Genomic DNA, 72089 nt, shown 5'->3' with positions numbered 1-72089 from the left:
TACAAGCAGCTTGGCACGAGCAGCTGAGGAGTTTGTTATTTGCATAGTCAATCCTTATTGCAAAGTCGCCTCACAGGAGCTAGGTAGGACCTTTGGGCTGTGTCTCCCAGAGAAAGGACTGCATGCTATTTGACCTCCGCCCAGGAGAGACATATATTCACTCAGGAACAAACTACATGTGGACTAGATCCAGATTCCATATCATTCTTTTTTTTTTCTTTTTTTTTTTTCCATGAGGAAAGCAACTGCAAGGCTCAAATACTTGCTACTCTTCATAAGTAACATTCGTGTCAATGTGTATACTCCCTGTCTGTTTACATGTGCAATAGTTTTACACTTTACACCCACTGACGTGCTATGTAAAGTTTAAGTTAATTTAAAAAGGTAGTTAGAGTCTGTTAGAATCATAATGAAATCTTCAAAGTGACGATACAAAATCTTTCTAAAGAAATCCCAAGAACTATGTTTAAATTAATTCAGATGATAATATTTATTGACAGAACAGTGGAAAAATCTCATTAATATTTGCAAATTTCAATTACAGGGAGGGCATGAGTATGTTAAGTAGGCACAATTTTTCCATTATGATTGGAACAAACACCAATTTATTAATCTGTCATCCAATTTTGAAAAGGGTGAAAGTGTGATGTTACTGAGAATGATATATGACAAAGGAGATTATTTTTGCATAGATGTAATGTTGTTATTTTCTTCCTGTGACATTGAAATCCTGTACCAAATGGTGGGAGAAAGGAAAGGATAAGAAAACATAGGTCATTCTTCATCTAAGTGAAGAAGTGAGATGGATCACTTAGCACGATGAAAGCAGGTAATACAGTATTTCATTATTCAAGACCTGAATCTGTTGGATAACAATCATATTTGCAGTCCACAAAAATAGGGTAACTGTATATGCATTTTCCAAAAGGAAGAAAAATGCAGTGAAATGCCATTTGGATCCTTTTTTGCAGCAAAGGTATATCCCCAAATGAGAAAAAAAGGACAACTTATTAAGCAGAATAATCTGACAGGAGGACTCTGTCCTCACAAGAACTCCAACTCATGAAGGATCAGAACTCTTGAAACAGAGGTCTGGATTTCAAAAGACATAGAGCTTTCCTGATATGCCTTTGCATCTTCTATACAACTACATGCTTATAGATATTAACAGAACTATTTTGTGGACTCAAGTAATGGACTACCTGTGAAGTTCTATAATCTTAATTTTCCTTCTGTTTTGCACTTAAAGGCCTCTACCAAGAATCAGGACCGTCATGCTACCCCATCTCACTAACAATCACTCAAAGTCACTACAAGTCACCCATTTCCTAAGGAGCCAATGGCTTTAGACCAGGACTAGGATAAAATAAACCCTCTGAAGCAAGCCCTGACAAAGAGCAGAACCGCTGTGTTATGCAACACACATCTAGCACAAAAGTAACCATTCAGTCCCAGAAAGAATAGTTTGCAGATGTCACTACCAGGCACAGCTTTGTGTCAATCTAAAAATAAGATACATTATCTTAGGAGGAGCAGAAGAAGTATTCTAGAAAACCTTTGCTAACTGTTAAAGGTTTGGATACCTATCCAAGTTAAGCTTTTTCCAACAGAGGATAGATGAGTAGTTGTAAAATCTTTTTTCTAGAGCTTGCTGGAGCACTCTGAAAAGACCTTGTGGCTTGTCTGCGAAAGCAAAGAACCTCTTTTTCTCACAGTCCAGGTACACAGTATATTGCAAGATTTCACTGTAGCAGCCATCCTCAGCTTTTTACTTTGTTGTGCTCCTGAAAGCAGAACAGGGAAACACATCTGTTTTGGCTTTCTTTGTTAGATGTGATAAAAACGAGCAGTTGGAACCTCAGCTTCACTACCTATCATGCTTCCATGTCACTCTGCCTCATCAGGGTGAGCAGTGTGAATGGATCTGGACTCACAGTTCCTTGGAGGGAAGATGAATACATGTGGTGGCAGCTGGCAGAACAGAGAATACATTGAGCTCATCTTTCCTTTCCCTCTGGTGCAAAAAGACCCCCTCCCAAAACAGAACAACTCCAATCAAGTTGAGTAAGAAGATGTGCTGTGAGCTGGGAACTGTTTTAAACTTCTCAAAATTTGGTTTCGATACAAAGAAGGTTGAATTTAGCATGCCTCTAAGGCTATTAACAAGAGAGGGTTCACAGAAAGCAAAATCAGAAAGGTACCATTGCTCAAGGCCTTGCTAAATACTGAGTAGCCTTTATTCCTAACAATCCAGCAGAACAGATGGCTAACGGGTTGCAATCCATGCCTGGAAGCAGTGGGGTTTATTTTGTGCCCAAAAGCTGGTTCCAGTCCATGGCTGGATGCCCACTGTAATCTGCAGTTTGCAAAGAATCAGAGAGCGAGGACAAGGTCAGAGAGGGGGCTGAGGGAGAGGACCCAGAGTAGGAGCCGAACGGGCCAGGCTGGGCTAGCAAGGATCACCAGGCTGAATTTTGGAATGCAGGCGGCAGCAGCAGAAGAGGGAGAAGCAATAAAACAGAGGGTGGAGTGTATGAGAATCTCTGCATAGTTAGAATCAGTAACAATACAAGGTAGAGCATAAGGAGTAGAAACAAATCCTGGTGAAGTGACATTTAAATACATAAATCATAAACTATTTTCTTGAGACAAGGAGGCTGGTAATCTTGTTTCCTCTTTTTATAAATGTAGGGGAATGGATTAAGGAATGTCATTGTTTGGAGAAACAGAAACCATAGCTTTCACTTTACTTAATTCCAGATTATAAAAGGATTATTTTCTGTATGGGTTTCAAAGTAACTCTACTCTTTGAATATGCGGTCAAATACAAAACCAACAGTGAAAAACAGTTAATTCAGACACAAATATTAACAATTGCAATAACTCAGAAGTCAAATAGTTAGTAATCTATAGGTCAGATACTTAGATAATGAAAACTAAAATAATTGCCGGTATATATAAATTCAAAGACTCTGACCCTCCATATTTGCAAATCTGAGTGTGCATATCAGTGTACTCTTAACTGAACAGAGCTCAAAATTCTGTGTGCAGACTTAAAGATAATTTTTGAAAAGCTTGGCCTTCTGAGGATGGTTATTTAAAATTCAGAAGACTGACCAGTAAGTGCAGCATTAGTGTAATTTTTCAACCTCACCCCCGAGGCCTACGAACTCAAATGCCAGCAGATGAAAATGGCTTTTAAGAAACATACTGCAGGAAGCATATGTATGACAAAGTGATACTTTGAGCTACAAGCGGGCAGCCTCGCTTTTGAGGGAGTAGCTGACACATGGTTTCAGAAGCAGGCTAATAGGCAGGTCACCACTGCCACAACTGAAGCTTCAAGTTTAGTTTGCAGAGGTGAGTGTCAGGCCTACCACACTCAGAAAGCAGGCAGGAGAGGAAGATACACCCATGGCCAGGGGAAGAGTTGCTTTTTCAGAAGAAAAGTATGCTGCCTCATAGTTTACAGGAAGCTACTTGCACCAGTACCACACTGTCACCAAATGTGTCACAATCTTTTTCCCTGGATGCCTCAACCTCACATCTGTTCAGAGTACCTTTAAAACATAGACTGAAATATTTAATAAATGCTTTATCATTGTGCCACTAATGACAATGTTTTAAGATCGAGGTAATGCGCAGAAAGATTGGCCGCTCTAGGGCAAAACTTTGGAGCTCTTTCCAAGAGTTAGGCTGGATAAAAAGCCCCATCTTCGAAAGACAGACAGTTAAGGAAATCTCAAGCTTGTAGTAAATTCTGTGGCTGTCCCCAGATTTGAGACTGGCTACTAGTTCCCTATCCATTAGCAACCCTTTGGTAAGTATTCCTTTTATCTGAGACTGCATGACTTGTGTTCGTGAACTGAAAGCTATCATCCTGGCAAACCAAATGGAAGGGAGGGAAAATACAAAGACAGAGACACCAGAGGTGTTACAGTAGGATGTAAAGAACTTTTTAGAATATGAATTACAGTTGTAGTTAGCAGACATGCTTCAGCCACACATCAAAACTCCAGGCCAGCTTTATAGCTATTTATTTAACTATTCCTTTTTAAGTAACCCTGATAAAGAAGTTAAACTTTTTAGAATACAATCATTTCTCCTTGATCATTACAGCCCATACAAACCAATAAAATGCATTTATATATTGTGAGAGTTTACACAATATATGTTTAAGAATAAATTAAGAATCAATATCTACAGGTATATCATAAATGATTATTCAATACCTTTCTCAGATTTTTCCCAAGGGTCTTTCAAAATCTATTACTAGGTTGCTACACTTTAATATTTCAATGGAATTGAATATTACACATCATTTTCCAAGCCTGAAGAATTTTAAGGAACTCAGTGATTACAATAGGAAGGCAAAATAAAAGACTTATAGATCATCCCAAGTTCTAAACCAAAGCTCAGCTCAAATCCCTGTACACTTCATTAAGTACTAAATTTCTGCAAAAATCTTCACTTCTTTGTGGGTCAAGATCCTACTGAATACTGAAACTGGTACTTGAATATTGACTATTGATCAGATTCAGATCCAGATTTTGCAGGCTGGGTCCATCAGTTTCTTTATATATGTGTTTAAGCAATGGCAAAGTCAGAGTCCTTGCTGCTCCCCTGAGAGATATAATCCTAAGAGCATCACTTAAGAGGAAGAAACAGCAAAAAGATTTAGATTTGTTCTCTCTTTCAACTCCAAACCACCAAGGGTATTAAACTGATGTAACTTGCAGGAGCCCAAAATGAAAGCATCATCTGGAAAATGCACTGGAGCCTCCTGACCTTCCCCCTGAGATTCTCATCACACACCTGGGGTCAGGACATTTGAGGGCAACTACTGTACCATCAGTAGTAAAGTATTATCTGTCTGCTAGGGAACTTTCCCCTAAGAGCACTGTAATTTGAATATGTAACCGCAGGAGGATTAGAGTGAGAAGGAGAATCTCTGTTAAGCTTCATATACAACATTTTAATTTACTCACACCCAGGTTTTAAAAACAACTCATTTTTCATTTTTTTTTTTGACTTGTGAAACAGTCATAAAACCCTTGCATTAGCTCTCCAGTAAAGTATGAAGAAAGAGTTGAGGAGGTGACTTGTAGATGCTGCAGAAGATGCAAACTGTTACACAATGGTTCTAAACCCCAAATTGAAAACCTGCTATAAGAACCATCATAAGTGAACGTATTTTCCCTGAATGACCAACTGAAATATTATTTCTATTACTTAATTCACTGCCATTCAATTATTTATTAAAAGCTTATCCAACTGTCCTGTGTAAGCACAATTTTCACTATTCCTTCTGAAAACAAGTGCACTATAAATAGCTAGTGGCTTTCCTATAACAGTCATTTCTGGATAAACTGACCTCGACATTCAATAACAGATGTAACTATAGATACTGAAAAGTGAGCAAAAAAAAGTAGCTACAATTTCCTAAAACATTTTGTCACATTTAAATCTTCCAGTACTTTCAGAACACTACTATATATACCACAGTTAGGGACAGTTTACAAACAGATATTAACCCCCTTTAACAATATTTGTAAAAACAATACAACATCATGCTGTGCCACAGTAACACTAATTAAATCAGTGGAGCTCTTGCTTAAAGAGAAAAAGTGAATAAACAATGTGTATATATACAGAGCCAATATACTGACCTAATTAACACTAAGACTACATCTATGCAAGTGAATTAAATAGTGGTGGGTCATGGATCTATGCCCCAGAACTATTTTTTCTAAAGTTTAAATTGTCAGGGCAGTCCCTGACGCTCTTTTGATCTCGGCCACCTGGCCAGCAGTCTCCCAAGGATTTCCTGGGCGCAGTTAGGGCATTCTCGCAGCCCAGAGACTACTCCTGAGGGGCAGGTTAGCTGCAGCCTTTGCTCTGAGGCTGAGTTTAATTGTATAGAAGTGACCAGGGTGTCCAGCTGGCCTCAAGGCTAGAGAGAGAGACCTGGAATTTTACTCACATAAATGTAGGCTAAGGGTAGAAAATGCAGCTGTAATAGAAAAAAAAAATTAAAAAAATCATGCTTCTAAAAAGCAACGTACTGGGTCCAGCAGGAAATATTCCCAATTAAGCTCTCATTATTACTGGAATAAAAGAGACAAACCCTGACAAATCTGTTCCCTTCAAGATTGTATCCCTGGGGGGTAAACAGCAGTGACTGGCCAGCCTCTGTCTACGACCATGCCGGGGATTTGTACTGTATCGCCATTCTTTGCCTTCCATATTGATTCAGTGCATTGGTATTGATATGCCTCAGAGTCCAGAGGCAGGCTGTCTTGTTCATAAGCAGTACTCACTGATACATGTCAAGTTGCATAAAGAACACAAGTTAAAGTTAAATTCCTGAAACAGTAGACTAGGTATATCAGGTTTCTTTCAGACCGGCCACTAAACGTCTTTTAATACCTAGATCCTGAGCCTAAATATGGTGTGGTAAGAGGACAGGCTCTTTTTAAAGTTGTTAAAAGAAATATCTGATTTCTCACTCATTACTTTCTTCAGTTATGGCGAACTGCCACTTCTTTGCTTCTTTTTTTCTGTTATCATCTTAACTCTTCCTCAGTGCATCAGCTGTATTCAGGAACAAAATAATAAGTAAACAGCCCACTAGTAAACATCTTTCCAAAAAAGCACCTAATTACCCTTTACAATTGCCCTATTTTATCCATGAGACAAAAATATGATCTACCTAACAATGCGCTCTAGAACCGGGCAAGAAATATTCTGCCCATCAGGAAAATGTTTTGGAGATTTTGAAATTCTTTTTGAAAGTTCCACAAGGAAGTTAAATTTCTTAAAAGCTGAGAAACAAAACATTTGGATTAGGCACAATATCATGGTACACAGAAAATGTACCAAAACCCAATTTTTCTGTGGACAGTTTTGTTTTCAAGGAATTTATATGTCTGAAAAAAAAAATTTCAAGGAAAACTCAACCAGCTCCCTGTTTTGGATGACAGCTGGCTGCAATATCTTCAAATATAACATTTTTTCAATAAAAGGGTTTGATTCATTTTGGAGTAAAATAAAAAATGTATTCTTTAACTATAATTAAATTTAAATTTAATATAGATTTTTGTAAGAGTAAAGACAATAAAGAGAGATTAATCACATTTTTTTACTATGTGCAACAGAAAAAAGTTCAAAAGCTGAAAACTTTTCTGCTTTTTCCTCAATTTTTTCTTTTTTTGTCCTGAAATTCTTCCTCCTTTCACCAACAAGAAGAGCAGAAAAGGAGAGGAAAAAAGGCCCATATACATCTATAAGATATGTATCTGCTCTTTGTATTTTGAAATAAACAACCCCCCCAAATTTTTATTTGGCTTTGTTATGTAAGAAAAATAGTTGACAAATTTGAATGACAGAAAAATCTTTTTCAATCTATTTTTGTTAAAGAAAATTTCTTTCCAGGGAGAACATTGGTAAGTAAAGCTCTTATCATGAAATTCATCTTTCCCTGTTTCTTGCTGTTGAGTTGTGCAAAGTGGAAGAATATGAAAATGTCTCTCCAAGCATCTGCACCATATATAGTTTCTTTACTAGCTTCCAAGAGACAAGTAAAGACAGTTACAGTACTGTGGGTCCAATTTATAAGGGAGGAAAGGGCTGCTGCTTCATGTTTGCCTTGATCAACCTCACTAACAACCAGGGAGCAGTCACAAAGGAACTGCTGGAAAAACAACCACTTCTTAAATGAAGCAACAGCTCCATGTTTTTAGGTAGATCCCAGTGGATAACTGGATTTCATTTTCTACAGTTATACAGCTCACCTTTCTGAAACCTCAGTAGTTTGGCTATATCTTGAGATCAGAAACCACTGAATATATTGAAATAGGGTCTAGCAATATCAATTTTAACCAGAATTGTTTGGTATATGCAAATTAAGAACTCCTAATCCTAGTAGGAATCTTAACTAATTCTCCTCAAATCTTTTCTACGTCTGAATGAAAACTCTGGGGTAGGTAAATAAGCTTATCAGTCATATTTTCTCTTTCAATTATTTATTGAAAAGATTATAACAGATTATTTTAGCCAGATTGTACATCATCATTTGAGAATGTTGTTTTCCACCTAGAAGACAAATAAAGGCACGTTGTTTGTCTGTACTGATAGACTCTAATACATCAGTATTAGACTTTTTCCCTACTGCAAATCTGTTTTACTTTATATTGGATATTAATCCGTTTACAAAAGGCAGGAATGTGAAATTATAAATAGTCAAGATTTGCTGCCACATCTGCCATTATTTATACTTCCATGGCAGTTTCAAGGGTGAGGACACACAGCAGCAAATCATCTAAAATAATGTTCACTAAATCCTACTTCTGACATCATGACAAAGTTAGCTCCACTCAATCCAGTCAACTGCCTTTCCATCATCAAAAAATGGTATTAAATATGGTATATCTATTTACTGTATTAAAAAGCTCACTCCTCTGCTCTACTGTCATTTTCCATTTTCGTAAAGCTCCACACTAAATTCAGTGATAAACTTTCCTGGTTCTTCAATGTAAGATTATAGTTGCTTTTTCAAGTCTTAATAGGAAGATCTTGACTGTGATTTTAGATGACACTAGCCTGTAGCTGGCAAAATATCTTTCAGATTCATGTTTTTCAGGACGTAATGTAACATTGGCTTCATACGCTGATGTGAAGATTCATTTTGTTTTCTCCTTTTTCAGAATTCAGTTCCTTAAGGTTTGTGGGGGGGGTTGTTTTTGTTTTTGTTTTTGCTTTTGCTTTGCAGCACCAGGTATTATTTATAGCCCTGAGTTTAAAACAGTCTTCAGGAGAACCATTGGACCCTGCTGTTTTACCTTCAAGAAACAGTTTAACTTCTCTCAGTTATTTGTTGTGCTGTCATATCTTCTTCTGTATCTTCATGGTCAGAAAAGAAGAACAACCAGCAAATCCCTGTGAGGGATTAGGAAATCAGACAGTAACAAAGTAGGCAATTATACAGCTTTTGATACTAAATGAAAAAATATATATATGTATGTATGTATTTATGTGTATACACACAGATATATGTGTATACAAATACATATAAAGTCTGTTAGGGCCATCTAGATTTCTAACATAGGAAATGGTTTCTTTCTGGCTCTTGCCTTCTTTTGAAGCTCCCATCCCAGTGGTACATCAGCTTTAGTTACTCTCCTGTGGTAGGAACATATTAGGTAACCTAACTTCCGTAAATTTTTTTGACCTCAGCTTCATTTATTTTTATGTTTTACTTCCGTCTCAAGGATTTTTCATAAAGAACACATTTTTCCTCTCTAAACAAAAACAAAAACAAAAACAAAAAAACACATCCTTACATGTTTTGACTTCATGTTGCCATGTCTCCATCATTTCCGACTTTTTTCCAGTTTCATTTAGGCTTTTGCCAAGCTTACTTGTGTCTGTATTTCTGTCAAAAGTCATGCCTTCTATGATAGTATCTGATGCGATAAAAAATAAAAACAAACCTGTCTGTTTGTACAGAATCCAGGATGCAGTGTAAATCCATTTCCATTGATGTAAACTGACTTGTCTCGCATGAGATGCCAGTTTTCTAATACTGTCATCATAGCAGCAATGCCAGGTTGCAAAGGGAGGTTTTGATGTAAGCTGAAAGTCCATCAGCTAGCACAGAAAGTTTGCATGTGGCTGAACAAGTGTAAGTACCTGTTGTAGAGGACAAATCCCTTATTTGTTGGCTCAGTTTCCACTTAGTTCTGCATAGGATTAACCCATTAATATACCCCTTATATGCTTTTAAAGAAAAACAGCATATATTGATTAAAAATTGGCTCATGAAGTCCATCTATGAAGCATTTTTGGTATTCACAGAGTTTTTTTAGAGATTTGTGCTTTAATGTAAAATCCTGTTATCCCTTGGTAGACACTGAATATGTCTGCTATAAAACAATCTAATAGTTTTATTTATGACAGTCCTTTGGAGACTTCAACAACTGTGTACAGTCAAGACCGTTCAAGCCATTATAATACAAGACTGTATTACAGTGATTTGAATGGATAAAAGTTCTTTCATCTCCTGAAGAGAAATGGATTGATAGACACTGTTCTATTACATATCAGGGCAAATGTGTTACTTTAATCCCCCAGACAGAGAGCTATGTTTTCTCAAGTAGAACTGCTGCAAGGAGTAAGATGCATCAGGACTAAAGGTGCCAGTGTATGAAAACCACAAGAATTACTGTTTTCTGCAGTGTGAAATATTCTATATCAGCCCAGGTACCTTAAAAATATTTGGAGATATTAAATAGTTTAAACATGAGAGCATTCCTTCAATTTGCCTATTTGAAAAATGTCTAGACCTTACAAAATTGGCTATTAAAGTCTATGTTACGTAATATTAGTTCCCAATATTATTTCTAGAGTTCACCTTGTTGCACTCCATTATATACTTCATCCTTCATCAGAGAATCTCAGTCCTGCTGTGTAATTTTTTTTAGAACAGTTAATGGCTTACACACTTATGAAGTATACAAAATGTAAAAAAAAAAAAAAAGAAAGAAAGAAAAAGAAGAATTTTGACCTTTTTTTTCCTCTAGAAGTTAAAAATGAAAGTTGCCAGATATTGACAATATTTTATAGCCACTGATTCAAACACTTGAATAAACTTGGGAAAGTTATTACTCTTCATGGCCATTAATCAGGAAAGCATCTTTGTCCAGCAAAACTCCCTCAACGTGTGATTAGGTCCCTTTGAGGTCAGCACATGCTTAAGGACTAATATTTATTTAAGGGTTTTGCTGATGTGAATCTTTCTGCAATAAACTTTCCATGTGATTATGTTAACAAAGCACAGTAATATTTATTTATTCAAGAACAAATTTTGCCCTTACAAACTTGTAATACTGGAGAGAGAGTGTGGTGCTAATGCAGTATTTATGCAGCAGGGCAGAAGTACTATTAAGGTTATCAACTACTAGGTTGGGTAAACCAAATGCATAAATAATATAGGAAAATACTATCCTGACAGCAAATAGCATTTGGCCAATTTCCTTAAAAGTTTAGAAGTTCTGTTCTTGCTTATTTTTTTAAATTTAATACATTTGCATTCTGAATTGAAACTAAACCAAACTCATTTTCCTTCTGTGTCCACCTTTATTTTGTTTAGCCAGGAGCATACCATTTCAATCTGCATGCTTTTGTAGGGAAGATCACATTTTGTAGAAAAGGTCTTGACTGAAATAAGAGAAAATGAAACATACACAAAAGAAAATGAAGCACCGTTGAGATTAGACATGGGCCAATAATTGATATTTTAAGTTATATGTGACACTCTTCCCTTGTTCTGTTGCACTGCATTTAGATATTGCATGGCTCTCCAGACATGTGATGCATAATTTTACATACCATCTGCTTTACATGCCAGGTTCCATATGTACAATGTATAACCTAAAACCAATATTTTGATTGATTGAAGCTACAGTGGAGGCTTTTGTTCTTAAATTGTTGGATAAAAGAATATATTCCTAAATAAATTATCTGGTAAATGTGTTTTAGGGACTAGCAAAAAATAAAATCTATCTTGAAAAAGTTTTAAAAAGTTTAATAATCGCAAAAATCAGATCACTTTCAATAATCATGCTAAGAATTTTTCCTAGTTTCAGATATTAAGAGACCAGTAACCACTCTCTACCGTTCACTTAACAACCATAGCAATACAATGGCACAAGATGTGTTTCAAAGTCAGGCAAGGGATAGCAAATTTACAATAGCCTAGAAAACAAGACGTCTGAATTAAGGTGAATAACACTTTTTCCTCAAAACAAGAAGATGTTTGTAAAGATACTAAAAGTTGGTGAAGGATATTCAAAATCATCTACTGGAGATTCATTCATTATCTGGCTCCCTTCAATCCTGACATAACCTAAATCTTGACTTATACACCCAAATCTCTTAGTTACAGGTAAACCTAAAACTGCTGTCTATTTTGTCTATCCACAAGAACATCTGGTTGTATTTCCACATACACATATGAGGAGAAATTATTGCACTATCAAACTGAAAAGTACACAGAATTTCACAACAATGGCTCTCAGGACAAAACTGAAAATTTATGTAAATATATGTCCTCATTTTTAGTACTGCTGATTCTCCTCATCCAAATAAACAAACAAGATTGAGCATTGCTTTGGACCTTAAAAAAGCAGCCTCAGACTCTTAGTATGGAAATAACCACCACGTTCTTCACATTTTACTTGAAATGAAAGTATTATCAGTAAAAATAGATTGTTGGTATTACAGTGAGTAAGGAAGAGCAGATAGAGTGGAGGAGAGAGGAAGCAACAAAACAGCTCAAAGAAAAATTTTCTCCGTGCAATGTCCCATAAAATAAGTATCCTTCGTCTTCATATATGGCACCTGATACACATTTGAATTCACAGGAAAATTAGAAAGGAACCTGCAATGTGGTGGTTTAAGGAGGTTTCTGTCCTCCATATGTAATTGCAAGGGAAAAAGACAAAGAGATAAACAGTGAAGCATTTGTCCATTCTAGAGGGTTCCCCCCCCCCCCCATTTTCTCCTTTGTAACATGAACAGCTTAACCTGTCCTCAAATAAATATTAGTGGCACATTCAGGTCAATTCAATGACAATTCTGCCAGATGCCTACACATAAAACTGACCGAGAGATGTAGTACCTCAAACTTTTTTTAAATACTTGCCTATTAACACACACTTTTCCTTAGAAAGGTACCATTATTATAAGAACATAGAAAGATTATTTTTACTATCAAACATCTTATTTATTGTAATTTGATACTGAGAGTCTTCACAGAGTATTGGCATAATTCTGATACTTGTCAAGTTGTTGAGTGCATGCAACATTTTGGGGTTCTTTCAACACTCCGATTTGGAAAAAAATAAAATTAAATTAAAAGCATATCTTCACACTTTCCTTTTTAAGGCATTCCAAGCAATTGAAAGTGATTAGTCAAGTTACAGAAATAAGACTATCTTTTCCCACTTGAATATTAATATTTTTTTTTATTGGGTATTTCATTATATATCTGACTGCTCCCAATCTAAATACTGCACTGTACAGAGGATGTTCTGTGAACTAGAACTTCCATTTGCTAATGGATTTTTTTTTTGTATAAAATCTTCTTTGCAATCCATATGAATATGGGCATTTTAATTATTAATCAGAAGCATTCTTTCTTATTTGTATCGGTGCTGTGAAGAAGTTCTTAAAAACTGAATAAGAAATTTATGTACATCTAGCTTTTTTTCCTGCATAGAGGGAGGCTGTTCATGAGTTAAATGCTTATGCAATACCTTTCCTTATGGACTGTACTACATTTCTCTTGTTACTCGCTGAGTGAACCTTTCTGGGCCTGATTCACAGGCCACTGAAGTCAATGGGAGCCCATTCGCTTCTCTCAGTGGGCTTTGGATCTGAGCTCTCTCCATTTCCAACTTTGTAGTAAGAAAAAAATATACCTACAGCACCAGAAAATGTAAGATACCAATCCACTTTTTTTTTAAATGATGCCTATGGGTAAAATAATGGGTTTCAGTTCATTTCAATATCAAACATTTCAAGAAATCATTCTGATTCTTCTTCACTGCAAAGTTGGAATGAAAATCTAGAAGATATCTCTGGCACAATGCAGCTAAATCTCTTTGGTTAAAAGGCTATCTTTTTTTAAATGAAGTTTCTTTCACTCATCTCTGCCACTTTGCCTTCTTTCAGCCTTCTTCCCAGTCACTTTCATTTGAAAAGTGTTCCACACTGGCCAGAGCCTTCTTTCTCTGAAGTTAATGTGAGCTTTGCCATTGACCTCAACGGGGGAATGATCAGACCCAGGATGCCAAATATACCGAGAAAAAGATATCATTATCAAAGTGCTGCCTCCAAAACTCCAGGAAATATTAAAATCATTTAGCAAAATCCATTAAAGGATCTCCAGAGATTATGAGCCTTTTTGTGTGTTTCCCACAAATCACGCCTCGCAGCCTGAGAGAACAAAAAGCCCCTTGCCCTCGCGCCTCTGACACTCGGCAGCCAGAGTTGAGCACAAATCCGAGAGGAGTTAGCCGAGCACAAGCCCCTAGCTAGGCAGAGCCGCGCACGGGTTTGATGACAAACATTTTGCGAACATTAAGCCTTCCCTGCGGGATGAGTGTTTTACCAGCGGAGCCCGCCGTAGCGCACACGGGGAGAGCAGCCGGGACGGGGACGGGGATGGGGACGGGGCAGGGCAGCGGCGGGCTCCGTCGCCCCCCGCCGGCCCCGGTGCCGGCCGTCCCGCAGGGAGGCGGCGGGGCCGCGGGCGCCCGGCCTCCCCCCGCGCCGCACCGCGCCGCGCCGCGCAGCACCTGGCGCTCCCCTCCGCAGGTGAGGCGCCCGCCGGGGCTGCCGCGCTGCCCCGCTGCGGTGCGGACCGCGGCAGCGCTGCTCCCGCCACGCCGCGCTGACAGCCCCCAGGGACACCGCCAAAACTGAGGCGGGGGGTGCGGGAAGGGGAGAAAGCGCGGGGCGCAGCACCCCCGTACTCACCGCGGTGCGGCCGGGCGAAGTGCGCTCGCCCCCGCCGCTGCCCGCGGCCGCGCAGGACGCCTCCCCTCGGCACCGCAGTCCGCCGCGGGCACCCGGCGCGCAGCTCAAGTCCTTGTGCGGAGCGCCGGGCGAGCCTCGCATCCTCAGTGCCTCCTTGCTCGGATTTCTGTCATCTCCCCTCCCCTCCGCACCCCCTCCCCCGGCGGCGGCATTATAAAACGATCTCTAACCCATCAGATCGCGGCGCAGGCAGCCGTCCTGGTCCTCGGCACTACTCACCGGGCATCCTCCGAAGCAGCTGGACGGGGGGCCTGTCGGCGGGCTGCGCTTTGCTGCTCGCAGCCTGGACAGAGGCTCAGCAGAGTGCCGGGAGGGAGTGCGTGACTGTGTGTGTGTGTGTGTTTGTGTGCGCGCTGCTGGGCACAGGCGGGAGGGAGACTCAGGCACAGCGGGACGGAGGGGGAGCAGCGACGGAGTTCAGGGGGCGCAGCCCGCGCAGCGCGGCGCGGCCAGGTGCGGCCCAGAGCACTCCAGCCTCCCCGGCCCCGGCGCCGGCTCCCGCAGCAGCCGCGGCCCCGCGGCCCCCCGCGGCCCGCCGCGGCGGGAGCTGCCGGGGAAGGGGCTGGGGGAAGCGCGCATCCTCCCCCGGCGGCACACGCACCGCGGGTGGGGGGTTGGGGAGAGGTGATTAGGAAAAAATAATCACCAAAAAAGCCCAACCACCACCATCAAAAAAAAAAAAAAAAGCGCACCCCCAAAAACTCTGTCTTTACTTCCCGGCTAAGGTTTCAACCCCCCTCCCCAGCCGTGATGGCCCCCCGCCGCGGCGGCGGTGACACCGGCGCTCTGCGCGCTGAGCCGGGAGCTGCCGCCGCCTGCGGTGCAGGCACGGCAGCAGCTGCCGCCGCCGGTAGCGGTGCCCAGCTGGGAGCGTGAGCCTCCCCCCCGTGCGCGGAGGAGCCTCCCTCTCTGCCTGCCTGCCTGCCTGCCTCCTTCCCTGCCTCCCGGCCCGCCGAGGCGGGCAGCGCGGGGCAGGTGGGAAAAGCAGGGCAGGGCCTTCCGCCGGCGCTGCGCGGGGCGGAGCGGCGGGTGGCCCGGCTGAGGCCGGCGCCGGGAGCCGGTCGCTGCTGGGACCGGGGCTGAGAGGGGCAGGGTGGTCGGAGGGAGCCGGGCAGAGCCGCTGCCGGCCCCTCCCGGGCGCTGCCCGCCGATCCCGGGAGCGACCGCGGCGGAGCGAGCAAGCCGCGGCTCCCGCTCGCGTTAGGCCGGCAGCGGTGCGGGGCCCGGCTTCATGCCTGCAAAACGGATCGTCCCCCTCTCAGCTCACCTTCTCCCTAAGCGGAACGACCTGCCTAAGAGGACAGTGCATCATTATTTCCTTTCCTTTTTTTTTTTTTTTTTTTTTTTTTTGAGAGAGGGAGGGGAGAGCAAGCGGAGAAGGGACACAAGACATAATTATAACAATCACACGGAAAGAAAAAAAAATAGCAACCCTTTCCCCCCACACACCAAAAAAAGCCCGTTCTCGTGAGAGAAATCAAAAATAGCCACAACAGCATTGAAAGTTGCTTGCTTTGTGATTTGCATTATAACGCCGCCGCTGCAGCCTGCCTTTTCCAACAGTGTAGCCAATAAACGTGCAATACGGGAGAGAGGGAGCGTTATACTTTCTCTGTGTGTGTGTGTGTGTGTGTGTGTGTGTGTTTTTCTCTCTCTCTTTCTCCGACTGTAGTTCTCCCACCCCGCCCCCCCCACCAAAAAAAAAAAAAAAAGACTTGCTGGAGAGGTGACTCCAGGCAGCGCCTCCCGAGCGGTGTCCCTCGGCGGGCTGCGGGGGGCCGCAGCTCCCTCCCAGGCGCTGCCCCTGGGTTTGGTGCCTCGGAGGCAGCGGAGCGCCAGGGGCGGCCGCAAAGTGCGGCCAGGTGAGAGCTGGCTCCTCCGCGCAGGAGAGCGCACGGCCAGCGGAGATACCGCGGAGGGAGGGCCGCGCTGCGCTGAGCACCTGCTCTGCCCCAGCCGGGCGGGCTTCGCCGTGCTCCGCGCAGGCAGCGCCGGGCGGGGCGGCGCCGTGCTCCGCGCAGCGCAGCGCGGCCGGAGCCGGAGCCGCGGCCGCGGAGCGCAGCGCCCTCCGCGCCCGCGTGCGGGGCGCAGGGCGCCACCGAGCGCCGAGGCCGCTGCCTGCCTTGCCTCGCTCCACCGGCTGCGGAAAACAAAACCCACCGTCAGTGACAAGCGGTGCAGTTTCTGGGAAAAGACTGTATAAAATCTAACTTTTATTTACCAACAGCTTATGCTGTGAGTTAAAAAAAAAAAAAAAAACGCAGTTAAATGTATTGAGCAGGAGGTAGTGTGGCTGTTTGCCAGATCCATGATCCATTAACCTCTTTAGCTCATTGCTGGCAGGCAACAATAGCACACAATCAAATTCTTATATTTTAAAGACAAGTCATTTTCTTTTCATACTAAACTTCACTTTCCCATATTGTAATTTAAAAGAGGTCCTTTATCAATAGAAGTAGTAAGAAATAAATATACTGTGTTTTTCTTTTACTTTGTGTTCATTTTTATGGATAAAAAGTTGTTCAAGACTTAATATGATGCTCAAAGGTGGACAGCAGCATGTGAAAAAATCATATTTTACAGTAAATACTTCAAATAATTTTACCTTCACCATTTAATTATGTATTATTTAGGCTATGTGCCATTTAAAGTTTTAGTTCCAGTACTTTTACAGAGAGAAACCAAGTAAAGACCAACACAATCAAAATTAGAGTATGAAAACAAGAAAATAGGGCACTTTTCTAGAATATTTTGAATATATATGGAATATATATACACATGTTTATATCCAAATATTCTTTTTGAAGTTGTGCATATGTATATAAATAATGTGCATGTGTGCAAACTGTACATATAAATATATACACCCATTATAAGAATAACAAACTTCAAAATCTTTTTTTTGAAGAGTATAGAAAATAAGTGAAGCTAAAACTACAGCTCTCAGCCCCCTGCTGAGAGCTGTAAAAAAGTACTATCACTTGGAAGAGAAGTTATAGAATCGCTGATACAGAAAGAAAATGCAAGTTATACTTTGCACCTTATTCTTGACACAAACAACTAAGTTAATACAAATACATTTGTAGAAAAATGGAAGTACGACTTTTTTTTTTTTTTTTTTTAATATATATATATATATATATATTAGACCCTTTCCTAATTGTCATGTGCTGAAATACTTGTTTTGGAAAGTCTACCTTCAGAGAAGTAAAATCCGTCCCTGTCCAATGGAGCTGTCTGGCCTGAGAATGGAAGGTAGTATGTGTGAGCACAAAGAAAACTGGTCCCATGAGGATCCAGGGATAAAAGATGGGAGAGGAGACAAATGCAGGAAGTAGGGCTGGTTGGGTGAAGGCATAAAAGAAGCGAAGCTGGTGTGTTACAGAGGAAACTGGGCCTGGAAACAAAGTAACATTCATGGTGAGGAGGCTGCGTCAAGCAAGACCTTGTTCACATGCTTATGGTTGGTTGTATGTTGTACATAACATTCAGATAACACCTGCATCCTCTCAAGACCTCTACACACTGCTTCTAAATCGTCATTGGTGGCTTAGAAAAAGTCCTCCAAAGAAAGCAAACATGACACTGGGAAAGTATGAAAAATCTAAATCCATGGGAGTTATCCACTTCCTCGAGGGTGTTTGCTTGCTTGTTTGTTTCTTTTCCACCTCAGAAAGGTTGTATGGATTTTTTTTTTCTTTTTTTGTCACCCTAACAGTTCCCTTACACATAGTAAGCTGCAGCTGTGCTGTTTCTACCTGAAGAGAGAAAGTCCAAAAACTCTTTGTTGGCTACTGTAGGGTTTTAAACTGAGAAAATGAAGACTTCATCTTGATTTCATTAAGATCAGTAACAAAACCCAGAAGTGACTGGTAGAATTAGCAGAATGCTTTGAGCGCATGAAAGTGCCTGGCTTCAAGGCCAGACATTTGGGATGGCAAGGAGATGGAAATCTACACTGTAAAAAAATAGCTATGAAATTAGGTTTTATTTTAACCTGGTGCTGCAAGAGTAGTCACTAATAATAGCTCTAAAATGAATGAGTGCTTATTACTACTGTAGGTAATAGGCATAAAATAATGAAGGTAAGTATATTTTAGCTGACAGTTTTTTCACTGTGTTTTCTTCACTAAGTCTGAAGTGTTTTCTCATTAGCTGAGAGCTGACTTGCTTCCTGTTCTCTGACATCTATATCATTACTGGAAATCACTGTTATTTGTAGCCTCACATGCTTCACAGTATGTTTATGGTAGTATGGGAGAGGTACTGAGTATCGCAAACTGGTCCTGTCTTCATAGCCTGGCCCTGACGTTTTGTAGGATAATCACATTGACATTAGCTAATGCAAAACTGTGATGTTGCTGGATATACAACCTTTCTGCCTGACACATGGTACAAAATTAGCTGATATATAGTAACCACGAGTTATTTATGGAAATACAAAGTTGAGCTCTTTGTTCTTTAATAAAATACTTTTAAATTGTACTACAAGACAATTCAGCAGCTTTACTCAGTTCACTCATTTTCATTACTGTAACTTGAAGTATGTAACATTTTTTACAAGTATGCTTTCATAATAAAACAAATAAACAAAACTTCTTCATTCTCTGAGAAAAAAACAAAATCCAGCAACAATAGATAAGAATGGAAAGATTTAAATGTCCAAACTTTATTATGTTTGCTATATGACTGTATTGGTTTATGATCTTATTGACCTTTTTAAGCCAAACAGGTTTTTCATACTCAAACCAGTGTTTTCTAAGAAAGTCAAAAAGATGGAGGAAATAATGCTGATGGATATAGGAAGGCTACTCTTTCTTAGCAATGAACCAAGACTGTTGCTCAAGAAATAGTCTCTCAGTCCTTAAAAATATGTAATATAGTTAATGGTAATAATAACTCTGCCTGAATTTTCAGTTTAAAATTCAAGTTTCAGTAATAGGTATGAAACAAAAATCGTGCCCTTCAAGGACTTCATAAAGAGTTGAGGTCTTTGAGGATCTTATACAATTATTTAAATTAATATGTTACAGGAATAGATATTATTTTAAAGAAACCTAACCATTATACTTCTGTTAGGTTGGAACTTGCCATCACAACCTGCTAACAGCATGCTTCACTGCATCAGTAAATACCATATTTTTTGAGCTGTCTGCATATTATTGACTTTTCTGGTTTCTGCAAAGCATTACATCAGAAGTCCCTTCCCCCCATTGTTTTTCTACTCAAAAAATCAATTCAGATCTTAGATATACAAAACAACAAAGGTAATCTAACCTTGATACCTTTCAGAATTTACAGGATGTCCTTTATTTTGTTGTAACTCTGCTTTGCAGGCTTATCTGCAACACCTGAGAGTTTTGACAACTTTTTCTAAACATACAAGAAAACATATTAAATCATAATAGATTGAGTGCCAGCTTATTTAAAGTCATAGTGAAATGTGACTAGCATGTTAAAGAGGTACTTTCATCTTAAGGAAAAAAAAAATCAGAAGATACTAGGCTTAGAATCAAATTTTGCCTTTAAATGTCCATGCATGACTCTTTAGGAAGAAGAAAAAATGTTGTGCAAAAACCTAACATTAATTTTAATAGGAGATCAAAGGATGTGTGGATCCACAGTTTTCTCGTCTTTGGGCACTCCTACTAGCCATCATTTTCACATTTTTATTTATTTATTTATTTACTTTTGCTGTTTACTAAGTTTCAAATTAGCATATGAGGCCTACTTACTTTTGTTTTCCATTCAGATAAGCATCGACAAAACAGATGAGATTTGTATATAAGACAAGAGGAATAACTCTTAATTATTGCACTGTCTCCTTTCATCTTTCTTCCTGATACTACGAATCTAGCACTGCTTGTAGCTTCTTATAAGTTTGCTAAACTTCAGCGATTCAAGTGGAAATTCTCTATATTGGAGGTCTGCCTCAAGGCTGCATATTTTTCGTATACTCAACAAAAATTGTTCAGCTATTTCTGAGGATAAGATTGGGGCACATAATTATTTATTTTTTTCTTGTTAAAATCCTTGCAACATTTACTTTTTAAAAACTCTAGGCCCTCTAGTTAATGTAGAAGATCCTTGACAGAGTGATAAGAATTAGTTTAGTTGAGGACTGTCTGGAATCTTCCTAAAAATTCAGTGAAATTTTTCCAGTTCATGAACATTTGAAAATTCAGTTCACACATGCTAAATAGCAATTTGCTAGAGTTAAGCAGCTAAATGCATATGTTTAGGGTTTCTCCAGCCAGGTACCTGCAGATGCTGGCTGGTTTTGTCTTTCCCGATGCTGCTGTTCTTAAGCAAGAGAGTCAAGTCTCTCCTGTGTTGTCCATCTGGTCAGGGCCAAAGCTGCAGGGAGAAGGAGCCTTATTCAGCAGAGTGCAGGAGCACAAGCAGCCTTCCCTGGACTTCTTGGGACTGGTGAGCTGCCAAAGAAGGAGAGACAAAGATTTCTAGGGCAAGAAATACAGGAGAATGTTCTGAGATCTAGGGGGAATTGGAGTGGTAGACACTGAACTCAGATGACTAGCTGCTGGTCTCAGGAAAGGATCACTGGAAGAGAAAAAGGATCTGGCTGAGTGGCAGTCAGATGGGAGAACTATATGAGGATTTTATAATTTTGGATATTCTGAGAAGGAAAAAGAAGAAACCTAAATACTGAAGACAGTAGCTGGCTAAGTGAAAAGAGTCATGTGGAAACAAGCCAGCAAAGATGTGAAGATGAGAATGAAGTCCCAGAAATAGGGGAGAGAGAGAAGTGGAATAAGACATGAAGGCAGAAAAGGAAACAGAAAAGTCTGTAATACTACAGCATATTGTCATCCAGATCTTGGAAACGAACCAATCATCCTGAACCTCAGCATTTCTCTGTTATCAATAAATATCTGTGAAACCCATTGGCAAAGTGTGTTCCTCGCTTGTCTCTGGTGCTGCTCTACACAAGGAATGACAATCTGTTACTATTGTCAAGTTTGGCATTAGCTTTACTGGCAGAAATATATCCTGTAGGTCTAATTCTCCAGCCTCGGTGATGAATCTTGCCCATATAAGGTCACCTTTGGAAATATCTATTTTCATTCCTCTTCAAAGAATACATGAGGAAGAAGGTATGAAAAAGAGAAGGGAATGGAAGGAGAGAGAGGAAGTGGAAAAAAAGGAAAAGAAAGGGACCCCCTTTTTCTACAATTAAGTTTGGCCCTCATGTATTAGGCAATGTCAGAACTGAAGTGATCTTTACTAACTCCCTTCATCTCCTTCTCTACTTGTGGCTATATATTATGATATAATTTTGCATTATAATAATGAGTATATTTTTTCCTCCATCAGTGTAGGGCCTCTGTCACTGCAGAAGAGTGGTGCTCGGTGGGTAAGCAACTGTGTAATATTTCATTTTATTTCCACTGGCCTTTGAGCAGCTCAGACACTTTTTACCAATCTGATCAAACACTATTGAGAACAATTATTAATTGCATCTTCAGAGGATTTTTGTAATACTAGCCAATATGGCATCTGCCTACCTCACAAATATTAATTTGTCTTTGCAGTGCTTCCATCATATCCATTGTAGAGAACTAAGGCAACAGATTAATGCCATCAGTATCCACTGGTTTTGAATGCAAATATGAAACTCCTAGGAATTAGTATTTCACTTGTTTAAAGGCTATTGTGTGCTCACTTCTGTTGAGAGGTGAGTACTTCTACCAATGAGACTCAGGCTTTTAAGTAGGGCATCCAAAATGGAAATACTCATAAGTGGTGAGAGGTATGTGAACAGTTTGGTTCTGGTGGCTTTTCCAGCATCCCGCTGGAACTCCTCAGTAAATCAAAGGGACAGTATCCAGGTCTTCACAGCAGCATTCAAATGTTTTAAGAATGAAACCATCACTGAAATGCATATTGAAATTCCCAGCTTCTTTCACTGTAAGACCTTCCACTGTTAAAAACAACAACAACAACAACAAAACACCCCAAAACAGAGATAAAGCAGATGGCAGCATTGTTTATGATACAACCCAGTTTATCCACAGAAATAAGTCATCCTAAGCACTGAGGAAGCAGAGGTCCTGTAGAAACAAAGAATATCTTCATGATCCATGTACAAATGGGGTCTACCTATGCTTTAGACTTAGTTTATAACTGAGTGTTGGTTTTTTCAAGTATAGTGAAAATCTAAACCCTAGAATTGTCCACCACTTAAAATTTTGTAGAATATTTATTTTGGAGCTAAGCTAGAGAAGTTCATCTACCATCTAGAAGCTCCTGGAAATTTTCCAGTTTTGAACTTGACAGCCCACTTTGCTTTTGGTGCTGTCATCATATTATTTTGAGCATCTAAAGTATTGCACTTGTAGAGGAAGAAAAGATCCAAGCAAAACTGGAAGGAATGGAAATGTCTTGGAACTTCTGCAGACTGGAAGCCTTTGCTTCTCTCTCTAAGTTTTGTAACAACAGCTACGCCAGAATGACCTTTCCTGTTTTCTGATCCTTGGAAAACAACTCCCTCCTTCATATGCAGTCAGTGCAGGAGAGGTCATGGAGTGGTCACACAGATTTGGAACAAACACCATGAAAAAAATGAAGTGTGACCATTCTTCCCTTACTTGTTCCATCAAGAAACTTTTTTTTGGTAGATTAAGTCTTCAGAGAATTTCAACAGGACACAAAATGTTACAGTTATTTTCAAATTTGTTTTCCACTGAGCCTGAAGAACAGGAACATTTAGATTAACAAGAACTGATTGATATACAATATGGAGGCTCCTTTTCCTCTGCTAAAACCCACAGGATGGAACTCATTCTTGTGGGAAGTTTTGTAAGAAACTCCAAGCGAATATTTCCTCTGAATTGTTTGTAGAAACATCTTATTTATAATTTATATATATTTTATATACACTATATGTATTCCAGATAGCACGCGTGCACGCGCGTGTGTGTGTGTATTTGTGTGTGTGTGTATAAAAATTTTATCCTAGTCCATAGACTAGGATATTGCTGGCTAGGAATTGCTGTTAGGCTAAGATAGATGGTCTACCTAATTTAGCTGTAATATTCCCATAACAGCCTAGTTAAGATCAGACTTGTAGGGAGCTAAAGCTAAGGACCCTAGGTTTTCATCTTTTCTGTAACCATCAGCACTACTTTTTATCAGTTCTGTAGGAATCACACTGCAAACTGCTTCTCTAAGCTCTGACTGACCCACAAGCCTATCTGAATCCAATCTTCATCACAAGTGAAGAGACACTACAGAGCTCTGCTCTCTGCTTTTTCTATATAATTCAGAAAATGAATCATGTGCATCCCATCACCTCCTCTTTGCTGATATGTCCTCCTCCTTGAACCATTGATCCATGACAAACTATGGACAATGGAAATAACTGAATTTCCCTAACACAGGCTCTAGGTTTGTGGGAAAAACAGTAAATATCTACAAATGTATGTTGAATAATGTATTTCAAGAGCTGCCTGTGAATGTGACTGTTTACAGTTGCTTACATATTTAACAGATTGGTCATAAAAGTCCAAACACTCAGCATCACTTGCTTAGTCAAATCTGCATTTCATGATGTATGTAGCCAGCACAAATAAAACTGAAGAGAGGTAAGCAACATCACATTGCAGGTAACATCCTCTAAAGTGTATATGTCATCCTTCTAGATGTTTTATATTTCACTATATTTAGAAGATGTTGTACAAACTAAGCATAATGTTTTAGATCCAAGTTTGGAAATGTAATTTTTGGATATTGTTCAAATTTTCTCTTAAAAACATATACCACTAAATACATGGATTCAATCTCTATACAGTTAGGATATCACAGAACCATCTATTACCCTTTTAAAGTAATTTACCTTTAGAGTCTTACTGGTGAAAATAGAAGGGAAACATGTCACATATCCTATTTTCCTGCTTGTTCAGGCACATGCCAAATAATCTCATTCATAAATCTATCAAGATCTCTTTGAAAAATTTCCTTCCTCTGTAATCTAACTGGAAAGCCACAACAAAATTTCCTTGGTGTAAAGGCTAGGAACCACCTTCTAATTTCCACCAAAATTTCTTTATGTCCATCTAGTGTTTCATTTTTCTCAGTACTGTTATTTAAATTGAAGAGCTCTTTCTCCTTTCTTTTATTTATCCAACAATGTACTTATAGACTCCAATCACCTCTCTCTCTGCTTCATTTTTCTACATGTCTTTCTACAGAGAAGACAGTTTTAGGCTGTAAAATGGGCCTCTGCTCCTTTTGTAGCCTTCTTTGCACTTGCTCTCATTTACAGTTACTTTTTTGGACTAGAAAACTCAATACTGTATTCCAGACAATGTTTAACCAAGGCCTGGTGTAAAGGTACCAATGCTTGTCTGTCTCTCATGGATTCACCTTTTGTAATCCATTTTAGGCTTGCATTTACCACTTCCATGCTGTATCATATTGGCTGCTCATTCATGTGGCGATTCACTATCATGTCCAGTTCCTACAAAACATTTCCAGCTGATGAGCTTCCAGCATACTGGAGGACATTTTATTATTAGTTCCAAGCGCCTGACCTTGCATTTTGTGTTATTTAGTATCATCCTATTTCTGTTAATCCAGTTCTTTTGGTAATCTATTCCAATTTCCTCTGTCCTGCCCTTCAAATTCATGACATTGGCAAATTTTATCATCATGCTTCTAAAACTGTGCCAAGTTGGAAACAGTAAACAAGATGAGTTCCAAGATCAAATTCTGAGGAACCTGACTAGGAACCACCTTCTAGCTTGACACTACCCCTTCAAACATTTGTGTGCTGCTGTCACTAAAAAAGTATCCTTGCCAATTTTACAAGTTTTGATATTAATTCCAATCTTTTTTTCCAGGTTTTCTGAGAGTTTCACAGGTACTACTATATCAAATGTGTATTTATCTGATGACCAGGTGGAAAAATCCATTACACTGTCTAGGAAAAAAGTTATGATGTCAAAAAAAATGTATCGAAAAGGAACAAATATATGGAAGAAGGAAAAATAATTCTCTAAGAGAAGGGATAGAGTTTTCACATATCTTTTATTGTAACGAGAATGCCTTTACAGCTATAATTAAAAACAAAACAAAACAAATTGTGGCTGCTTACATACTTAAGAGTGACAAAAGTTAGGGTTTTGATCTTAGAATAATTAAATATCACAGTTTGCGATATTTGGAAATTCAGGGTATGAATCTATGAAATCAAGGTCATTCTTTCTAATTCTCTGTCTGTGGATGATTGTAACTTTCTGAAAAAAATTACCTTCTGAGCTGAAAATTTCAAGGAGCTGAGTGAAATCATGGTCTTCCACTAAAATCCAGGTGTGATTCTCTCAATGATTTCACTTGAATGAGGATTAACTAGTAGTCTTTGTTGCCCAACAGAGAATTTTCCTTTTTAAAAGAAGTGATTGACTCAAGCCAGGTTTTTTTGTTTATAACAGGAGATAGCAGAGTCATGGGAAAAGATTAATTTCCCAATTATTTAACAAAAAAAGTCATTGACACTTTTTTTTTTTCTGGTTTTGAAGAGCTATGAAGCAGCTGTAGTAGAAAGGGTAAATATGATGTAAAAGTAGGTTATGACCCAGCTGAGAATCATCTCCCACATTTAATGATTTCATAAATATCCTCTGAAGTCTTGTAGGCAAAATTACTGTGGTGAGCAGTGAATGTACAACATTCCCATAAGATCTTTTATCAATTAATTATGTATCTCAGAACGCAATTTCATATAATATGAAGTATATGTTTTTTCCTACTTTTTTGGTTGCATTTTCTGTCAACATAATTTATATATCTGTATTACTTCTTTGACTGATCGTGTATATTGCATAAAACTTGAAATGGGTTATTAAAACATCCATGCATGTTGTATCATTTCTTTCGTACATTGCTACATGAACTGCCAGTTACCATGCCTTGAAGAGTCTTTTTTTTTTCTTAGCTCACGCTCTCTTTTGTAGCTTTATATGTATATTTTCCACACAGAACAAATGTCCTCATATTGAACCTAAATAAGAATTTTAACAGGTATAAGTTTTGCTTATTCTTGTCCCAGCAAAATTAGATATTAATCCAATGCCAAACGAAGTTGACAAGGATATAATTCAGGTACCAGATTGCAAAGTGCTTTTAAGTACTCTTGCACTATTTCCCTGAAGAGATTGGTCTCTCAACAAACTGAAGGGGAAGAGCTATAGAATGCACAGTGGAAGTATGGAGAATATTTCTTCCCTGTTAATTTATTATGGTGAATTGACATAATGAATGATGACAAATAGGTCTTTTTCATCCACACAACACTTCCCATTAAAATGTGAATGTTTTCTGTATGAGTGTCAAGAGTAACATGTTTAATTACATGGAAGCCAGTGGAGTCATGTGTTGGGAATGTAATGCAGAGCACAAGAGAAAATGTACTGCATATTGCTGAGTAAAATATTAAAGGAGTACCAGAAGCCTGCACTTTAAGAGTGAGCCTGTGTGGAGGTTGAACTCACTGAAAAGCAATTAAAATATATTTTTTTCTTTAAAAGGAGCAGTGGCAAAATTTAATAGAGATTTTATCTTAGAGTTTTTTGTTTGGTTGGTTCCCGTAGGATTAAACTTGTTGCTGCTGTTACAAGAGGACAGTACACTAGACGTAGCTGTACCTAATACATTATAATAATATATGCTATATAACATAGCAGTGTATGATGATACATACTCTGTTTATAATATATATACACAGGCACACACATATATATAATACATAATAATACATTCCTATCTACTTAAAATCTTCACTGATTTCGATGAAAGTAACATGGACGTAAATTTGACCTTGTTCATTTTGTTTCCCTCTCTGGAAACTTGCAGTGAAACTTTGTAATTTACAAAGTAAATTATCTAAAACAAAAGTGATAGTCATCAACATTGCCCATTTATTAGTAACATCTTTAGAAACAGTTTCATATTAATAAGTTAGAGCCAAAAAAGAGGCATAATTTTTTCCATGCTGTTACAGGTGTTTGACAGCTATCTTTCATCCAGAAGCCTAACAGAGACAGTTTCAAAATATAGGCAAGACATCCACAGGTAAAGTATGGTTAGTATACTTTTCCTTATTTGATTCCATTGAGCAAGATATAATTTTTATAGTGGTTAAGTCCAAGAGGAAGTGAAAATTGCTCTGCATAATGCAATAAAGCTATCTGTTGATGAACTTTAAAATAAATGCGCTATTGAGTAAAACCTAAATACAAACTAAATTGTGTGCTCAGTTGCAGTTTGTGTACTTCTGCCTGACATTTCCATATGTTTTAATTTTATGATTTCTTTTCTTTATATATCAAACAGTGACAAAACAAAATCTGTTGTTTTTCGATTGATTGGTAAGTTTTCTTTTTTTACTAAGCAAAGGCTTTTGTAAAGGGTACTGAGACTTCAAAAACACACCTGTCTGTTGGTTAGTGAGCTCACTGAAGATCCATTGAGTCTAAGACCAACTTTGGCCAGTTGTTTTGTAGAGAGAAATTTTGCCAGCATTCAGGGAACATTACTGACTTGTACTACTTGCACTCTACTAAAGATTTTTTTACCCCAGATTTAAGAATTGTTTACTCTTTCAGGTTATTATTCACTATCTCTTATGTTCTACTTCTCCTCCCACCCCAAAAGAAAAAGTATACAAACATTGGAAATGTTTTATTTCAAAGAATCGAGCTGTTAGAAAACTTTATGATCCACCAAAACCCATTGTCACTGAAGTTTATCAAAGTGGAATGTGTAGATAAAAAATAAGCAAACATAAAGGGCCTAAAGCCGCCATTTTTAAGCAGCTATTTCTGATATTTTTGCAGAAACCAAGTTCCCTTTCCATATTATACTGCTCAGAGTCTTTTTTTTTTTTTTTTAACTGCTTTATCTTGGCTGTCTTCTAAAAGACCGTCAGTTTTGAGTGCTCATCCTTCATAGTTCTAAAACCTATTGGATTTAAGTTATAATTTGAAGTCATTACACAAATGGATCTTTTTTGGTTCAATGCATTTTAATAATACAAAGCTTTTAGATCACTAATCCTTCCTCTTCTCTTTTGTATCTCCAGATCACCCTTCGGTGCCTATGCTCAGTGGTTTTGACTGGATCCATATATATTAATTGAATGCATCACTACATAATGGTAGGAGTCTATTTGAATGGATGTAGCAGTCTTCCACTCTAAAATGCAGGGAGCAGGTGTTCATGCCATGAAACCATAGACAGTGTTTTAAAACATGCCTCAGTTCAAAAAAGTTGTGTTTTCAAAACCAAAGAGAATGGGCTAACCCAGCCTCCTCACATGAAGCCATACAGCAGGCATCTCCCCAACAACAAGGAAGATTTCAAATCGCTAGCTAGATAGTCAGTTAAGGATGTCTGTGAATAAAGTTTGGTCATTAAAAGGTTTGCTGATGATATCTAATGGCCAGGCTGGCCTTCATTCGGTGAAATAACCCATTGTTATGAATGGATCATGCATGTTGCCCAACACTTGTTAGGCTGAGGAGGAAACTTTGCCAGCAGGGCAATGGCCTGGATGGATGAATTTGATGTGATGAATGTGCAATGAATTTGAGCAGCCAGACATGAGGGTGGTTTTACAGCCCACCAAGGTATTGTTCAACTGAGACATGCCTTTAGAGAACACTTGAGTGACAAATTCTACATTTACGATCCATGTAACAGAACTGCGGTTTTGTCCCCACCATTTCTTGATGAATTGACAACTAATCTTGAATGGTTTTATTCTGTGCAATTAACACAAAGAATGAAGTGTATTCATTCAGTGGCGTGTGCTTCTACAGTAAGATATATTGTTACTACTCAGACAGAAATTGCAGTGTGGAAAGCCATTGATACCCTTGAACACATAGCAGCTACCCAACCCCATGCGTCTTACCACTTAGCTGGTCCTGATAGATCAGACAAATCAGAGCTTTCTCTCATAGTCTGAATAGAGCAGCAAAGGTCTCTCTGAAATTAAAGGCTGCTTCCATTTCAGGAGCATTTATTTTGTTTTTTGGGGTTTTTTTTTTGGTTTTGCTTTTAACAAGAATATTTCTTTATGACTTTTAAGTGTTCAATCTATTATATTTATTTTGTGCAATATAGTGTCTTTTTATGTGTCTCTCATTTCGTATTTGTTCACTCCTTCAATGTTTAACAGCTTCATATAAAAGTATTACAGTAACACAACGCTCAAGGTAGAAAGCAAGTTTTCGAAACATAATGACAGGCATAATAATTACTTATTTTTTATATTAAGGCACAGATGTTTTCTTGAAATATTTACATACAGTTTTCACCCAAGGATGTGATGTTGAGCTACTGAATGAAGTCCACTGCAGCTTGCTGTAAATGGTATTTTTGTGGCTTTTTTTCCTTAGAGTTCTGTCATTCTGCACTTGATTTAGAAAGAGATTCATGGAAAGTCATAATTATTTAAAGAAGGCAACAGGGAAAGTGTTCTTCCACCGTGTCTATAAATCTTTGCTTATGCTCTGCAGAGAACTCTGCTCGCTATGTCTGCTTTAACAGTGTAAGAAAGAGGAGTGTATCATAATGCCTTGAGTAGTCAGAGCTTCAGGAATCTTTATAATATGAGAGCACAAGTGGAGACAATCTCATTGCAATAGTCCTGGCTACAATGAAAAAAAAATCCTTTCAGCTGGCACAAGGATGTCATATCAAGGATGTGTTATTTCAAAGAGTGAAAATATGTGCAGATTAGAACATATCTATCTATCTATCTATCTATCTATACACTAAAAAAGCTAGTAAGTCTGAAACTTAGAAGATGACTACTGAAAATATGGACTATTTTTTGGAATACTATTTCTAAAGTAAGTCAGAATGTAAAAATTGGTCCCTTGAAAATGGTAGATAACTGCCTTTCAGAAAAAGAAAACAATGTTTCTGCCGATGAAGTGCCACAGCAAATAGCAACTTGGGCTATTGCCTTTCACTCTCCTAATCATGCCTTTTCAAAAGATAATTTTCCTTTTCTTTTTCTCTTCTGCAGTACACTATCCCTTTGTAAGGCTTACAACCCATGAGAAAAAAAGTGTAGTTGTGGTAGTTAAACATGGACACCTATTTCTTGTGGAGGTTAGGGAATGTTTTACCCTGGAAATTTGGAGCGCAGAGTAGATAAAAAAAATTGTTAGGAATTGTTTGGGCACAGCTGATTCTGCTTTAGGATACCAGTTGAGCTAAATGACTTTTTATGGTCCTTCCAACCTAATTACTTTTATTCTCTGTGGGATCGTGCTAGTAAGCAAGAATACCTGGAAGTTAATCATTAGAAATACTTTCTTTTAAGAACATCACTGTATTTACTGTCTCTATTTATATGAGGTCACCTTATGGTCATTTGTGAAGAATTTGTTGTCCAAGAATGTACCCCTTTAAGGACCAGTCTATAGTATCTTTGGCTGCTCTGCAAGATAGGTGTGTTGCAGAGTAAATCCCATATTCTGTCTGCGTATTAATGGTACGAAGTGAGAATGAAATAAAAACAACATGAAATATTCAAGTTACTAGATTCTGACATTCAGAAATTTCATTTTTATACACATTTATTTTTAAAAATGTGAGAGCTAAATAAATAAATAAAAAAATCTACAGAAAGCTGAGAAAAATAAAAATTGGGTCAGTCAGGAACAACAATGAAAGTGTCAATAAATTTTGATGTCTTCCAGTCTACAGTATTCAGATATGTCAAAATTTGAATATACCTTAGTGTCTAACTAAAGAAACTTTTTTTTTTCCGTAGCTATATCAGATATTTAATAAATATCTGCCTCTCCTTGTGTTGCCTTGCCTTGTGTTGCCTTGCATCTCCCTCTGAATTAAGTGTGACTAAAGTTCTGTCACACTTTCTCTACACTATATATTTTATTCTCAAAGTGTGAAAAGCAAATAGAGGACAGGTGTGTATATTTCCTGAATGAAAAGTTTGTAATGAAAACTGATGTATTTACATTGAGGTAAATTCTAGGAACATCCTTTATTGTCAGTCTTTTATATACAGACATTCAACAGAAAAAGTAGTATTTACGTGTATGAGATTTATTCCTCAAATTAAACCACTTACTATTTTTATTACCTCAATAAAATATAATCAAGTAACAATTTTTCTAAAGTATAGTATATTTAACGTGACAGTTTATAAAAGTTTGTAATCTTCTGGTTATTACAATACTTTATATTTAGAGTATGCAGTATTACAACCTGAAAATGTAACCTTTTTTTACAAGAGGCCTGTATTATAAGATTTATTTTTCCAACAAAATTTATAAACACATTGAAGGATTTCTAATAATTTCCTGGTGCAAGATAAACATACACTGTATATAATTTATGTATACTTAAACTAAGAAAAGAATCATTAAAACCTTCTAAATGTGTAGCTGAAGTCATTGAACAAAAAGAGTTAAATTTATTATTTTTCCTCTTATAAATTTCAAAAGTTTTCAAAAACCTTGGTATAGAGACTGCTGTCATGACCCTCTTTCATGATTGTGCAACTTTGATATATCAAAATCCAAATGGGTTCTATTATATGAAATAATGTTGCCTGATTGACACTTAACCTATCTACTGCAAAGACAGGCAGTTTACCTTCAAATGTACTGACTGATGGAAAAAAATAGAGAAAGAAGGAAGTCCTTGACGTAACGGTAGAGCATAAACTCATTTTGGTGAGGACCCTTTTTTTGACAGCTTTGTTAAACAATCTTACTAACAGTTATTGCTTCCAACAAGGTGTAAGTAAGGGGTGTTGGTACTACTGACTAGCGACACTAGACTTTCTAAGATCTAGCCAAAGATACGATTGCCACAAACTTGGGAGGGAACCTGCTTTTGTAAGACTGTTGCTACTCCTTAGCAAGATACATTTTATTACAGATTTTTTCATCCTCTTTCTATTATTGTCAATGATTTAGTCAGGCTTGGCTGCTTTGCAAACATGAAAATATTCTCTTCAAGTTTTAATATAATAATGGCTGTTGGCTTAAGAAATATTCTAGGTCAATCTGTTTTTTAAATGTCTTCTACAGAAAGATCATCATGGGACTCATTGTGTCTAATTTAAAACATTTCTTATATCAAACTTCAGTAGGTTTAGGTATAACTGTTTCTCTTTTCCTCTAGATGTCAGCCCCCAAAAGAACAGAGGCTTATTCATGCAATTGGAAATCTCATAGACCTAAGTCTGTGTATTGGTCCCCAATCTTAGGATTAGAATAATAGTTTGTATCAGCTCTAGCGCTACTGAAGACGAGTGAAGTAAAATTAATCCATCTGAGGATTTGGTCTGCTGTAGTTCCCATTTAGATTAGAACATAGCCCTTCTCATATTCCAGATAGATGGATCAAAGAATCATTTATTCATTATGGTTCAAAAACTTTAGTGAAACAGATCTCTTGCTGAAGTTAACAGGAACTGCATTTGCCTAAGGACTATATATGTCACATGTGCAGGGCTAAGATGTTCCAACTGCTCTCAACTCAGTATTCATTTTCCAAGTATTCGTTTTCCAAATAGAACCAAACTTTGCAATATATTTTCCTTAATGTCTATCTGTGTGATGTTTCTCTTAATTAAAAAAGTACAACCTGATTATATTTTCTATGTGTGGGTAGTAGAACACATAAACAGAAGAGAAAGAGCTTGTATTCAATCATAACAGGCTTTCAAAGCAATTTCAAAGCAACAAACATCATATGTCATGGTGTGTGTGTGTGTGTGTGCGTGTGTGTGACTTGCCAAGCTGTTCAAGCTTGGTTTTTCTTTCCTGTTAGTAAGATAGCTGCTATCTTAGCTAGCTCGCTCATACAGGTAACTTACACAATTACAGTTTGGCATGTTCAGAATGGAACCAACTACCAAATCAGAAAGGAAAAGTGGGTTTCTAACATGAAAAATTGTCTGCTTCCTTGAATTTTACCAGTCACATCATGTTACATTAGTCAGAGTAATAGAACATTAGCCGTGTAATGAGACATGACTGCTAAAATGTAAAGGAGAACACACTTTCAGATTGGCTAGCCCTGTCGAAAGTGATAGCTTGCATCTAATCTGCAACGCTTGTAGATATTATGCAAACCAGCTGTTTGTGAATTCCAGATCATTTGGAAATTGGAAGAAGTGGCAAATGCATTATAAACTTCTCAAAATGTTACTATATCACATTTTTGGTTTCTAGATAGAAGGTGTTCTTTGAGAAACACATTCATAAGGTACTTTCAGTTAATGCTTGACAGTTAGAGTTAGACTCTTTGGGCCAGAACTCCAATTGATTTAAGAGGATTTTGCTTTGCTGAAGTAAACAGAAATTCAATCTTTTTAAAAAAATTAAGTCCAGTCAGTTTTACAGAAGTGCAACTGTTCTGTAAGCAAACAAAAGTATAAAACATCATGCTATAATTAACCATGTTTGTTCAAAATTATCTTCCTTGTTATGAGATAATATTTCATTGCAACTAAAATGTTTCACTTATCATAGACATTTTACCAGAAAGGAGAATGGAAGAGGTTTTAATTTCAGATTAATCCGAATGAGTCCAAGTAAAGATCTGACACTTGAACTCAAAGTTGTGACGTGTGTTCCCTAACTAGTGAGTTGCCAGATATTTTGATGCCTCCAAGGTGGTCTCCCCTGTGCCATGACAAATTCTGAAAGTTTTTTTCTTCTCTCTTCCTGCCTCAACTGCCAGCAAACAAGAAAAAAAAAATTCAAAACCTTGACTTTTATGTGATAGAACTGTGCATTTCAACCACGTCTCACAGGAAATCAAACCAGCTGTTTCGAAATCTGAACATTTCTAGTAATTTGACTTTGCAGTACCAGTAGTTGTCACAGAGATGCTCTACATCACTCAAGGAGCCTCTAGAACTTGATAACATTCATAAATTACATTTTGTGTCTGAAAGGGGAGAACAAAGTGGTTTGCATCTTATAACAGACCCTTAAAATTTAGACATTAGATTTATGTTTTGTCTGTGTTGAATAACGCTCATACAATGAATGATGAAAACAAGTCCAGAAGTGGGAATGTGAGATTAATTTGCTTGGCAAAAAGAGCATTAAAAAAAGGAAAGGTTACCTATATGGAAATGCAAATCTAGAGAATTTCAGGAGATGCAAGCTTCTAATGCTATCAAATCAATCTGCACATTATGTCCATTACATTTAATATTTAGAAAAGTGATTCTACTTTCAAGCACACCAGTTTATTCAGAGTGCTGCCATCTTATTAAGATATGTGTGCTAGGCAGACCTAGCCCCTCTGAAATCACTTGGAATAGTCAATCTCATAAACACAACTCATATTCAAAAGAAAAAAAAAACAGAAAAAAAAAGATTGATATTTGCAATGGTGATTGAAGATGAATATTTAGAAAGAAAATTGAACAGACTGAGTCTATGAACTGTTAGGTATGTAGTTTGTGAAAGTTTCTCATTCATTATTAGTGTACAATTACAGTCTTATATTTCTGTACTAACCATAATTTAGCATCAGTGTAGATGAATTGCCAATACCTGACTTCCTCTGAGCAGAGAATGCCAAACTTCTGAGCTGAATTATATTATCAAGCAATGTATAGGTTTTTAGTTGTTCTGTCTTTATTCACATCTTGGGAATCACATTGCTAAATCCTTGCATGGTATCTTGAAAGAACACTCCTTTATGACTATATTTTTCCTAGATATACTTTTTATTTAAATTGAAGATATCTCTGCCTAACTTATGTTATTAATAGCAGTGAAATTCTTGGGGTTCTTATTAGATGGAATCTAAGCACAAAATTCTCCCATTTGATCCACTGTACAGATCTTTCATTTGAAGGGTAAAAAATCCCTTTCATATTTGCGACTGTGGTTATAGACTGATATGCTGATGTCTTCAAATTGCCAAAATGCCCAAATTTTATACTTACTGTTGAAGTCACAGTCAAAGAGGCAAAAATGAGAGGAGAAATTCACGTGCAGTCTCTTTGGATCCAGGTATAAGGCTCTTCACTCAAAACCTGCTTGGAATTTGTATTTATAGAATAGATTTCTGCTCAAATTATGGTAGAATTTTGTTTGTGTGAAGGTTTCCCACTAGTCTTAGTAGAAGCTTTCCACAGGAAACAAATCCAGAAGAGGGACTAGCCATCAGAATGTGTTTAGGACACTGATACTGCAATTGTAAGGAGAATTTTATTCCCAAAAGATAATTCTGAAATACTACAAGTCTGGCCTTACTTGCAGCAAATCAATTTGTTTAAGCCTCCTCAATAAAAATTCCATTGCGAAAGGCACACATGTATACAAAAGCAGAATTTAGAACCATATTGTCTGGGCAGCTTATTAAAGCCAAAAAAGGAAACACGTTAGATATCCAGTCTGAAGGCTATCTTGCCTCGTCTATTGACTTGGGATATTGACCATAAATTGCCTAAATATGATGTCTAAACTAAATGGGAGTTAGAGACAGCTGTCACTGATAAATGACAAGTAATGGTTGAAAAAAGGGTAAAAATCAAGGTATTAGAATACATAATTTCAGAATCTCTTTTCCATCTAAAATGTCCTATTTAATATTTTTTTTTGCTCTTGAAAAATAAATGGATAGATGCACACACATTTTCATTGCTGGGGATTCCGTTGCAGGATTACTAACGAAATGTGCAATGATTTTTGAGGGAGTGCAATATCTTACAAATCACTATTTAATACACAGATACACAGTCTTTCTCACTGCAGGCAATAAAATAAAACAAATACAAATAAAAAAAAATCGAGGCTACGTAACTGAAGTTCCTCTTCATTATGCTGACATTAGCTAGCCTCAGGCTTTTGAATCTACTCAATTGTAATGAATCATTAAAATTTCAGTTGGACCAAGAAGAAGATAACACCTCATTGTACTTTGTTGTTCGGAAGATTTTAACAAAATTACATCTGCTGTCTTGGATTGTGGATGATTTAATTTTTAAACACTTGTTCCCAGCCTTTAATTTTCTGCAAAACAACCACATAAATTATTAATTCATCTATATTTCCTCAAGGCGAGTTAGACTTAAGGTCCTTCATAAATATTTAAGAATCTACTGCAAAATAAACCAAAACTTTCACTTAACTTTTAATTGCAAGTCCCCAAAACCAACAACAGCAAAATCAGGACAATAAAGGGAAAAATTTCAGCTAAATCTACAGTAAAGTGAGAAGAACGTTTCGATAAAAAGATCTGTCCCTTTTAGTTTGTGGAAATTCAATGAGCTTTGTAACAAGTTTGCAAAATATATATTATTATATATAATAATAAACACACGAAGGCTCATGTTTAAATATAATCCAGTCTTGACATGAAAGAGTATCTACGTCTTCCCAGGAGCATGAAGTGCAACACACAGGTACTCCTGTTTATACACTTTCTCCAGGAAGGCATCTGTCAGTATTAATACACTGTACTCTCAAGGCCCAGTTCTGAGTTGCTCTTCCATTCGGGTTTGAGACTTGAGTAGTGAATGCAGACCCAAGCTTCAGGGATACCCTAATGTAATCCCAGCTGCCGCCTTCTCCCTTTCCCCAGAAGCACTGTTCTAATGACTATGGATCACCACATTTGCTACAACCAACCTCCCTTACCAGAGGAATCCTCACCTGCTGGATAAAAGAGCTTTCCAGACTGTTTGAGTCTCTGGAGTGGTACAGAGATCACAACAAAATTAACATCTAAGTCCTGTGTATGAAAATAAAATTAATTAGAATTTAATTATACATTATTTTATTTTTGTAAAAAAGTGTGCTATTCATAAAATTCAACTGGAATCTTTTTCCTTACATTGCAAAGGAGAAAAACATTTAATCCTAAAAATCATAAAAATAATCTTAAAAATATATATATATTATGCACAAAAATCATATTTGAAAACATTTTGTTTCTAAGATAAAATCAATGACTTTTTTGAAAGTTCAAGTCATATCTCTCTTCATTTAGGAAATAATCTTATGGAGATAATGACTAAATAAAAGTTTCAATAATTATTTCAAAGGAAGGAGAAGTGTCTGCCATAAAATGCAAAAACTCAGTGTCAGCATTTTCAGTTTTCCTGTGGAAACATAATAAAATTATTTCCCTAAAAGGTAAACCTGTTAAAAATCCAAGCGAGTGTAAAAGCAGAGAAATCAGAATACTCTCTGCACAGTATGGAATAGCTTCAGCTGTAACTACTTCTACTACTTGCTTTCTCTTCCCATCCCGCACAGAGCATGTTGGCCATTGATCCACACAGATGTAGACTCGTTGGGTCTGACTGTGCTCTCATCTTTCTAGTATTGTTCAGAACTAATTCCAAAGAAGTACACAAAATGCAGCAATGTGAGAGTGGAGTAGAAGATTTAAAACAAGCCCATTAAAGTATTCCTCCTGATTTGCCATATGGATATTGATTTCTCTTCCCTCAGGCTGAATATAATTGCCTGCTCTAATTTAGCATTGATCTACCCACCCAAGTTTCTTAAAGCACTACATAGGCATCAATTAAACTGTTCCTAATACCACCTTTGTGAAGTAGGATAGCTATAATTATTCACACTTAGAAGATGGTGAGAGGGGAAAAGTGATTTGTCCTAAGCCATGCAGTGAAACAAGCCAGGATTAAAGCATGAGACAATTATACCAAGCCATGTGCCCATTATCAGGCCATTCAGAATTTTTTTCTAAATGTAAAATATTTGCTCATCTAATAATTCCGGACACACTTGGTTAGACCACAAGCATACTAGAACTGCTGCTAATCATATCAGCTATGACTATCGTCTTGCTTTCTCTCCTTTGGGGGATTTTTTCCACAATCTTATTTTTTGTCTTTTTCTTTTATCCATCCAGCTTAAAATGTAAGAGGCTTTTATTTTATACGCTTCAGCTCTTGGCTGTTTGTTGGCTTGTTCCCTGTTCAGAACTTTAATGCGTTGCTACATGCAAGAAACAGTACCTCATGCTGCTGAGGGCAACAAACGTGGTTTTAACCCTCCGCTTGTCAGTGTCATTAGATTTAATAGCTCAAGAGAAATCAGTTATGGTGCTAGTGAAGAGCAACATGTACAAAGTATTTCACATACAAATCTGATATCTCAGAAAAATTGCAAGTACTCGCATATTTACTGCGAAAGTCCAATACTTAAGCAACATGTGAGTTAGACAGATAATTGTTTAAATCAGATAATAGTAATAAACCAAAGTAGGACTGTATATCTGTTTGAACTTAGCCAGCTTCTCTATGCAATGTGTGACATATTCAAGGAGGGAAAAATACAAGCAGAAAGCCCACCTAACGCTTTATTGCAAGGCTGTCAGGCTTGTAACCTGAACATGTGCAAACATTTACACATAAGTTCAAACGTAAGGTGGACATGACCTTTAACATGCTGACTCTAGCTTTATCTGAGTGAAAAAGAAAATCATATCGATATTGGAAAGCTGTACAATATGTACAAACTTTAATTGTCAGCTATGCTACACTACCCAATGCTTACACAGAGAAACCACAGGGAGGTCAATAACACAGTTCTTATCATTATTTGACCTCATTTTGCTACATTGCTTGACTTGAACCATGTAAGTCTTTGCATTTTGGGGCAAGAATTTCCTATTTAAAGAGTTCCCTCTTGGCTGCAGTTAGGGCCCTGGATTAGCTTTAAACATGTTGATAATATGAACCAAGTCACTTTAGGCTTCACTGTTGACATTCTGGGAAATTAGGGATGTAGAGTTTAAATTCCTTAGGCTGTTTCAGTTGAAGCATACATTTTTCAGCACTGGAGATATAGGCGAGGTTAATGAATTCACCCTTCCCTCCAAATGAAGCAAGGTGATGGAAATTAAGCAGTGCTTCCCTTGGTCTGTCTTTACAAATATGCTATGCCTAAAGTAAGAAAGCTTTTTTTTAATAATAGGGTCTAGCTATATAATTTTCTTCAAAGAGACATTGTTTTGAGGAGAATTTGATGCCTGGCTAAGGCTTCCCCATGAAGGTAGTAGCATACAAAGGCTCCAAGATGTCCAGGGTAAAAACTCCAAAAGTTTTTACCCTCCTTTTCCCATATACACATGCATATATACCCCCGTATGCCTGCTATCTATATGGTGATGGGTTCTACTGTAAAGAGTTTGGAATCTCTAATCTTTCCAAATGATAGGCCTGGGGCAAACTGTCCTGCTTGCCTCCCATCAGGCCCACATGCACAGCCTGACAAAACTGCATTATGCCAGAAATATAATTATTTTTATAGTCTTGCACATATTCCAGCACAGGAAATCAGGTCTCACACTGAACAGAGAAAATGTAAGCCTATCACAGTTTGTGGTATTCTAAGTATTTGCTGCATTTTGAGCTCTCCTGGAAGTAGAACAAAATCCCACTCTGCAAAGTTACCATGAGGTTTCAGTAAGAAGCAGTTCCTAGTTAAGCCGTTCCCAAGAGCAACTGTTGGTTTCCCACTGCTCCAGCATCCCCCTAAAAGAGAAGAAAGCCTTTCGCCTACCTGCTCACCTTGGTTTCTGTGCTGCTGACACTGCCCATTGCTTTTTCCTTGTGCTTGGGGTAGTACTGTCCTTATACAGATGCTGCTGTCCCACCTGCCCTGAAACCTATGGTGCAGGTAGTCCCTAGTGTAACCAGAGAAGAGTCAAGCTCCTGCTCTGTACTATGGCAAATACTGCACATGAATTTGTCATATGGAAATATTTACTCTTGCTGTCATTTTTCCCCCTCAAGTAACAGTGAGTTTGGGGAATATATTTTATCTGTGCCCAAATGGCATATTTTGTTCATGTGCTATTTAGACAGGAAAAGGATCTGTGTCTGGAAGTGCAATTAAGCAAGAAATGGAGATAATTGCTATTGTTAATTCTCCATTTGCAGAATGAAATGGGGAACTTTCACATATATAGATCTATATATGCAATAGGAAGCATGACTAACTAAAATGTAGCAATTACTTTGTAGAAATAGCAGTGAGGAATCTTCAGCTTTACGATGTTGTCCAGGAGGTAAGGCAGATAATAGCTTTGTCTGATAAAAGTTTTCCAGTCAAAGAAAAGCATTTAATAGCAGCAATACCTGAAGTTCATACTGTGCAACTTTAAGGATCACCTGAACTGAGGAACGGCTGGACATATTCATAGCGGATTTTTAAAACCCCAGGACATAATGTGTGCTCTGATAATTTACAAGAAATAGGAATGTTTTTCATATGCATGATCCACTATGCATTTTAGCAGGCAAAAGGCTTACTTACAAGGTACTTATCAAGATAACACTGACAGGTGGCAGAGCAACTTAAATAGTATAGGATAAAAATTCTCAGCCAGTGTGTGGCAAGAGAAAATGGAATAACTCTGACTGGTGTATGCTGATATGTCTCCAATTACAGTTTCCTGATTGTATAAAATAGGACAGTAAGAGAGACTTGGATGGCTAATGCGACAAATACTTATTTTCCCCAATTGGAGTTCCTTGATTTTTCTTGCAATATCCTTTCACTGAATGCAATCATGTTTCGTGCAGCAACATTCAGTATTACTTTGAGAAGAAACACCTGAGAATAACAAGTCTTTCTCTTATCTGCTTACGAAAGAACAACCTAACAGTGAATCAAGTGATTCCAGCTAGCCTGTTTAAATGAAGACAGACACTTGTCAGTCATCCTGACTCATGGTTTCTTTTTATATAATTTTCCCTTCGTCACATTTTATTTTACTTTCTCCATGACCTGAATAAGCTAAAAATAGCTCAGGGATGATGTATAATCCTTAGTTTTGTTAGCTGTTAAGTTTAAAGTAAGTTCTCTTTTTTATACCCTTTCACCTTCAAACAGAAGTGGAATTCCAATTAAACATAGATCTGAGATTTTTCAGTTTCTTGGAGAGGAAGCAAGCATTTGATGAATTTAAAGGAATGGCCTTTTCTTTCTTGCAGCCTTCACTACTGTGTAAAGAAAACGTTTCACTAAGATCGCTTGACAGCTTCACCAGTCCATTCTAGCTGTTTGGACTATCTTTCTAAGTCAAAATAGTCAGAAACTCAACTGAACTTTGCCAATTATTTCAGATTTATGATTCTTTTGTGCTTGTGTGAGCTACAGCAGTTCATAGCCACCTGACCACAAAGGTAAATTTGTCCTTTTATATTTTCATTTATATCTCAAAATTAATCAACTGTACCTTAGTACTATGCCAGTATCAGTTGCAGTAAAATAGACAAAGTCAGATTGAAAACTGCCATTGACATCATACACACACATGCATGCATGCGCTATAAATACACAGACACCTCTCAACAGATATATATGATTGCTAGCTTTAATCCACTCCCAATAAATTAAAATTATTTAAAAAAACCCTCTAGATTATCTGATGATGTACTGAGTTTGCTGTAGTTTGTATTAAGTGTAAGTTAATCTGTCACAAAACAATGTTTTACCAAGTCTCAAGGTTGGCTGTAGGACATACCATTTTAGCTAATATTACACAGGAGATCAGTTATTTCTCATTGTGACTCCCAATTGGCATTTTGCAGTGAGCTTGTTTAATACTCCACAGTAGAATGGATTGTCTGTCGTTAAGTACAAAAAAGATGCATAAAAATAGTGTTAAGTCCCTGACTTAAGCTGACAAATTCTAGGGAATTCTAGATTAAAGATGAAATATCAGAACAGTGCTTGTTATGCGCAGCAATATTACCTTGGAATGCAAAAGGAAGTCAGACCATGTAATTGCTTTTGTCTAACCATTACCATGACAGTCTTTTACTTGGATTCGGAATAATAACAGCTCTTTTAAAAGTCTTTTTTTTTTTTCAGATATGAATAAAACAATGTAAGCTGATCAGTACTCAGAGGCCAACTTTTGGTCCGATTGCAATTTGAAATGGTTGAATTATAAGAACAGGCTTTATAATGGAGATGTTGACTGAGCAATCAGGCAAAGTAGTTGTAATATTGGCAATATGATAGATTCTTCAGGATAACAAACCTTCTTGATTAGGTTTATTGGATTAATTGATTTAAAAGGCTGGTCTGATATAAGAATGCAGGTAGCATTAAAAATCCAGTGTTATGAAACCTTTGCTTTCTATGTGCCAACTGAATTCTTAAAGACATCCAGTGAGATAAATAACATTTGGACATAAAACTGAAAAAAAGCCCCAAGCATACAAAAATAAAAACAGAGTATATTGTGTATTCAGGAGGATAAAGAAGGAAAAAAGGACATATTTTGGCTTACAAAACAAGATGGAAATATAAAAATAGGTGGTGGGTGACAGAAGAAAAGGTGCTCCTCCAGACAGGTGGCTACAGAACAGAGACTCCAAAAGAAGGATGACAAGGTAGTGAAACAAAATGAGGAAAAAAAGGCCTCAGAATTAGGACTAAATAATTAAGGGGAAGAATAAAGAAGGATAATATTTGTTAGATAAGCTCCACAGCTAGGAGAGGAGTTAAAAAATAAAATGCCTTTCAGAGCAATATTATGCTTTTTAGTATTCCCTTGCAGAGAGAATATCTGATGAGGGATCAATCTAAGACTGTCCAGATCCCTCCAGGTACTTGGATCCACAGCAGGACTAGGCTAAAACACCTCTTTCCACCAGCCATGTGTCCTCTCAGTGCCTTTTCCAGGCATACAGAAACCATCTCTGTGTTGGTCAGAAGGCAAACTCCTGAGCAGCCTCCATGAGGGCAGGGCCGCCCTCTTTCAGACCAGTACATTCATGAAGTGGATGTACTGCCATCCATTTGAGAAAAATGGACAATCTTATTCTAAACTCAAGCACATATGGGTGGAAAAGGAGAAAGAACAGCAGAAGTGACCTTTTTATCACTTACTATTATAGGCTTAGATGTAAATGACCTAGCATTGAGCACTTAAATGAGGAGAGTCACTTAGACTTAAAGTACAAGCATCAGATTAAAAAGAGCACCTCCAGGCCACTAGCGTTCTGGTGGAGATGACTTTCTTTCTTGGCAACTATGGTCCTAAAATAGATGTATCAGCAATATCAGGCGAGGGGATTTGAATCTGTGCTCTAAATTTAGATAATTATCCTTGGTCTGTGTCACCATGTTTATTCAGCACTTCAATGATAGTAAAATTTTCTCCATGCAGGGACTCTCCTTAGTAAAAATCTATCCCTGTGGAGCTGCAAAACTTTTGCACAGTCTCTGAGAGGAGTAGTTGCTAATTTTCAGTAAAGATGTGGGGTTTGGCTTCTATTTTCAAAGCCTGAGGCTCTGATCTGCAGTCAAAGCCAAGCTCTTGCTGCTTGAGTTGTGCAGTGTTTAAATAAAGTAATCTCAGTGTTAAATTCAAGCTCTCCACGCCATAGCAATGAAAATAACTGTGTCTGGGATTTGCTTGTAGGGTTGGAGCCGTGCTGCTGGAAGCAGGTGTGTGCATAGAAATGGCAAGCAGGGAGACAGGACCCATCAGAGTACATTGGACTTTTTGTGGTTCCTGGAGATTATGTAGCTCTGCAGTTCAGTCCGTCATTGTTGCAGCAATGAGTGCCTAAGCAAATCCACTTGCTCTGATACACAGATCCTAGGAGATTCCTAAGCAAACTTTTCTTCATATTTTCTAATGTGGCACAGAAAGTTTTGAGGCACAAATACACAACCATCACTGAAATAATTTGACCCAGTTTCATATTTATATATGAATAGGTATTACATATTGCTCTTATTTAAATGAATAAATACATGTTAATAAAAGTTTTAAGTATCTGAAGAGCACAGCTATAAATGTCCGTCAAAATATAAGAAACACAATTATATAGTAAGTACGTCTCAGAAACAATGTGCTTCACAGAAGAAGAAGAGGAAGAAGAGGAAGAAGAGGAAGAAGAGGAAGAAGAAGAAGAAGAAGAAGAAGAAGAGGAAGAAGAAGAAGAAATGAGAGGATCTATGTCAGGGCCCCGATGGCCGCAATAGACCTTATTGGCCCTGACCAGCCTCACCTGGAACCCCCTCACATATCCTCTGACCATAGGGCCAGGGGCTCCATTTCAGCTCTGTCAGGACCGTCAGTTATTGCTGAGCTGTGTTTTAGAGGTATTGGTGCTTTGTCCCCCAATGATGCTGACTGAATTTCCTGGACTGGTGTGACCTCAGGCCTGACTTATCCTTTCACATTTGTCTCATTACCAGTGGACTGCTGATGGGCTCTGTCACTGTCACCCCCTCTGCCCTGCTGGCCTGTTGGTGAGGGCACTGCCTGTCCTCAGGTCACCTTTGGCTCCCAGCTTGTCCTCCTTCGCAGAGCAGCCTCCCTGATAACCTAGCTCTTTTAAAAAACTTTGTTTATATGAATGATATACAGGGAGACATTGGATGGACTGCTCTCTTACTACAACAGCAATGAAGAAATAAGTGCCTTTTCTGAAAAGTATATAGCTGACTGTAATTGCTGAAGAAAGTGGTTGTTTATAGTGTTCATTATTCACCTGCACTTTCTCCTATTTTGAAAGATGCTCCTATGCAGCACCAAAAAGAGTTTACCATAAAATTAATCTAAGGAGTTTCATGAATAATATTTTAAAGTCTTTGCCATTTTTAAATTTTAGGTGTTCACTCCTTTTATTTTATATTTAGTAAGCAAGGAAAACAAATTATTATAAAAGATGTTATTTTAAGACAGCATAGATATTTGTTCTATGAAGGACGATTATCAAACTAAGATGTTCTCAGATGCATTTTTTTTTCCTTTCCATGAAAACAGAAAAAAAGATTATTTTGGCTTTCCAGCGCTCACATTTATTTTTCTCTTCACATCAACTGAATTGACAGTCCAAACAATGTTTTACAAGCAAATGGTATAGTCAATAGTCTTTCATCAGACACGAGAGGGTTTGTCAGCATCTGGTTGTGGCTGCCTGATTCTGAAGGCTAGTCTTAATGCTGGCCAGTCCCGACTTTTATCATGTATCAGCGAGTCCTTCTCAATGGTGGAAGGCTGCTGTAATGTAGCAGAGCATCCTGGCGCGACGGGAAGCTCAGAATAGCTATACTTGCAAGATGTGATGCCTAGAGATCAGCAGAAGCTCAGATGCATTGGCTCTAATGATCTGCTGTAAGAATCTCTCAGTTTTGCCAACTAGTTGAAGTAAAAGCCTGGCTTAGGTATGTAGTCTTCCTCCTCTAAATAATTCCCTAGCCACCATTCGTTAAAACTGTGCTTAGACTTCCAAACACTTGCAAAGTTATATGTATTGGCTTAGGCTTTAAACAACAGGGAGGACGACAAGGGCATCAGTACAACTGTCTTCATGGTTCAAACAATTCAGAGTCCACATTACCTCTTAGACTGAGTTTTGTATATGCTTTAGATGAGTTGACAATCGATTCTTTGTTCTTAGGTAAGATTCCTTATAAACTAGGAAATAAGCTTTTTGAAGCTGGCAGCACTGATAAAGTCAGAGAAACAGGAATAAAAAGCAAACAAAATAGAGATGTTGTTGTACCAAACTCCTGGACTATAACATCCGTGTGCTTTGAAATCAGATTTATTTAATGCAGTTTAATTAATCTTTCAGGATTACAATTATATTGTTAGTGACAGAGATTTCCTAAATAAAGTCCCTACAACAGGATCACCTTAATTTGGGGTCTTTAGGGCTAAATATTTCTTATGGCAGAAATAATCTGATAACATGCTTATCCCTCTGTATCATTTGGTAAACTTTGACTTGTACTATTGCAATTTCACAGTTTATCTTCATATTCAACATTCATTCCTGTGTAGAAATACCCCACCCCAATATTTCCTTCAGAATGATTCTAGCTCATTTATAATCTTTTTTAATATGCTCAGAGAACATGCTTCAAATCCATGGATTCTGCATCCCAAAATAAAGAAAAAGATTCTTATGCGTACATGTAGGTTACTAAAGACTTAATTTAGAAGTTCAAAGTTTTGATGCACAGAAATATATTTCATTGAAGCCCTAACAGGCAACATCTGCTTACATCCTATAATGTCACTCTATTGTAAGTGAACATTTAATCCTAACTCATTAGGTCTCTTCAAACAAGCTGCAACTCTGAAACCTAGGAAGGAGATTTGCTTCTGTTCACGGAGATTGATGCAATCTGTAATTAGAACCCATACTCTTCCCAGCTGCTATTGTTGGCACAGTTGCATTTCAGAATGACGTAATATATCTTCTATTGCAGCACTTTGTAGTTTTTTTTTTCCAGTCAAATGTACAAGCTTGCTAGCCTGAAACTCAGCAGTGCCAGTCACAATACATTATTTTCTATTTAGCTGTGCACAGAGTTAAAAGGAGCTTGCATTAGATATTAGTGCCATGCTAGAACCCAGTGTAGAACTTCATTATTAAACTAAGAGAGGGACAGCTGAAGATCACTAGAAAATGTCTGAAATACACAGTAGTACTGTAACTTGAAATCATATCTGCATAGATCTAGGTCATACATCTAAAACCAAGAACATGACTGTTATGACAAATGGGGGACCATGACTCTGTAAAGCAATGTCTCTGAGAAGATGTTACAGCAGACAAGAAACTGTCCAGTCTGATGCTATGGTAAAAGGGTAAAACAATTTTTAGAATTATAGATGGGGGAACAGTGACTCATATTTAGGAAACATTTAGATAATTCTACATTTGCATGTGGCTTCAATAAGACTTTTAGCTGCAAAGAGCTCCTGTGTTCTTGTTTCTAAATCTCCGTAAACAATTAGTAAAGAAGAAGAAAAAAAAAACTTGCTATGTTTGATACAGATTTTAAACTAAAAAAACTAGTTAACTGGTCCAAAGTAGCTTCTATTTAACTAGAATTAGAAAAACTCTTATGAGGATGGATAAATCTGTTTCGTTTGTCAAAAGGAGGGCTGAGAACTTACTTGGTTTCAATGAGTAATTTATCCACAAGGAAAGTAATTGATCCTAAAGGGCTAAAATTTATCAGTGATGGGATGAACAACAGCCAATTTCTATGACCTTAATTCAAGCAAATTCAAATGATAAAAAACCATAAGTTTATAAGTTTTATTTTCTCATCATTTTTAATAATTGGAAGAACATATATACGAGTGTTCAGTCCTTCGTGTTCCAAGGTCCTAAAATCAAGGTTGGTTGCCTTTTTGAAAGATATGCTTTAGCCAAAAACAAGTTAGTGAACTGACTGAAAACTTAATTGTATGAAATTTAATAGAAAGGAGATCAGACTAGAAGATTTAATGATCCCTTTTAGCCATAAAAGTCTATGAAGCTAACTAAAAGACTCCAATTGACCTCAGTAAGTTGTTTTTTTTTTTCTTTAAAGATAACTAAGAGTATTAGCCTTCTTAGGACACACACCAATTATTTAATCACTTTTCATTCGCAGTAAACTTTCCAGAAGAATCACATTCTATCAGCATTAAACACTCCTTTTTTTCAGTTAAGAGATAACAGACTTCAAGCAGAGGAATACAAGGGATATTCAACTCTATATACCCAAGTGAATTACAGCACCTGATATCAAATCAATGGACAATCTCTGGTATGTGTGTAAATGTGTCTTTTTTGACCTGATGGCCTTCAAGTGTATGCAGTAAATTAGAAATACATCTGTATTCTACCAGCAAAAAGAAGAGATTGCTGTTCAGAATGTGTTGGCTAAACAGAGTGATTGAACTTAATTAGCAGTCCACCACTTGTTTAAACTGTTTTGAAAGCAGCACTGCACGATGGCACATCTGTGAGGGAGGTATAATATCTTGCCCATCAAAAGTGCCGAGAAGGGAAAACCCTGAGTATTTCCCTTGTCAGCCAATATGAGGAATATGAGTTAATGAAATAAGTTTTGAGATTGTTTCAGTAAGTGGCTTGCTAAGATAGGTTCCCTTCCTTCTAAATTGTGGAAAATTGGAACAGGACTAAGACTCTGCAACTGTCTGAAAGGTTTTGCTACTGGAGCCCATACCTACATATCGTTTTTTTTCATTTTTGTTATTGTTGCTGCAGAATACAGACCTGGAAACAATACATGGATCATTAGTCATAACGACATTTAAGAAAACAAGGGGACAAAGTAGTTCCAGTTGGTCTCCCTTTTCTTTTTCCTGTCTCCAAAAATACTCCTGTACAGTGTTGAATTAAGGAGCATAAATCAGTTTCCTGTTACATTCATACAGCCTCCTTGTCATCTGTGAGATTGTCCACATGGGACATCACAGAATTTTTTCCATGTATCTTGCAATTAATTTCAAGTGATTCTTTAAACACATGATTCAAATTCTGTGGGGAACTTTATAACAAGATTTTAGTTTTCTGACAGTACCTGAAACTAAAATAGTTTCAAATATGCAGTAAAAGGGAAAATAGTTGCTGTGGGATAAACTTAAGGGTCATTTTTTAAAAGGACACATTCAGATACAAGAGTGATGTTCTCTTCTAAGCTAATAGACCTATTCTGCAGTCTGTGAGTCTGTATTTCCTGATAACATTAATCAGACTTATGTATGTGTACTGAGTGGAGGGGAGATCCTTAATTGTTCTAATTATGTTGCTTGGAGTGAGGTTTTTTTTTTTTTCTTTTGAGCTAAGTAGGTCTTCCGTTGTTATTGGGCTGAGACAAATATGTGAACAGGAAGGGCAAGGATGCACTGTGGGGCTTTCATATACTGAAAAGGTACCTACCACAAGCATCAAAAGAATGAGAATACAACCCTGAATCAGCTAGTTAATCAACAAAATTATAAATATAAAGGCAATTGTGCTGTCCTTGCAATAACATAGTAAACTGCTGTGGAAATCTGGAGAAAATTAAGAGAAATATTTTATTATATGAATACTGCTGTGATTTCATTTTTTAGATAAATGCTAAGCACAGCATCATTCCAGGAGTCCTCCTGTCACCTAAAAGGATCTAAATGAAAATAAATCCACGTTATAGCTAGCAACACACTCTGTTTATGGACCCATGAGCAACCTGAATTAAAATAATTTTTTTTTAGACAACTTTTTTCCTGTTACTGGTGCTTACTCACAGAATATATTTTCCTTATAGAAACACCCCCACATATACCAGTGACAATTCTTGTCCAGGTAGAAGTCCAGATGCTCCTGTCTTCACTGCAAATGGCAGGAGAGATGGGAGTCAGCTCAGGCATGGGTAAATGGAGCAATCACACCCTGCCCAGGCACCTGGGAGCAATCCTGCCCAGGCACCCTCCAGGCGAGGCAGCGAAGGGCTGTGAGCCGGGGTGGTGAGGTTTCTGACCGAGAGACACTCCCAGCAGCTGCCTCTGGCCACAGAAATGCAACGTGGGGAACCGAGCATCTGCTGTGAGTTGCAGGCATAACAACCCTGATTTACTCTGATGTTATTTCAATTTTATGGTGATATGGCACAACCAAATCAGACTCAGTTGTTCTTTGTTTTCTTTTGGTTGGCAGAAGACAGATTACATAATGCTATCTTTATCTACCCTAAAAGATGAATATAGAATACAGAACATTCTCTCCCTCCTGTACAGTTTACTTAAAAGCAATTAAAATTTGTGTGAAAACTGTTTGAACCATGGGCTCAATAGATTCATGTTAGTTAAAGGTCAAGGCAATAAAGAAACTGCTGTGTTTGAACCAACAGTCATGCTAACTCTTGCTAATTTTCTGAGTTAGATTGTACAATTCTTTAAGAAAATGCAATTTTGTGTGTGTGTTACTCAAGAACACCACTGGGCAGGATGCAGTGTGTATATGTGGAGGTGTGAGGGTTATTTTTGCAGTGTCCAATTTCCATGATAAGGTCTTGAGTCAGGGGAGGCAGATCATAACCAACAATTATTAGAACAGCTTTTGTTTATTCAGTTGTTATTATTGATAGAATCCAGCTTTTATTTTTAATATTATTATTAATACCTTATTTTATTTTTATTTTATTATTAATACAATAATTTTATTATTAATATTATTAATCCAACTTTTATTATTAATATTAATCCAATTTTTATTATTAATATTCACACACTGTATTTATTTATTCCTTCACCCAGTTCTCACACACACAAACATATACTCACTGTATAGTACGGTATAGTATGTATATATATATGTATATGTGTGTGTGTGTGTACATATACTCTTGGAGTAACGGTTAGCAGACCAAGCCAGCTGTTTACTCAGAAGCAGAAGGTCCACTGGTGAACCAGTGGCCTCTGGGTACGAATTCAGGAAGTCGCCCAAATGGTGCTGCTTGTGTAGACCCTGTAGTCTTTGCTCATAGCAGCCACCGCCTTCCTTGACGTGGGCTGAGTCATGCAACACCATCCACACCTCCATCCACATCCATAAGTACCTATAGGGCCCATTCACAAAAATGCACACAGAAGGGCTTTTCTGACATTACCCTGAGACATGACTGGAGGCCTGTCCTTCATCAATCAAAGAAAAGAGATGGGCTAAAACTTCCCTCATCCTCTTGGTACATGGATCCCTGCTGTTTTCTGCTTTTGCCCAAATAGTCTGCAGTACCTAACTGTGCCCAAGAGTTCTGAGATTTCACCTGGCAGCCTAGATTAGTGTGAGATAACGTTATGACAACACCTATAAAAAGCATACATATTTCTGTTCCTTTAATAAATTAGATGAGTGCCTGCTCCCATGTCTGAGTAATGCTTAAAAAAAACCCAAAAAACTGATTTAGCCTTTTTTCAAGAAAAAATTTAGTGTGAACTGATACTATGAGGCAAATTGGCACACTTCTTAAGTAATTGTAAGTGTTTATTTTGTGTTTTTAAGTGACAAATATGAATTTCCTGTCTTCCTAATCTTTTATGCCCCCAAGAAGATATCTTTTTATTTTCAGATTCTTGGGGAATTAAAAAAAAAAAAGGTCATACTATTCTAGGATTATTTCCTTGCTTGCAGAAAGTAATTTTTTCCCTTGTGTTCAGAGCTATTTGTCATACATCACTTCAGAACTTGTTACTTTACAGAAATTCCAGTATATAGTAGGAATATATGAAGTTAATATAATGTGGCCTAGTAATGTGCAAGTATCAGTTTGTTGCTATTAAAAAATGTTAAATAGTCCCCCAACATTTGCTACAACCAGGAATTGTGCTGAAGTTTTTCCAGCTAGGGAGCTATGAATGGCTCCTGCTTCACCATTCTGCAAATTACTGAACACCACTTTTCTGTTTATAAATGTGAGAGAAAAGGGAAACAGCCAAAAAAAATTACACAGCTAAAAAAGGCCCATTGTTCTGAATCGTAAAACTGCCAGAAAGGTAAATTGCAGGTCTGAAAATGAATTTATTAAAAGAAGATGGAAGACCTGTTTTTTTCAAACCCTCCAATAGAGGCACTAAATCAAATCCCAAATCTTCAATAGCAGGTATTAGACGTCAAGCTTACAGCTTCCACATTTATCTCCCATACTCTGGTATAGTTTGATTCAGAGCTGGAAAGAAGAGGGCAACTATATTTAAGGTGCAAAGGCATTGCCTCCATGTTCTTTCTCACACTATCTATATCGTTAGTCCTTGAAACCCATGCATATGAGACTTAGAAAACTTTATGATGGGAAAAATAATATTTACTAAGGCAAGAGCTGTTGATAATTTACATGTTATTCAGGAGATCAGGACATTATGTTTTCACCACTTCTCAAAAGATCTTTATAAGTTATTCTTATTAAAAAAATAAGTAAAGTGATTCATCATTTTTTCTCCTAGCTCCCATAGGCTCCGACTAAAAATGTTTCCTTTTAAGACTCATATAAACACAAATCTCATTGTTGTCTTGTCAGATACTGCTGTGTATAATGCCGAAGAGTGATTTATAGGCCATAGACTCTCTTGCAAGGAAAGGGATTCAAAATGAAAAAGGATCACAGTAAATTACAAAAACAACCTAAAAAGTGCAAGTTGAGGCCTAAAACTTTGATTTGGTAGGTTGCCCTTGTGCAGCCTACAAATTGCTAAAACACAGTCTGGTTTCTCTTCAAAACAAAAATCTTTTTTGAACCATCTGGAGACAGGATAGGGCTAATAGTTTTCTAGGAGGAGTCGGCAAAAATGAAACTTCAAAGTATGGTATTCTGGAAAAAAATAACAGCAACAACAAACCAACCATGAAGTGCCGCACAGATGACAGCTTTGTAAATTCATAATCAAGTGACGTGGACACTAATATCAAATGAATTATCCTTACATAAAGACAGTAGAGTCAAAGCCTTACTGAATGACCATTAGTAGTAACCTGAAGGTGCAATTTGGACAGAATAGCAGCAAATTTCAACTAACATAAACACTGCTGCAGTATAAATGAAAAATCTGTAAATAGATGGGGATGAATCTGAAGATGCAATAGGTTTGTGAAAATCTTCATTATTTATTCTGGGTATATACTACAAGCATTAAAGATGGATGAGCCTTTGCTAGCATCATTTGGTCTTACTATTCTGTCCTGATTTTATCCTTCAGCTGGTACATTTAGAGTTATCTAATTTTTAGACAGGAGATCTGTGGAGCTCCTTACCAAAGGATATTGTGGATGCATGGGTTCAAGGGAGACTGGATAAGTTCTTGGAAGACACATCCACTGGGGGTTACTGGGCAAATGGTACCTGATTCAGGAGATGCCCTGAGCTGAAAAAAGTTGAAGGCTAGGGGTTATTAGGGAGAAATAATGTTTTCTGGCTCTTATTGTTCCCCGGTGTCTGGTTAGGGCCCTTCCTGGAGACAGACCATGGGGCGAGATGGCCGCCTTGGCTTTCTGTTCTTCTTCTGGATGCTGCCAAATACAAGACACCAAAACGTACTTTTGCTTCGGCATGCCTGCATGTTTGGTTTTACTTCTCCTCAACTGTTGTCTCTAGTCATATCAACTGCTTGCAGCTGCTGATATATATATATTTATTCCCAGTCACTATTAATAAGTAGAAAAGTACCTTTTAGAGTAAGTTTGATAGAAATCACTGGATGCCATTTCTGAATGAGTAAACTTTCTCTAAAATATTTTTAGCACTCTTAGACTTTTGCTCTTTTTCCTTCCCATCTTCTTCTTAGTTAGTTTGAAGAACTTACTCCTTTAGCAGGCTAAGCTGCTGCACGCATTCTGTTTTAATGAACAGCTGTGTTCTTCCCTCTCAATTAGTGCCCACAGAACAGGTAGAACTCAAAACAGGAGAGTAGACAGTGAGCTGCTTTACTGGTATCAGGAAGCTCCTATATTTGATTCAAAGAAAAAGGTCAATTTATCATTTGAGAGAAAATCAGTCTCTGGGATGAGAGAGGAAGAGGCTTGAGTGAAGTATGTTAAAAAATAAAAGACTCAGAATGAAAGAGCTAACTAAAAGCAGCTTGAACATGGAGTTCAAAGAAGAACATGAGTTTAGTTAATGGCTATAGAGACATGGTGAGGCGTGAAAGCTCAGAGCATCCTTAGGTGATGATTTCTGCTCAGTGTACAAAATAGGAATGTGGCCTGCAACCATCATTGAAATTTTTTATAGTTTTTCACCATTACTACATAATTTCCTGTCATTTGATTTGGTTTTAGTTTAAATCTTTTTTAAACTTTATTTTTTTTGTGTACCTTTAGTCTTTTTATTAAATTCCTCTCTCTGTTTTGCCTTGTGACTTTAACTTGTCATTCTTCTTATTCTACCATACTGGAAATAGTATGTCTTATTTTAGGACCTCTGTCAGTCGGTATTGCTCCCATATGGACTTGTAGAGTCCTATAGGAGCACCTGACTCTAAAGGCTGAGGCAGCAATAGTACCCAAGTCATGTCGGTCATCACAGTTTGTTTTTCGTGTGTGGCTGCAAGGATATTGGGGTAAGATGAAAACATAAACACCTGTAGATATAATCACAACTGAGGCTGAGGTGGTAATTAGGGTGGGATCCTTGTCATCTGAAAGTCAGAAAGTACAGCAAGCACATATATATCTGAGCTAGTCATCTTGAACTCTGGGGGAAGAGAAGCACAGTGGAGAGACATAAGCATTTTTATGCTTGATTCATCTGACCAAATGTAGTTATGTAGTTTAGGATGAGAGAAATCTCAGCATAGAAATGCCTATTTCTCTGCAGGGACTCTAAAGGAAGCTTCTCTCAGATGTAGAAATTTACATTTGTTCAGATGAATCCCATGCAGAGCGCGTGACGTGGCAGAACACTGAAGGGTATTTTCACCCTGATTTGCTGCAGAACTTCCTCTGAGCAGTATCTGATGCCTTGGATTTCTTACAGAAGAAAGAACTAATCTCCAGGGCTCTCGCTTGCTGATTTTTTCCCAATATTCATTAGATTTTTTTTTAATATCCCTCCTGTGAATGTATATCATGTGTCTATCATACTGAATTAAAACATAGCTTAGCCGTGAAGAGATCTTAGCAAACAAAGTCATTAATTCATTTTTCCCCCCATCAAAAACTTCTTAAAGCAAGTATATTTTGTTAGAGTAACCAAGTCTTTTTTTCTTCCTCCCCTGCCCCCCTCCCTGTGTTCTGGAGCCAATAAGGAGCTGTAAAGCTATACATATCTGCTCAAACATGTCTGCTAATAGAAAGTTTCTTATACACATTTCTATATTGAAAGCAGAGCAGCCTCTGGAGAGTTTGACTTTCTCAAAATACAGGCAAAGTGTTAAACGTATAATCCTACTCCTGTGTGATTAATTATATCTTGAGTTGCATGAGACAGGCACTCTGAACTTGCAAAAACATGAAAACCAGCACTCAGCAGGAATACACTCAAAAATATGTATGAAAAATAAATTGACACCTCTTGAAATTTCATATGTTGAAGAGAGAAATGAAACAGTAAATTTACTTCCAAGAACTAAGATCATATTTGAAACAGCAAGATAGATGGAAACGTTTCCTTGTTCCCTCTTGCATTTTAGATGAGATACTGCCGTACTGTGTGACCTGAAGGGGTTGTTGCAACATAGAAATAGCACCAATACAGCAAACTACACCTCATTTGTTAAGTAGGCACAGAACACTCTTTAAATGTTAATATACATTCTAATTGCCATTGCTATATTCTACAATTTTTATGGATCTTTTTTTGCAGTCCCTAATTCCTTCCTGTCACTAAGCATGACAGCATGGGTTCTAGCAGAGAAATAGAAGACTATTTGACCTGCTCATCATACATGAAGTTTATAGAAAATATTGCTCCAAAGGGAGAACTGAAACATACATTTGCTTCAAATCATCCTATGTTGGTTGCCATTAAATAGTAAAGTATTTTAAAAAGTAGGTCACGCAGAGGCATTCATTATTTCATACTTTTAGTGTATGTGAAATCTGATATTTTGGATGCCCACACTGTGGTGTTGGCAGGGAAATCATTCTTTCAAATTACCTGGAGACATGTCTAGAGAGATGGTAGCTCTCAGCCATTTTTCCTATGCCTTTGCAATTCTTATCTAGACAAGAAAATCTGCACCATAATTTAAGAGTGTTTTTAGGATATTCTAAATTACAATGTTTCAAAGGCTTCTCAGTGGACAAGGATCTGACAGAGCACTCCCTTCTCCACTCTGCCTTCTCCCATACCCATTTCATCCCCATACTTCTTTCCTCAATAACGCTTATGAAGAAAGGGAGAGACTGGGAACTGAAGCAAGTGGGTCAGCTTTGCTTAGCTGGGACGCTTTCGTGCTGAGGGAATATCACTGCTTCTTCTAAGGAAGTTGTATTTCATGCTGCCTCAGCAACATAAAGGATCTGGAACGAAAGCCAAGAATTCTGCCCTGACTATCTAACAGTGACCGTGGCATTCTCTGTCAGGAAGATGGTCATAATTTCAGGTAATTAAATGACTGGAGAGCTCATTCTGTGCTTGGCAGCCAGAATTAAGCGTGTCAGATGAACAAAACCTCTTAAATGAGTGAAATACTGAGCCTGCTATTGATTACAATTGGTTAATTTGTTTTAGGGAATGTTTTGATCAATGCTTTTTGTTGCTGAAAATGACATTATAGATGCAAACCTAACATTCTCACATTTCTTTCTTGTTAGGCTTCCTGGAACCGGGGTTTGTATTTTTCTGCTGCAAGAAAAAAACTATTGGGTGGTAGTTGTGGTTATTCCATTTCTGCTTCTGAAAAAATAAAGGTAAAAAAAAGTCTATGAACAATTTTGAAAAAGTGTATAAAGAAAATAATTGTTATTTGGTAAACACTTTTCAGAAAATTTGTACATATTGTGATTAGCCTGCTATTTTTAAGTGCAAATATATTCTTTTTTTTAGGAAATTTTAGAACACATTTAGACAGGTATAACTGACTCTTTGAACTGTTGCATTATCCAATGAAAGAAAAGATTCTTCTATTCTGTAAGTACATGAATTAAAGCTCTTTTGAAAGTCAGTATGCACAGTTATCGGATCTGTTTTTAGAATGGTAAATGTTACATTCAAAAGAAGTGTTATAGATTGTTATGTCTAAATAACACTCTAGATTTTAATATTCACTTTGCTGTGTAGGGAAACAAATCTTTTTAGAGGGTTTTGAAGGTTAGTATGCACATAATGGTATGCATACATATGAAGATGTCTATATGTAATAATATATATTGCCTAGAAATAAATGATTTCTTATTTAACACAGTATTTATGATCTTTGTTGTTTTATGTCTCAGAAAATCTAAAGAGTTTGGATTCTAAACACTCGCTAAGTTTCTATTTTAATGAAAACTGCGCTGGAAGTAAACACACAAAATAAATTGCCAAAAGAGCTCATTTTCATTCTTTTTCCCATTTCAATTATTTGAACTCCTCTTATAAATAGAATTTAACAGTAGGGGAAATTGAGACAAGGAATATTGCCACAGCTACCACTATTAAAACTTCATGTTCACTGCAGCAAAAGCCAGACTACGTCTTTTAAGTATTTTTAAGACTGCCTGGCCCAGAAGCACCTAGTCTAATGGGAATTTTTGGAGACGTGTTCTAAAAGTACGATAGAACGATGAGCAAAGAAGGTGAAGGGAGTCTCCATGTCCTTGTGAGTGCTACATCTCTTTCCCCAAACCTTTCATGTGAGCTGGCCTCTTATTACCATCCAGCAAATCTAGTGGGAGCGGTCTACTTTTCCAACTTCATTTCTTTGCAATGGTAGGTAATAAGAAGGACTTTCTTCTGTTTTTCCTTGTGGATGGAAGGTAATTTCTCAAGCATAACAAAGTCAATTAGCCAGGGACTTTCTTACACAGACCATGTAAGAAAAGAGAAAGCTTCTTGGGGCCATCTATTCCCCACAATTGCAGAAGAGCCTAGGAGAAGCTTGACCCTTAATGTTTACATCTTCTGATTTGGTAAGCTTTTGAGTATATGGAAAAAATAACTCCCAAGAGTGTTTGCACTGAGCCTAATGGGCAACAAACCTGTGTAAGTTCTTGAGGGTTTTGGAACAAGAGGACTTATAAATGCACTTGCTAGCTAATGTCACACCTTTGCAAACATGCTTTGTGGGAAGCCTGATGAAGTTCAGATGAACTCCTTTTGCACAGTGATAGAGCCATGTTGAGCTTCACCCTGATATGAATGCGCATAGGCAAGAGATTTTTTAAATCAGCTCAGCTAAATGAAAATACAGTATGTCCCCTGCAGAGCTACCAAGGTCAGTGAGAGTGCTAGTAATCTGCTGTATAAATGCCAGATGCACAAGGTACAGTGCCTCTAGGCATTTTTAGTTCACATTGTCTGTAATGGAAGTCAAACGCCAAGCTTCATTACAGTAAAAAGTTTAGTGTTTCCTCCTGTCTTGCTTTGACATAAATCTGAACACAAATAAATAAATAAAGACCTAATGATTTAGGCAGTATCCTTTCCCAGGTCAGCACAACTCTCCAGTAACCTTTAAAGAGGACATGTGAGAAGTTCATAATCAGAAATTTCTTTTTTCTTTCTTTTTTTTTTTTAAAACAAGTTAGGCCCCAAGATTTAGCCTTCCTTGTTTTAAAGGGCAGTTTGATAAAGCCAAATAAACTCACAGTTAGGCTGCTTTTTCTTTTACAAAACATCTGTTTCTTAATTAATTTCTCCAGAACACAGTTTCAACTATTAACAGAGAGATTCAACTTTTAGTGTTTTGTGGCACACGGTGCAGCAGATTTTCTCTGTTTAGTAAGAGAGGAGAGGGTATTTAATCTAACTTGAAAACTTCTGAGTCTTTGATCCTGAATCTCAGCTGCCATACGCAGTCATCCTTCATAAACCCTTTCATAAACTTACTGAGTTTCATTTTAAAAACAGCCAGCAGCAGTGGAGGAGGCAAAAGGCCTACTGGAAGGATATCACAGAATCTTATTCTTCTAATTGCTGGAAACCTCCTTCTAATTTCCAGATTAAAATTATTTATGGCCAGTTTATATCCAGTGATTATATATGGCCAGTTCTTGTGCCAACGCTGTCCTTTAGTTTAAATAGATCCTCTCCCACTCTGGTGTTTCCCCTGTCTATGTATTTACAGATAATAATTCAATATCCTCCTAGCCTCTTGTTTCATTAGATTACCAAAACAAATCCAATTTTTCTCTTCCCCTAGGATTCCTAGTCTTCTGATCACTCCAAGAGCCTTTTACTTCACGTGTTCTTTGCTGAGTGGTCTTAATTCATACCCTGTTCTCCAAAATCAGTCAACAACACTTCATGTAAAGCCACTCAAATGCCATTTCTGGAAATACTTCATCTAAAATAAGCAAGAATTACTTTGTCTTTATACATATATACCAGTGTTTCACAAGCGTCACTAATACACACAGATCCTTCTCTTCTGGTGTTTCCAGCTCATGATCTACCAATTCATAGCATAAGTTCTTAATATTAGCCCCTAAGTGTATGACATTGCCCTTTACATGATTGGATTTTGTCTCATTACTATTACTCAAGTCCCCAAGGTCATCAGGTCTTTCAAACCTCTCTTGTATTGGGGAAGCTTCCCAACTTTGTGGCGTTTATAAATTCCATTAAAATGAGCTTTCTTTTTGCACCAAGGTCACTAAAGAAAATATTAAATTGAATAGTTCCCTTTACTTTCTGTATAACTGCTGTACTAATCCTCATTGTCTTCATGTTAGCTAATACTTTCTCCCAAAGCACAATATACAGTACTTGAAAGAATATCTCAGAGAAATCCTTTGTATTTTCAAAGAAAATTACCAGGTTAACTTAACACAATCTATGTTTTGTAAAATTCTGCTGTTTTATGGTATTTTATGCCTTTAAATTATTTTTCCCCTCTAGACTTGTTTTAAAGCCTTTCATTCATTCTAAAGGCTTGCATGTTATTGAAATCTGATGAGTATGTTGGTATATGCCCAAAGAAATTCTTCTCTCCCATATACTCTGTGAGCTTAGAGTTATTCTATGTCTTCAAATGACAAATAAAAAGAAACTGAGAAAGTCTGGGAGTATCTGTTTAGGCTAAGTTCTAAGTTTGTGTATTAGTGCAATATGCTAATAGTATACACATAAAATACCTCACAATAACTATCAGGAAAGTAGCAAACTGGACAACAACAAAGATTCTTGTTTAATTTGCAGTTTAAATGAAAACATGTATTATTCACTTCACCTTCTCAGCCATTTTGTAACTTCAAATTGCTAAAACGATTGTTTATGCTTTCTTTAATTGATTTCATAGCTATTAACAGTTTCAGATTTTAATATAAGTTTTTTTCTTAAACCGAGGAGTTTCACATTTAACATGTTCACACATACTGGAAAATTCAGTGTCACATCACCACACTTAGCACAGAGCAACACAAAATGACGTAATTATGTTATCTGTATTTACACCAAATGCTACCTGCTGACAGTCAAATGTTTTAGCCTGGTCTGTGCTCCTTCAGGGGCTCTTCAGTTTGAAGTTATCTGATTTGTGCTCCTCTGTAACAAATAGCAATATTTGTTTAAATATTAGTAAGACATCTTGTTCTAGACTCACCCTTCCTAAACTATTAATTTTGCACAAGTCTTTGTAAGAGAGAAGTACCGGACAGAAATCCTCCTTTAGTTTTCATTTCAAACTTACCGATTTTGGGACTGCCTGGAGACCAGTTTATTTCGTAAGACAGGTACGGAAAACAATAGACCTTAATTTTTACCTACCTGTTTATGACACATTCTAGCCAGTTATTTCTGACTTTCACTGGCAATGCCTCTGACAGTCTCAAGAATTGCAGTGTGAGGTAATGCAGAATGTAATTCAGAGATTCCCCTATTCTTGGGAGCTTTCCCATGTTTTGGCTTCAGAGTTCACCTAAAAAAGCCACATTGAAGTATTAAATGAGGCTCCAGATGAGATTTAATTGTGTTTCAGATAAAACATGCAAGAATATGATGGGGAGATAAGCTGAAAGAGTGAAATGCCTTTGTCAGTGTCACAATTTTCTGCAAAATGATGATATCCTAAAGAGAAGAAAGGCTAGGGGTTTTTTTTCTTTCTTTCTTTTTAAGGAGAAGATTTGATTTTATTGCAAGCTGGAAACTGGAGCATACTGTGTAAACACTGTGTAGACTTGGATCATGATTTTTTTTTTAAGATGGCACATTTAAAACAAATTTCCCTTACGCCATTTTAGTGAGATGATATGTATGCCCTGTCTCTATCTTGAGAAGAACAGGGACTCAGTACCAAATTTAATAATTTCAATAAGAGAATGAATTAATAAAATATTAGGGCATCTTGGAGGGAAAAATCGGAGATAGGTAGGCCAGAGAAAAAAAGAAGATACTAATGTTATTAGACGTAATGTTTCATTTTTGCAATAATTCAGTCAAGGAGTTTGACTGTCATCCTAAACAACTTGAACTCTACCATTGTAGTTTATGGATTCTTCAATTATTTAATCATCCAGTATATATAATTTTATATGATTTATAAATGAGCAGTACTTGATAGTCCTAGAGCTGAAGCATTTAGGATTTGGATCCCTTGCTTATCAAATGCTGTCATTCGTTCAAATCAAGAGCTTTCTTGTTCCTACTGTGAGATGGAAAAGAACACTTTGCTGCAGTATTTTCTCCATGTCTAAGTTGCAAGTTTGGTGTTTGTTTACTAAATGTTGAATGGTCTTGTGGCAAAACATAGGTTAGGAGTGAAGAAGGTTGTATTCTAATCCTGGCTGTGCCCCAGGCTTTGTATGTAACTACGGGCAAGTAGTTTAACCTCTTTGTTCCTCAATTTATTTTGCAGCAAATTGGGGGGAAAATGACACATTCTATCTTGTGAAGGTGTCATAAGGGTACCTTCTGGCACTTTTAGATGGAATTGAGTGCTCCAGAAAAGCAAATCTTATTGCCTTCTAACCCACTCCTGTCTATTAACTGTAAGTGGAGATGGGATCAGGGGCCCTGCTATTTGCTGAGGGAGGTGTGTGCAAAACTCAGCTGGAAGATTTACCTAAATGCACAACATTAACTCTTGAAATCTTCATTAACAGATTCCAAATAGGCAATGATTCCTTTAGTTCCATAATTCACTTGCCCTTTTAATCATGATAGCTGTGACCACTCAAAATAAATTTCACACAGGAGGTTAATTATTCCTGCTAAGCATCTCCCCTCTCTTACAATTGTCACTTGGAACACTTTTTCTCTGCAAAATCCCCTCTTCACACAACAGCTAAACTCATAAATGAATGCCAATACTGGAAAGATAAGCTTGGCATCTGGACATTTGAAGCTGCCAGGTGTATCCTATATATGACCACAGCTGTTCAGTGTGATAACTGAAGGGAAAAATGAGCAAAAGAGAGATAGGCATTAGTAACTAGCAAGAGGCAGTGCTATGTTATTATTTTAATTACACGGGGGTACCGATTTGCTTTGTAATTGCAAAGCAACATTGTTGCTGAATGTCCAAGATGTGCCTGGAGAGATGCTCTGATGTAAGTTTTCAATAGAAACAGAGGCTGCCAACAAAAGAGCTGTTTAAACACACCAAGCAGAAGAGGAGAAAAATGGAATGATGACTTCTTACTATAATTTTGGAAGACCTAGATCCCCCTCCACCACCACAAACAAGCCGCAAGTGTAATACGATACAGGAAAAATAGAAGAAAAATGAAAAGTTACTTTCACAGTCTATTTCATAATGACAACTTATCATAGATCACTGTCATAAAAATAATTTGCAAATGTATGGGTTTTAATGGGAAATACTTGTGTGGAAGAATGGTTAAGTGAGAAAGGGCATGCTTTCTTAGAAGTGAGCAATCCTGCCTTCATGATGAAGGGAGGATCCCACGGCTATGTGAACTGTCCTTGAGCATTCCTAGACCATTACAGAAGGTGAAGACAAGTAGTGGTAAACAAGTCAAGGAGGGGGCTGACAAGCCCCTCCACGTGAACAGCAACTTTGCACCAATCGTGTATTCGCTTTAGGCGCATGAACAGACTGTAAACCAATCATACAGCTATTGCTAGTGCATGCTTATTGCTTGTCTATAAATACTCTGTGTAAGCTCTAATAAAGGGAGAACGACCATACTCATATTGAGACTCATCGTTACTCCGGGTCCGTCCCCCCACTCCAACATACTTGTTTTTTTAAAGCATTTTTTCCCCCACAAGTTATAGAATAATATCATATTCTATGATATTCTGTATTCATTGGTCCAGCTTAACCCTCTCCTCCTCAAAGAAAAACAAACAAAAAACCTAATGCATCAGTGTGCATGATGTTGATGTTGTTCTTGGCTAGCATTTTTGGCAACTTACTGCAATTTCCTAATTATTTTGAGATAGCTTTCCAAAATTGCACATCAGGGAAACATGCATGCAGGTGAGAGCTAGAACAAGGGTTAGGACATAAGGAAGTCCTGAATCCTCCAGAGGAAAGGGTTCCCAGCTGGTGCACACGCACACAAGCTGGGGTTCCTGTTGTTGCTGATGCTCAGAAAGATGGCAAAAAAGGTTCAGAGAGGCCAAAGCAGCACTGGCTTCTGACAAGGGAGCAGAGATAGAGGCAAGAAGGGCATGCCTTATGTGGTCTTGAGAATAACTTGCTTTAGCACTAATGAGATCTGTAGGTGTAGCAGGGGATGACCAGCTTTTTTCAGTGAAGCATTTGTTTCAGAGTCACAGCAAAAAGCACAACTGCCTCGTTAACTAGCTTCTGCACACACCATTACAGTTAGGAAGGGAGAGCTGTTATTTTATACAAGCATGAGTAGCCCAAACACTTCAAATCCCAAGAAATCTCTCATGCAAGTTCTCCCTTTAGGAGCTGGCCAAAAAGCTGATAAGAGAGAACCTGGTATCATTTGGGCAGCAGGAGGAGATAACACCCAGCAGATGTGTTGCAATGATTGTGTTGAATACATTCTTATCTGATACGATGAGTTTAACATGTTTTTTGGCAGATTCAGAGATGTGATTTCAGCAAATTATAGCATTAGCCAAAATGAAAGAACATAGGTAAATCTTAAACACACATACTTGCTTGCAGACAAGGATTTCTACTTCTGAGGTTAGGAAGGATGGTCTTTCTGACTGGAATTTCAAAGACAAATATTCAAGTCCCAGGTCTGCAACTTCATATCTTTACATATGTCCTTGAGCATGTCGTCTGATCTCCATGATTTGGATCATCATTTATAAACTCATCCTTTGTTTTCTTTGTTCTTTCTGGCAAACAATATTTATCCCTGTGTGTTTGTACAGTGTTTATCATACAGGACTCCCAGTCTTTGAACAGGTTAATGAGCTGTAAGTTATAGTTTGAATTTATGATATGAACTACTCTGTAAAAACTGTCTGTTCTTATGCCATGGTAAATGCAGGCAGTTTGCCTCTTCAGTGAGAGGTAAGCCATCTCTCTTTTACTGCAGAGTGAAAGCAAGAGCTCAGACTATTGTTAGAGAGTAGCAAAAATGCTATAAATCTACATCCCAGCTTGCCTTGTGATAACTTATTCATGTAGCTGTCTTCTTGTGGGGGGATTCTATGAGCTCAAGTATAACAAATACATGTAGATAAAATAGCACACCACTGAAATTATCAAATCTGCAGCAAAAGGCTTTAAAAAAAAAAAAGTAAGAGGTTAAGGATTTTTTTCGATAAACAACACTTTAAGCTTCCCATACATAAACATATGCTTAGGAAATTGTGTAACTGGCTTTTCCTTATACTTTGGTTGCTGTCAGAAGACTCCTTCTGCCTTTTTTTTTTTTTTTTTTCATTATCCTCCTGCTCTGAATGGCAGGCCCACCTCAGGGTGAAGCCTGCAGGTGAGGTATGTGTGCTCATCAATGTAAGTCAGGCTAGGTGGTACAAGCAGTCAAATCCCTCAGTCACTGAGTTACAACACTTAGAATAAATACTTGAGGGTGGACAGTTAAGAAGCTTTATTTTAAGTAGGTTCAGAACTGCCTGCATACCTTTCTTATCTTGCTAATAGAGCTTTTTTATGATATCAAGGACAAGAGTACTACATATTTTAGAGTACGTCAGCTATCAGCACTCAGGAATGGAAGCTTTTTCCCTGTAAACAAAAGTTTTTTCTTCTGTCTTTGATGCATCCTACCAGGTCTTTTCTTTTATCAGTTCCTTTCTTAAAACATTGATTTTTCCTCACAGAATATTTGAATTGCATTTTTCCCTAAAATCTTAAATTACAAGAAAGATAAACACACAAGAATAGTGTAATTAATATGATTGGTGGAACATTTTTTGGCCTTCTAGCTGTGCTTTCTGCCAGGAAAGCTTGGTGTTAGAAAATTAAAATGATTCATACAGCATATGATTTTTTTCTCCCTTTTCCAATAAATATCAATATTTGTCTTTTTAGCAAAATCTGTTTTATTGAGACATAAAATTCATTGTATTCAGACTGAAATTACACTTTATTAAATTTGTTTAATATTTTCAGAGCATACTATTTCATGCAGAGGTATAAGGACTTTCCATATTGATTCTAGGCAAAGCCAAACACTGAAATCTCAGAATTTTCTTAGGGACAAAAGGTCCTGCTGTTTGTCTAACAAACTAAATTGTTTACCAAAGTCTGAGAAACATGTTAAAATACTTACAGGTTTGTGTTACATCTTATTTTCCAGGCACCAGACCTGATATGCATGAAGGTTGAACCATAGATTCCCAGGAAAGTCATCTGACTTTACAGAAACTTCCGTGCCTAAATTCTTTGCAGCCTTTTTCCATTTCCCTTTCAGCTCTGTTCAGCCCCAAAATTAGTGTTGGTACATAGGCTGTGTTACAAAATAATCCTCCTTCCCCTCTCAAAGGTATAAAATGCTGGAAAAATATATATTGTCCTTGTGATCATGTCCTGACAGTAAGCAATATCCTTATTCATTCTTCATCAGCACCTCCCTTCCATTTAAGCTAATTCATCCCTGTTTTCTGCCAACTTTTTTCATTTTCCGAGACTATTTTCCTACTGTTTGACATTTAAAATCCAAAATAAATAAACATTGCCTGCTGTTATCAGCTAGGTGCCCTTCCATTGCATCTAGCCTGTCACTTTCTTGACAGGGCTATTTCTTTAATCTGCATATTGGCTGCTAATCTAGTCTGTCACTCTTCTGTTTCTATCCCTTTTCTCTCTGAATCTGCAATTAAAATAAAGTTTCATTAACTTGCATTTCTTTGCAACTTTACCTAAGGAGATTTCACCTTGATTACTGGGTTCAGCAAAGTTCCCAAGATGGTGTTCCCTCATCCACAATCTCTCTTTCAGTTTAGAAAGAAAATGAAAACTAAAGAATACATCTGTGTAAACTGCTGCATTAAAACTAGTACTTTTTTTTTTCAAATAGGATCATTATTAACATTTTTCCTCCTCAATATTCATTGCCCTTTGATGTTTCCTGTTATCCCAAATTAAGAGAGACAAGGGAAATTTGTTCAAAATGTGTTTGAAATCAGAAAATCATAAAAGGCTTTAAATAGCTCAGTGTCAGGAAAGGAAATTATATTTCTGCATAATTTTAAAATAATACAAATGCGTTACATACAGTGCCATCTTCCAAAGGTCATTCAATTGACTCTTTGTAAACAAGGCATGGTGGATCCCATTTCATTGCTGGTAAGGATCTGATTTGCCATTACCCCACATCAGTGGAAGTTGCTGGAGCTAATCAGGGGTGTTATCAGCTCTGACTTTTATTGCTGCTGCATAGCAAAACAGGCAATAAAGAAAACTAAATTCAGGGTTTATTCTTTGCAGGGGTACACCTCATGCTTGGAAGATTAATGAAGAATTCCTGCTTCACTGTTTACTAAAGACACCTCTATTCTATAGTATTTTAATTGTAAATCCCTTATTTGACATCCTAACTAATGGTTCCTGCTGAATTAATAAAAGCGACATATTAACTTTAAATCCCAGATAAAGTAAAGATTGCTGTTTTAATATCCCATCCATATCCTTTATCTTTCTACAGGGGCTTTCAGGCCAGTAGTTTTAATAACATGCATGAATGAAGATGCTCTTTTTTAACACAAATGGTGGCAAAGAGTTTTTCCTTTATATTAGCAGGCAATCAATTCCAATAGCTTTTTAATGCTTTCTTAAAGAATCAATTTTAAAGCTGAAGCTCTTCAGGGGACCCTCTTAAACTTCTTCACAGCCAGTCTCCTAGTTTTCTATTACAATGCAATCTAAAGCAGCTACAAAAATGATGCAGATAATGTTTGCTGGGTAATGATTTCCAATTTCCCCATTCCATGTACCCTGTTATTAGGAGGATCATCTTAGCTGTGTAAATTAATTTTCAATTCACTTCAGGGGAACATTACAATGATTTATTCAGTACCTGTGTTGAAGAAAGTGTTGGGAGGATTTTAGCAATCTCAGAAACAAAATCAATTTGTTCTGATTATCACCACGTTAAAAAAGGGGAAGACAAAAGGTTCACAGGAATATGTTAGAGGTCAGCATGCATCCTACCGCAGCAGTCACTGTGATCCTAGGTGGGGTTACTTGACCAGCAAAGGCATGTAAAACATCTGAGACTTACTGATTTCTCTCCATGTTCCAACATTTTGGAAGGACCAAGGAGATTCTAGGGTTGTCTGTGTCTTATACAAAACAAAACACAGATCCACTTTTCACTCATTAAAACCCTCTCTGGTCAGTGAATAAAATGTTTTCTGCAAGTTAGACAAGGAGGAGATTGTTCCAGAGATGACTGTATCATTGATAATGATGCCCAAGATTTGTGAGAGTTACAGACTAGGAAGAAGATTAATTTCCATTTTCTCAGACAAAATATTTTGTGTATGTAAAACATCTGGTAGGTAGCTCTGAAGGTCCAAATAAGCAAATACCTGAAAACACACATAACAGCTGAGATCTGAATGTTTGATTAATTTCTTTCAGCTGTTGAATTAAAAAAAGAAAAAGTGAGATTTCTGTCACCTGACTTTGGATGACCACAGAAGAAAACTCTGCATCAAAGTGAGAATCTCTTTGGAGAAAAGGGAGGGAAGTAGAAACATTTTGGAGAAAATACATATGACTTAGATGCTTGTAAGTCAAGCTCAGACATGCCTACTTCTCTCCAGCAACTGTAAAGACAGCCTGGAGTGGTTAGTTCAGACAGGACTGAACTATGTTGTTCTTTTATCAACACAGAAGATACTTACATTTGAATTTACTGGTATGTTTTGCGGTGATATCTATGATGTTACAAAACCCATGAGTAGTTAAAATGAGATATCAAAGGGAAACTTATTTTTCTCTCATGTGAAAAACTTTGAGAGGCAGTTGAAATCATTCAAGTACGCTGACACCAACATGAAAGAAATTGCAGTTTTGATTAATTCATTTTTTTTTCTGAATGAAAGCAAGTTTATTCAAAAATTTCTGTCCAGATCCACATAAAATAGAAATCTGTGAAATCATTGGAGTTTTTAGGGATGACAACATTCCATTAGAGGACAACAAACAGCCAATTGGTTCTAAATTGCCAAACTGAAAAATAACATTTTCTGTAATGATAGTGGTAGAAACGATGCACCAAACATAATAAATAGAATAAAAGCAATTGATCACACCAAAAGAATTTTTGAATGATAATTACCTGCCATTATTGCTAGTGATACAACACATGATGTGAGGTAAAAGTATTTAGTATTAATCTAATGGTGCCTAATTTGATGCTTAAGGAAGCTTAATTTCAACAAGAGCTGAGAAAGATCAAGATGAGAAGTTTTGAAATTCTTACCTGCAATACTAATTTCTTCCAGGATTTTTCTTCCATGCTGATAATATATTGGAAACATAAGAATCAGCTCTTCTTTCTGTCGTAGGGACATATCCAGGCATTAAGTGTATAACAGTTATCACACTTCAGTGTGCAAGTAGTGTAGTTGTCAAAGGTAACATTTTTAACTGCATGTTGGCAAGGAGCTGAACTGACATTATTTATTAGAAGAAAAAGAGTAGAAAAGAGCAAATGGTGGTGACAAAACAGTGAGTGGTTCTATGTGAAGATACTGTCTTGTGGGGTATGTTTCTAGATTGCCTAATTTCAAGGGAACTGAAGACACCTCTAAGTCTGCTAGTGCAATTTGAAAAAGGAAAAGGAAAAAAAGGAAAAAGAAAAGAAAAAGGAAACGGAAAAGGGAACAATGGTATTACTTCCCTTCATTGTGGGCCATAGTCAGTTGCCCAACACTAGTGGAATGCAACTTGTCTTTAAAATGTTTCTCCGGCTTTGGTAAATAAATCCAGTAACATGGGGTGGTAATTATAGCAATACTCAAAATATTATGGTCATTTTCATCTAAGGATCTAGAATGCTTTATGGAAATATGAACTATTGCTCTGAATCAAAGTAAAGCTCTACTTGGCTGAGCAACTTTTCTCTGTAGAGGGTTTTAGGAAGGTATATAACAATAAGACAAACATACTGTGATATTTCTCCTGAAATAGCATGGCATCTTTTTGCAATGAGCCTTTCAGGGACTTCTTGTGGAAGAAACTATATCTGACAGACTTTGATAGATTTTTCTTTTATGACTTTGTCTAAACGCTTTCTGAATCTATGTAAACTTCTGTTGTCTACAACAGCCTGTTGCAAACAGTTCTGAAGTTTCAAACACAGCATAATTAAATAATATTTCCTATTTCAAACTTTTTGCCTAATGTTTTCACTTCATTCCTCCAAGCTCTTTCATCACAGGAAGAATTTTTTTTCCCCTTCTTACTTTTTCTATGCCAATCATTATTTTATTTTACGTCATATTTGCCCCTCAGGTTGGAGAGTTAGTGAGTACTAGTCTGTTTAATCTCTCATAGTATGTAAACTATTCCATATCTTTGATAATCCCTGTTGCTCTTCTCAAGATCACTTCTGCTTCTAGATAGCTAATACTTCATGTTAAGTAAAGGCAAGCTGAGGCAAAGAGAAGTAAAACAACTTAGTTACTCTGATTTACATGAATCACAGATCACTGCACAAACTTCTGTTGTACTTTAAATTGTTATGTAGTTTTTACCTTAGCAGTTATCAGCATTGTACATTCTTTGTGTTGTTAATTGACAAATGACATTCTACAGTATATATTCTCACCTTTTAAGACTGGTGTTGGAGAGAACTTTTTTTTTTTTTATTTAGCTGTAAATTAAAATAGTAGGTGAATTCCTTTTCATTATTCTGACTTTACTTGGCAGTGTCAACAATATGAGAAATTCAGAAGGGAATTTGTTTTACCTAAGTCTGTCCAAGTAGGTATCCAGTCTTAGCTAGGTGTCTACTGCTTCCTCTAAAGTCAGTGGAGAGAAGGAGGGGCATCTCTGGAAAGCTGTTTATGCTATTTTAAGAGAGATGCTTGTATTATGTGGTCTGAATTGGTCTCTAGATGATAGGAATAATTATGCTCTGGAGGTGCCTCTCTCTCTTTACTCTAGGCTCTCTCAGTCATTGATAGTAAGTAATAACTTATTTTGATTAAAATGGGAACTTTCAGACTACTAATTAGATGAAATGACTCCTATCCTCAGTGTCCAGGTTTGAAGGGGGAGAGACAGTGAAAAAAATACTGTGATTTGGTGTCTTCATGGATAGTAAGATGCAACTAAAGTAAAGGGGGACTAGAAAGTATCCCTTCTGCCTGACCTCCTCTCCCCTCCTCAGAGAGGAGGACCCATTCCTCTCTGTGCTTCCCTTGCAGTTTGCCACTTTATTATTTTATTTTTTTCCCCTCCCCAAGCTGCTTTAACCATGTACTTTAGCATACATCCAGATGAAGGTACTTTGCTGCTTATCTCCTTCCAGGGCACACATTGTAGAGGAAAAGGAGATCCTCTTCTAAAATGAAAAAAAAAAAAAAAGTTATTGAAACATGTTCTCCCTCAGCAAACTCCATCACTCCTTCCCCAGTCTCCTGCAATTTCCTCTCTTTTCCTTTCATGTCAGCAAAACAAAGAAATCATTTTTAGCAAGGTTCATCCACAAATTGGCAAGGATAACATTCTTAAATATCACAGCACTATTATAATAAGCACAGCACATTCCAGGCAGAAAAACTGCAGATTATGGCAACCTTCAGTAAATACTGATGATATTAAAAGTTAGGTTCTTTTTTTTTTTCTCCCCAGCACCCAAAAGCCATTAGCAAGACTGTCAAAAAAAGGAGACCCTATCAGGATTTCAAATAAGAGAAATGAAAAATCCATTTATGAAAACTTATCTCCCAGATTCTCTCTGCATCTTAAGCAGAAAATGATATATACTGACTTCAGAAGTACAGCTACCATATTTGATCATCTGTGCTATAGGAAAATACCATATATATATATTTATTTATTTATTCTATATGCAGGTGTAAAAAGGGAAAAATATATTAAAAACCTACATCATGATCTGTCCTCTTTTCAGAAAAAGACATATGAGTACTTCATTGCTCTAGCAAAGTCCAATCTTGTCATAAGCAAAAAACCATTCATTTCACAATGTGAAAATAAGATTTATATAAGAAATTCTAGCACAGCATTTATCAAAGGATACTGAGAAAGAAGAATTCTCACTATGAGGTCCTTTTTGAAGCTAATTGAAATTATATTACTAATATTCTCAAATCTCCTAAATTCTGTTAGTTCTTCATTGGTTGCCCCCAAAAGGGGGGCAAGAAAAGAGTTACTAATACAAAAATTACTTGGAAATGAAAGATGAGTTAATAATAGCAGTGAATAATATTTTTACGGTTGTGTAGTGGCTTTCAAGTCAGTAGATACTGAAGCTTTAAACAAGCTTAGACTGTGTCATCTTAGTGTAAAGGGAATGCTAGATGAATCAGGATTATTCCCTTCCATATAATTCCCCTCATGTGCTTGTCTAAGATTTCTTTAGAGCTCAAGGGCTAACAAGACTCATGTCCTAGAATCATTTAAGTTGGGAGGACCCCAGGAGGCCATCTAGTCCAACCCCCTCAGCACAGGTCCAG

The sequence above is a fragment of the Apteryx mantelli genome, chromosome 3, assembly GCF_036417845.1.
Source record: "Apteryx mantelli isolate bAptMan1 chromosome 3, bAptMan1.hap1, whole genome shotgun sequence".
In the NCBI taxonomy this organism is placed as follows: Eukaryota; Metazoa; Chordata; class Aves; order Apterygiformes; family Apterygidae; genus Apteryx; species Apteryx mantelli.
The sequence above is the reverse complement of the archived record's forward strand: the minus strand, read 5'-3'. Positions refer to the sequence as shown.